Raw genomic sequence first — 60,948 nt, forward strand, 5'->3', positions numbered from 1 at the left:
TGGAATATCGTCTACAAAAAGGTATGTCTTTTGGAATTTTATTTTCTTTTCTATATTTGTAGGATTGAGTGTTGTTTTGCGTATATTTTGGTTGATGTCATGTTTAATTTTGTACTAGTTTGGCCTTGGTCATGTTCTCACTTATGCTAAATATGATTAATGTGTTAGGGTCATTAGAACCTATTTGCAATGGGATGTTGAAATCATTGGCTTGTTAAGGAATTTAGATTTCTTTTGGGAAAACAATTCATTAAAAATTTTGAACATTTACAAGAAAGAAAACTTGAATTTTACATGAATTATCAAAACCCATTTAATTTGGCTTACAAAACCTCCATCTTTCAATTGATAACAACAGCCCCCACTCCAATTTGATAACAACAGCCCCCACTCAATCTCAAGAACCCAATATCCATACCCCACCTTGCCAAGTAGATAAAAACAACCCCTTTTTCAAACATCCCATTTGAATCTAATCTCAGGCCCATTCAAGCCATTTTTCATATTCACCGTCTTTTAATCACTAAAAAAATAAGAACTATCAAAAGAAAACATGGGGGTGCCAATATCATTCCCGTCATAGTGCTAGCTGTTAGACTTTAAACAGATTTTTCGACCTCTAAACAACAGAATCGTGGGAAATGGTTAACTACAAAGTCGTAGATATTTTCGTGCCGTTTCCAACGAGTATTCGTGCTAGATCAGACAGCGAGCGGTTAAAAAGTTAAGTCCAAAATGGTTGCGGCACACCTTTAGGCATTTCCAGTTTAATGTTGCTGTCCTTTTGTTTGCAACACAAATTCGAACCTCTAAATCACAGATTTACAAACAATGGAGAACTACAAAGTTGTAGCCCTATAAAAGATCTTTCCAACGCATGTTTGTACGTTGAATTTGGCCAAGCGGTTAAAGAGTTACGACAGTTTTAGTGGGCTGCATTTGTCAGATCTTTTAATGGTCAATGGTTTGTCGAATTTGTGCAATTGTCAAAACTTGGTTGTGTTAACGTCATTTTCCAAACCAAAATCGAAAGACATTAATCTAAAGTACATCCAACCTAAAATTAACAAAACTAAAATTCACCCATTTAAAATCCACTGATAAAAATCCGTTAAAAGCCATTAACCAAAAGACCACTAAAAATTTCAAATGAAACTAAAACCTTCTAAATAAACAACTTTAAAAGCTACCAAACACACTAAATACCTTCAGATAATAAAAGCTTCAAGAAAACTCTAAAAGTTTCCACAAACCCAAAAGAATTCGAGATTCCCAAGAGCCGGTGGATTCAAAATTCCTTTAGGAACCCTTAGAGCCCAATTTAGGAACACTGGTGTCGTGTCGTGTCGTGTCCTAAGTTTTAGGGAGTCTTAGGTTTTAGGGAGTCCTAGAGTCAGGAGTCCAGCCTCATCACGGACGTTTGCTATGTATAGCAACCGTGCCATAGGTTTAGTTACACTAGTCACCCGATCTTTTCCATAGGACAAGCCTAGTAAACTAGGATGTAGGCTAACCTGCATTAGTCTAAGGGACAACTTGCATTTAGATAAGAATCATATAGCATCTTCGATGAAATCCTAAGATAATAAAATCCTCAACTTGAATTAAATAACTTCTCTTAAAACTGTTGAAACAGTCAATCCCGTCTAGGTCGGTGTCTTAGTTGAGTTAGGCATATGTAACTTAGCTTAGGTGTACCGAACTACGTCGACTCTGATCCCAGTGAGGCTTGGGTACGTAGGCAGCTTGGATGTCTGACGGCATACCACCCGCGAGTCGGCACCACAAACAAATTGTGGTGTTTTGTATATTAATTTTCTTGTAAATGCTTAATCAAATCACTTAGGACTTTCCATGAAATTAGAATTTTAGGAGAACTTTCACTTAGATTGAATCCAGACAAATTAATAAATCAAGATACACATTTAGGATTCACATTGAAATTAGATCATAGGATGCATGTCACTTAGTTCGCACATTAACATAGAGTTGAATGAGCCATTTAAAATAAATTTAAAAGAGTTAGCTTTTGGAATCGAAGACCGATTATCGGGCAAGAATGGTGCATGTGGTGGATAACTCCCCATACCTTCCATTCTCGTAACCAGGTAGCGAGTCTAGATTTCTGGTTAATTACGGGTCCTAGATCCCACATCTAGGTGGCGACTCTGTCAGTCTCTTTCGTGTGGAATTCGGATTGCCTTAGTGATCCCAAGTTCACAGGAAAGATTAATTCAAATCAATAATAAAATGCACACGCCAATCACGTGGATACGAGAGACTAAGAGAGAGAGAGCGGCGGCTCGCGCCCCACGCCCCTCTCGCGGGATCCGGGTACCACAGTCTGGCGACTCTGCTGGGGATCACCTAACTTCATCACAATTCCAAAGGATAACTTATTTGAATCTATTTTAACTGGCTCATGAAAACTCTATCTCTTGTATACTTGTCAGATTAGTTTGTCTTGTTTTATTTTCTCATCACATTTTACTTGAACTTAATCTAACAAAACCTGAAGGCATCATAGATTGCGCAAACATATTGCACACACTTACATCACTTGCATCTAAACCCTTGCATCTCACGTGCACACACGTCCTATTTTAGGAACCCGGAGTGTTATCTAGCATGGTTGACTGGGATTTCATCACCTGGTGCCTCTGTGCTAGAGAAACATTCCACCCTTAGCCTAGTACCTTTATGGTACGTAAACGGATCTCTTGTTCACGTACTGATACGCCGGACACTGGTACAGTATATCGAACAGGGATTCGCGCTAAGGGAACTCTTGGCCTTACCCCTAGATTAACCCACACATGCATGTAGTATACGAACACATGTGCATCACGTGTGTGAGCCTAGTTTAGGATATCCTACCTATTTGTGTCTAGATTAGGCCGTAGACCATCTTCCAATGGCTACGATCGGTCCTAGGTACACAAACAAAGTCATGAGTCGAGATCCTCTCTCCACTCCGATAGATTAGGATTAGGGTTGATGCCTTCAGGTAACACTGTTAAAATGTGTGAAGATTAAAAACTTTCCCTTTGGGGTTAGGATATAAATCCCATCATTTCCAAAGATCTCATAGGATTAGTCATTCATGATCTATCCGTTGAAAGCAATCTTATGCTATCTCATCTAATCTCTTGATCGTGCGTCTTTGATTCTTCTATCATACAATTCAATCGTATCTTCATGCCATCCCCTAACTGGCAGATGCAGAATCTCACAATCTTTCGATTATGCGTTCTCATGATCTGATCATGCCTGGTCCAGATAATCCAATCTTGCTTGTACCCCTGGTCTGTTCCTCCTCTAGGGGCTACCTTTTTCAAGATTATTTTGCTAAGTCCTTCAGAGTTCACTCTCAGAATCCTTGAGCTAGGGGCATTTCCCTATGCGAATCAGTCATCATTGTCCAAAATTGAAAGTATCAGCCATGATGATGTTCAGAACGAACCAGCCTTCGCCGAGCCTTCAACGCCAAACAGTTGCAGCAGTTAAAGTTTTAGTCACTTACTATTTTATGTTGAGTCAGTCATCATGGTCAGTATAATTGTTGAGTCCGGTCTTACAGTTAAAGGTCAATGCCTAGTCCAGGCAAGTTATCTTCTGTTTCCCTTTCTTATTTAGAGTTGTGAATCCTGAGAATGTTCAGGATAGGTCGTCTGATGTAATAGCTTTTCTTTAAATAAAATTTCGGTCAGTTCCAAAAAGTTCACTTGTGTCTGTTCTTAAGTGTGCTTCTGATCTTAAAATAAGACTCCCTCTTCAAATGAGGACAAAATTGACGAAACTCCACTTGAGTCACAGCAATTACTTGAACGAGAGGAGGAGCGCCAATCCCAACCTTTCAAAGATGAAATTGAAATGATAAACACTGGCACTGAAACTTTGATTCAGTGAATGCCGATTGAAAATACATTACCCTCTAAAGAGTGTGAAGAATTGATAAAATTATTTCAAGAATAAGAAGATTGTCTAGAAAAGCTACAACCGATACCAGGGGCAAGACATAGATAGAAGGTTCAAGAAAGAATGAAGTGAATATCATATGCTATGCAAGGGGCATAGAGTGGAAATAACTTTCATATTTCCAATCAATGACCTTGGTTCTCAAATTCATAACATGAAGCCAACAAATTCAAGATAAGAAGTTCAAGAACAAGTATTGAAAAGTGGTCATCAGATATCAAGAGTTACAAATCCATAGATGGAGGATGTCAAGGAACAAGTTTCGCTCTATGAAAGCCGAAAGCACGCATTAGAATCTTGAAAGAAGAAAATCCATTATCTTACCTGGAAATGCCGTCAAACTCCGTGAAAAAAAAAAAAGAGAAAAAAAAGAAATAAATAATCAGTACCAGACAGACTCTAGTAACCTAGATCGATTCCCAATCTGAACATCGAAAGGCCTCCTTTGGCCGATTAAATCCCAAAATCAAAACCCAATGTCAAAAGAATACCGATTTGCAAACCCTTCGAGCCTAAATCAAATTTTCTTGAAAACCCATCAAACTTGGGGCATTCCCCCGAACTACGCGAGACCTGATCCCTATACTGGGGTACGTAGGCAACTCGGTTGAACCGAGTTCGGTCGATTCAAAAAGGAAAAGAAATTCAATCCTTTCAAAAAAAAAACAGAGAGGGACAAGTTCCGAAAGAAGAGAAGTTAATTGTTCCAGAAAGAAAAGAAAAAAGGAAAAAAAAATCAAACAATTTATCTTCAAACTAGGGGCATTCGCCCTGAACTACACACGACCTGATTCCTACCTTGGGATATGTAGGCGACCTGTTCACAGGTTCGGTCGAAATCTTTGTTGAGCCTTAAGCCATTCTTTGAAAAGCCCTATCCTACCTATAAAAGTCCTTCTGGTGTTCAGAACTAATGAGCTAGGTCCTGAGATACAATAAAAAAATGAAATGATGATGAATAAGAAAAATAACGGAGTTTGAAGATCTGCTAGACTGAAAACCTGAAAGGGCGGTCTAGGCAAAATTTAAGATCATTCCCCTGCTAAGTTGAAAACCCGAAAGGGCGGCTTAGGCAAAAGCTAAGGGGATAGCCTGCTGGATCGAAAACCTAGAAAGGTGGTTCAGGCAAAAGTTAAGGCTAGCGCGGTCCGCCAAGTTAAAAACCCTGAAGAGGTGACTTGGTCACGGTAAGAGAATCAGTATAAGAAGGCAACAGCCGGTATCAAGACTGAAGATCAACTGAAGTTCAAGCAAATTCAAGTGATATCCTCAAAACTGGGGGCATTGAAGCTAAGCAATCTTAGGGGTCGTAATTAAATTCTTGAGGCATTACTGTTTCGAGGAAGAAGTCCGGTGTTTACCAATTGAAAAACTATTCCTTGAAAGGATAGACTTACCAAACAAAACATTAACTAAGTCAGAAGCATCACTATGTTTGTCAGTATAGTCAGTCAATCTTTATTATTCTAAGTTCACTCCTTCAGGGCTGCTCAATCCTTTGAGTAGTGCCTTTCATCTAAGTTTTCTCTTTAGAAAGAGTCAATTGTCGTTCCTATGTCCAAATGATGTAACTGTCTTGGTGAAGGAGGCCAGGCCTAGGCAGCTCCCTGCAATTATACCTGAAAGAGCTCGAGAATTTAGTCAAACAACTTCATTTCAAAGAAGATCAGCTCAGAAAAATTCAGAAGTAGAAACATCAGAAAGCCCAGCTTCCGTAAAAAGATCATACCCCAGGAAGGCACCTTAAGCTTGGAAGAACCTCAGATGCAATGGTGGTTGAGCCAATTTCTCAGAAAGATGAACCATTCAAATTCATAATTCCCTTCCGGTTAGTTATCCTGGTCAAGAAATGTTTATCTAAACACCTGTCAAGAAGCAGATCCCGCTTTTCCATGAGAGTCGTTGTTCTAAATTACCAATCTCAAATGTCTTGTTCAAGGTTTCAGTTATCAAAATCCCCAGAAGACAAGACCAGCAGTCTCTTTGAGAAAAATCTTGTTGAAGTTTCATAAAAATGTTCCTAATCCATTCTTGCTAGTAATGGTTCTTCGTTCCAAAGGTTTGCCGTTTCATCATTCGTCAAAGTCCTAGTTTCCAACATCTTTGTCGGGCACGATCCATAATATCCCCGATTTCATTGAGTTCAAAAAAATAAAAAATTCATCAAATCCAATCTTACGTCAAATTCAAGTTCATGGAAAATCTCTAAATTCTTCGAGCCCGTTTGTGAACGGTACCTCTTTTCTCGAGCCCATTTGCAAATGGCCTCGTCTTCTCCTTGAGCCCGTTTGTGAACGGTGCCTCATCTCTCGAGTCCATTTGTGAATGGTTTCGTCTTCTCCTTGAGCCCATTTGTGAACGGTGCCTCATTTTCTGAGTTCATTTATGAATGGTCTCATGTCCTCCTTGAGCCCGTTTGTGGACGGTGCCTCATTTCTCAAAAAATCAAAAATTCATCAAATCCAATCCCCAATTCAAAAAATCCAATCCTACGTCAAATTCAAATTCATAAAAATCTCTAAATTTTTCATTGTTGAATTCATCAATCAAAGCTATCTTGTGTCGTCGAGCCCGTTTGTGAACGGTGCCTCATTTCTCGAGCCCATTTGTGAATGGTCTCGTCTTCTCCTTGAGCCCGTTTGCGGACGGTACCTCATTTTCCAAAAATAAAAATTCATCAAATCCAATCCCCGATTCAAACAAATCCAATCTTACGTCAAATTCAAGTTCATGAAAAATCTCATGTCCTCTTTGAGCCCTTCTGTGAAAGGTGCCTCATTTCTCGAGGCCGTTTGTGAATGGTCTCGTCTTCTCCTTGAGCCCGTTTGCGGACGGTACCTCATTTCCCAAAAATAAAAAATTCATCAAAACCAATCCCCGATTCAAACAAATCCAATCTTACGTCAAATTCAAGTTCATGAAAAATCTCATGCCCTCTTTGAGCCCGTTTGTGAACGGTGCCTCTTTTCTCGAGGCCATTTGGGGATGGTCTCGTCTTCTCCTTGAACCCGTTTGTGAACATGTTTCTCATTCTCTGAGTCCATTTGTGAATGGTCTCATGTCCTCTTTGAGCCCGTTTGTGAACGGTGCCTCTTTTCTCGAGGCCATTTGTGAATGGTCTCATCTTCTCCTTGAGCCCGTTTGCGGACGGTACCTCATTTTCCAAAAATAAAAAAATTTATCAAATCCAAATCCTTAATTAAAAAATAAAAATAAAAATCCATTCCTACGTCAAATTCAAGTTCATAAAAAAATCCCTAAATTCTTCGAGCCCGTTTGTGAACGGTGCCTCATTTCTCGAGTCCATTTGTGAATGGTCTCGTCTTCTCTTCGAACCCGTTTGTGAACAGGTGTCTCATTCTCTGAGTCCATTTGTGAATGGTCTCATCTTCTCCTTGAGCCCGTTTGTGAACGGTGCCTCATTTTCTGAGTCCATTTGTGAATGGTCTCGTGTCCTCTTTGAGCCCGTTTGTGAACGGTGCCTCATTTCTCGAGTCCATTTGTGAATGGTCTTGTCTTCTCCTTGAGCCCGTTTGTGAACGGTGCCTCATTTCTCGAATCCATTTGTGAATGGTCTTGTCTTCTCCTTGAGCCCGTTTGTGAACGGTGCCTCATTTCTCGAATCCATTTGTGAATGGTCTCGTCTTCTCCTTGAGCCCGTTTGTGAACGGTGCCTCATTTCTCGAGTCCATTTGTGAATGGTCTCGTCTTCTCCTTGAGCCTGTTTGTGAATGGTGCCTCATTTCTCGAGTCCATTTGTGAATGGTCTTGTCTTATCCTTGAGCCCGTTTGTGAATGGTGCCTCTTTTCTCGAATCCATTTGTGAATGGTATCGTCCTCCTTGAGCCCGTTTGTGAACGGTGCCTCATTTCTCGAGTCCATTTGTGAATGGTCTTGTCTTCTCCTTGAGCCCGTTTGTGAACGGTGCCTCTTTTCTCGAATCCATTTGTGAATGGTATCGTCCTCCTTGAGCCCGTTTGTGAACGGTGCCTCATTTCTCGAGTCCATTTGTGAATGGTCTTGTCTTCTCCTTGAGCCCGTTTGTGAACGGTGCCTCTTTTCTCGAGTCCATTTGTGAATGGTTTTCTATCCTCCTTGAGGCCGTTTGTGAACGGTGCCTCATTATCCAAGTCCATTTGGGAATGCTTCTTATCCTCGTTGAACCCGCTTGTGAGCGGCGTCTCATCTCCTTCTAAAAACTGTTTGAGAGCGATCTTTGTCCTTTCCCTTCAGAATCCATTCGAAAATGATATCTCATTCTCTAATTGCCCGTTTGTGAACGGCGCCGCATCGAGTTTTTATTATTATTCAAGTTCTAGGGTTTCATCTAAGGTTTTGCATTATGTTAAGGTGCGTTGTGTCTAGAGAGTCCTTTGTCGATTAAAACTACGCAAAATGGTTCTGTCATTTTTAACTTTGGTATTCAATGACTACGTCATCTCTACCAAAGAGGGGCATCTGTAGACACCCCATTTTGTTTTGTTTTAATCAACAAATAAATTAGTGTGTTAAATCCATGTGAGAACCCCCTCTATCATTGATTTATATGTTTTAGGTCATTAATATCTTGATCTGACTTTACGGATCATCAATCGGGACAAAATAAGCTAGGGTCACTTCATAGCCCGGACCCTGATTCCATTCCGAGACCCGATTTCCGTAAATCGTTAGATCAATGGCAGATCATGACCTAGGTCTAACCATCCAAAACCACCTAACCTCTCCTCTCATCCTAACCATTCAAACCTCACCTAACCTCACCTAACCTCTCCTCCCATCATAACCATCCAAACCTCACCTAACCTCACCTAACCTCACCTAACATCACCTAACCTCACCTAACCTTACCTAACCTCACCTAACCTCACCTAACCTCCTATCCCATTCTCCTATAAATACCCTCTCATCTCACCAAAGAAAAGAAGGAAAAAAAAGAAAAGAGGAGAGAACCCCTCTCTTAGAAAATTCAAGCCCTCTCTCTAGACCAAATCCCTCTTCTCCATAAGTTTGCATGGAATATCGTCTACAAAAAGGTATGTCTTTTGGAATTTTATTTTCTTTTCTATATTTGTAGGATTGAGTGTTGTTTTGCGTATATTTTGGTTGATGTCATGTTTAATTTTGTACTAGTTTGGCCTTGGTCATGTTCTCACTTATGCTAAATATGATTAATGTGTTAGGGTCATTAGAACCTATTTGCAATGGGATGTTGAAATCATTGGCTTGTTAAGGAATTTAGATTTCTTTTGGGAAAACAATTCATTAAAAATTTTGAACATTTACAAGAAAGAAAACTTGAATTTTACATGAATTATCAAAACCCATTTAATTTGGCTTACAAAACCTCCATCTTTCAATTGATAACAACAGCCCCCACTCCAATTTGATAACAACAGCCCCCACTCAATCTCAAGAACCCAATATCCATACCCCACCTTGCCAAGTAGATAAAAACAACCCCTTTTTCAAACATCCCATTTGAATCTAATCTCAGGCCCATTCAAGCCATTTTTCATATTCACCGTCTTTTAATCACTAAAAAAATAAGAACTATCAAAAGAAAACATGGGGGTGCCAATATCATTCCCGTCATAGTGCTAGCTGTTAGACTTTAAACAGATTTTTCGACCTCTAAACAACAGAATCGTGGGAAATGGTTAACTACAAAGTCGTAGATATTTTCGTGCCGTTTCCAACGAGTATTCGTGCTAGATCAGACAGCGAGCGGTTAAAAAGTTAAGTCCAAAATGGTTGCGGCACACCTTTAGGCATTTCCAGTTTAATGTTGCTGTCCTTTTGTTTGCAACACAAATTCGAACCTCTAAATCACAGATTTACAAACAATGGAGAACTACAAAGTTGTAGCCCTATAAAAGATCTTTCCAACGCATGTTTGTACGTTGAATTTGGCCAAGCGGTTAAAGAGTTACGACAGTTTTAGTGGGCTGCATTTGTCAGATCTTTTAATGGTCAATGGTTTGTCGAATTTGTGCAATTGTCAAAACTTGGTTGTGTTAACGTCATTTTCCAAACCAAAATCGAAAGACATTAATCTAAAGTACATCCAACCTAAAATTAACAAAACTAAAATTCACCCATTTAAAATCCACTGATAAAAATCCGTTAAAAGCCATTAACCAAAAGACCACTAAAAATTTCAAATGAAACTAAAACCTTCTAAATAAACAACTTTAAAAGCTACCAAACACACTAAATACCTTCAGATAATAAAAGCTTCAAGAAAACTCTAAAAGTTTCCACAAACCCAAAAGAATTCGAGATTCCCAAGAGCCGGTGGATTCAAAATTCCTTTAGGAACCCTTAGAGCCCAATTTAGGAACACTGGTGTCGTGTCGTGTCGTGTCCTAAGTTTTAGGGAGTCTTAGGTTTTAGGGAGTCCTAGAGTCAGGAGTCCAGCCTCATCACGGACGTTTGCTATGTATAGCAACCGTGCCATAGGTTTAGTTACACTAGTCACCCAATCTTTTCCATAGGACAAGCCTAGTAAACTAGGATGTAGGCTAACCTGCATTAGTCTAAGGGACAACTTGCATTTAGATAAGAATCATATAGCATCTTCGATGAAATCCTAAGATAATAAAATCCTCAACTTGAATTAAATAACTTCTCTTAAAACTGTTGAAACAGTCAATCCCGTCTAGGTCGGTGTCTTAGTTGAGTTAGGCATATGTAACTTAGCTTAGGTGTACCGAACTACGTCGACTCTGATCCCAGTGAGGCTTGGGTACGTAGGCAGCTTGGATGTCTGACGGCATACCACCCGCGAGTCGGCACCACAAACAAATTGTGGTGTTTTGTATATTAATTTTCTTGTAAATGCTTAATCAAATCACTTAGGACTTTCCATGAAATTAGAATTTTAGGAGAACTTTCACTTAGATTGAATCCAGACAAATTAATAAATCAAGATACACATTTAGGATTCACATTGAAATTAGATCATAGGATGCATGTCACTTAGTTCGCACATTAACATAGAGTTGAATGAGCCATTTAAAATAAATTTAAAAGAGTTAGCTTTTGGAATCGAAGACCGATTATCGGGCAAGAATGGTGCATGTGGTGGATAACTCCCCATACCTTCCATTCTCGTAACCAGGTAGCGAGTCTAGATTTCTGGTTAATTACGGGTCCTAGATCCCACATCTAGGTGGCGACTCTGTCAGTCTCTTTCGTGTGGAATTCGGATTGCCTTAGTGATCCCAAGTTCACAGGAAAGATTAATTCAAATCAATAATAAAATGCACACGCCAATCACGTGGATACGAGAGACCAAGAGAGAGAGAGCGGCGGCTCGCGCCCCACGCCCCTCTCGCGGGATCCGGGTACCACACTCATGTTTTGATATGTTTTCTTACTTTCTTGTACTGATACTATACCTTTGGTTGTAGCTTGCATGTGCGTGTCCACCAGAAACTTAGACACCCATTAGGCATGTCACTCATAACCTAGCTTTGCTTAGGTGACACATTTTTCATTTCATTTTACGTGTTTATTTCTCCATTCTCAGGAAATGCATGCTTAGGTAGACGATTCCTGAGGATTGTTCCCATTTCACATGATTTTTACTCAAACTTCTTTGGAATTAATGAAAATGGCATAAGAGACCAAGTGCTTGCACTCGGGCGAATTGGGGGTGCTCTCAGACCTTCCCCATTCGTAACCAGGCACGAACCCATATATATTTCTGGTTATCCATTGCACAGAGGATTTGATTTTAGGGTTCCATGGCCTATCCATGGATGGCGACTCTGAGTTCTTTTTAGGTACATCTCGGTTTCGAGCCCTGGCTCCTGATCAGGATGTATCTCATTCGTTTTGTATCGCCACTCGTGCTATGCTGTGAGGGTGGCATCCGTTTCGAGAGTTCCTTGGCAGAGCTCTCCTTCACATTGTGGAGATCTTAGAGGATTGCTGTGGGGACCTCGCGTCCCTCGCCGCACTCGTCCTCTCAGGATCGGGGTCCACAGGCTGGCGACTCTGCTGGGGAGTTCTTGAAACATTGCCTAACTCTTTAAAAATGCCATTTTTATTAACTTTGGAGAAATTTGAGCTAAAATCATTTTAAATGGGAACTCTATCGTTAGAATCCAGGGGCACCAGGTAGGTGCGTAATTAAAACAAAGGATTCACACACTGCACATCATGCATTGTCATATTTTTTATTTTTTTTATTATTTTTCATTGTTTTTCATTATTGGCTCCATGGGATAGATTCAATGCGTGCCTGACTGGGATGTTATTACATCCTGATGGTACTGTTGAATCTATTTCCAAGCTATGCGCCAGCGCTGCAGCATATTAAGTATGTTTCATACGCATAGTACCCATTAGATTGAGTCCGGAGCCCTACTTTGTTTTATATATATTATATATATACTTACTGACCTAGTGAAGCCCAACTAGGGAGTACCCGTATGTATATTGCATTCATATAGGGTCGAACATCTGTTGCTTACACATGTGGAGCCTAGAGGAGCTTTGCCCCATTTGTAGACTAGGGTAGCTCATTTTTACATTGCTACAACACTGTCCTAGTACACTCACCAGTCTGTCTTGAGTCGAGACTTCCTTGACTCCGTTAGATTAGAATTAGGGCTGGTGCCCCTGGTTAGGATTTGTGTGTATGTGTATTTACTTATATATACTGATTATGTATATTATGGTTCTCCTCTTAGTCAGAGATTCCTTATTCCTTTCAGTCGGTTATATCCATTCCGAATTTAGATCTAGATCTAGTCAGTGGATTTTGACCGTCATTACCTTGGCCGAGTTTAGCCCTTGATCTGTTGATTATAGGGTTTGACCCATTGTTGTATATTCTCACCTTTGGTTAGTCCATCTGTTGATCACCCTTCTCTAGTAACCGTTATTCATACCTTTCGATTGAGCTAGGGTGATCCCTTGTATAGTCGTTATGCTGCCGGATTTTATCCAGAACATTTTGAGCATGACGGCTACTCTTTAGAGTCAGTTTACTTAGTCTGGACCTTGACCTCCTCGTATAGCCGTTATGCTGCTGGATTTTATCCAAAAGTATGTTAAGCATGATTGCTATCCTTTGGAGTCAGTCTGCCTTGTCTTGATTCTCATGTATACATCATTTAGTAGGATTAGATCCTTATTTGTCAACCTGTTTGTCTTGAGATCTGGCCGATAGCTCGTTTGCTGTCCTTATGACCATGGTCTATCATTTCATCTCATATTGATCGTACAGTTGTTGATATCCATCATTCAGATTTTAGATCTGGTCTTTGACCCTACTTTTGTCATTCTTATGGCCATGGTCTATTATCTGAGCCATTGATTTTTTGATCCATGTTTACCTATCATATATCTTTTACCCTTGGATCATATCGAAATCATTAATGGAAAAGTTTGATCTTACCTGTATTCTTTGAGTGCATGATCATTGCTGAGATCGAAATTTATTTTGATTATGGATGTTTATCGTTCCTGACTCTTTCATTCCCAAAAAGAAGAGCAGTTATACTCAAATGAGACTTCAAGGTGTGGATTGAGAATTCATTGAAACCCTGTTGATGTAGGTCATAATATCACTGTCTATTTCGCTTTGACCTTCATAGACAGTATTTCTTTGATTTTTAGAATAAAATACCCTTTGGTGTATTTCAAGATTACTCTTTTCTCTGTTTGTTCAGAATCTTTATCCCATGACTATTGATCTAGTGTGTGTGCTTCCAAGTCAAGAATCTATGTTTAGCGAAAGACCATTTTTTCTAAAGACTGACTATTTCTAATCATACTTGATCCAGGCAGTCTATTGTTTTACCCACATTGTCAACATAAGCCTTTTGTTGCCCCATTTAACCTAGACCTTGTGGAGTTGCCTTTTCTGTGATTTCTACTCCGGGATTGAACTTTATAGTTATCATTATCATGAGGAAAGGTGTATCACCTATAAGCTTTCAGTGTCAGTTCACTACCTTTGAAGAAGTGTCCTGTATCTTTAGATTTGTCTTTCATTGAGTGTACATCAACTTTCTTCTCTCTAAGTTGAAAAAGTTCAGTTACGTAGATGTTAAAAAAAAAAAAAAATGAAGTCATGTCTGTCAATCTTTCTTATACAGAGTCAGTATTCTGTTTTCTATCAGAACTGTTGAAGAGCCCATTGAGGTGTGTCAAAAATCATCAATGTACTTACAGTCTTCAATTCAATAAAATTGTTGATTTCGTATCTTTGATACTCTATGATTCACTCTTAGATCTAATGTTTAAACAACTAAAGACCCCCTTCTCGGATGAGAATGCAGACGAAATTCACCTCGAGATCTGAAAGATGGTCGAACGAGAGGAAGAGCGTCGAGCATAGCCACTTAAAGAAGAAATCAAAGCCATTGATAGTGGTATCGAAATCCGAAACTCGGGATGGATGGATTGGAAAAATTTTATCTCCTAAGGAGCGCAAAGAATTGATAAACCTGTTTAGAGGGGTTTGAGGTAGTTTTGCTTGATCCTATAAGGATAAACCAGGGGAATGCCCTATCGTTGATCAAAGCAAGACTTCATCTGCTTCAGACATCCAGTTGAGGAATAAAATTTTAAAGAGATAAGCGTCAGGCATCCTGTGGAGCTGATGAGATATTGAGAGAAGATTTTCAGACAGAGTTGTGGAATCTTGAGCATAAATTCAAGATCTTTGAGACGGGAGTGGAGCACAGTGGTTGAAGTTTTGCCAGAAAACCACCAGACTCCTCAAAAAAAAAAAAAAATTTCAAAGGCTTTGAACCTTAAACAAAAGGGCTTGTACATCAAATACATCAGGAGGCCATCCTTGATCGTTTGAGCTTTTATAGCCAAAATCCTAATGTTTTAAAATCCATTTGTAAACCCTTTGGGCCAAAAGCAAAATTAAAACAACTTCTTTTCAAACACATTATAAGCCCGGGGCATTTATGCACCCGAACTACGTCGGACCTGATCCCCATTTCTTCAGGGGTACGTAGGCAACTTGATTAATTCAAGTTCGGTCAAACCTTGGGATAAAATTCCTTTTCAAAATTTTGAAGCTAAATGCTAAACCATTCTTTGAAAAATCCCAAAGCGAACTACGCGGACCTGATCCTCCATTTTTGGGGTACGTAGGTAGTCTGGCTAGACCAGATTCGGTCCAAATCTTTAGAACCTTAGGTATTCAACCCTTTGGAACCCAAGCTCACCTAGAAAGTCCTTCTGGTGAAACAAGCAAAGGTTCGAGGCGAATGAAAAGAAAAACAGAAAGAAAAGAATGAGAGTCTGAAGACCCGCTAGGTTGAAAACCCGAAAGGGCGGCCTAGAGAAAGGTGAAAGTCATTTTTCTTGCTAAGTCAACAAGTAAAGGGATTGACTTACCAAAAAGTAAGGGTAGTGGTCTGCTGGATTGAAAACTTGAAAAGACAATCTAGTCAGAGGCAAATACTTCCCATGAAAAGTTGAGTTGAATAGAAGCAGAAGGAGTTCATCAGTTACGTAGAATTCCCAAGTTTGAGTACAAGCAAAAGTTGAGATAAGTAGTCTTTTAGACTGAAAGCTTGGAAAGCAAAAGTTGAGATAAGTGGTCTTTTAGACTGAAAACTTGGAAGACATTAATTTTGACTTCTTCCGAAAAGAGAAATCAAGGAGGCGGAGAAGCAACCTCTACATAGGGTAAGATCCTGGAATCCGAGTAGTGTCAACAAGACTTACTTTAATATCTTTTTAAACTAGGGGCATTGAAACCGAGCAATCCGAAGGTGGTAATAACCATGACGGAGATCCCGATGGAGGAAACTAGAGCCTCTTGGCATGGTTTTTGAGACTACTCTAAGAGTGGCTGACCTTACCATTTAAAAAAATAACACATTTTATCTAAGGATGAATCAGAATTTAGTCAAGTCCCTTTAATATTGTAAGTCTTCTTTGAAAGAGTCCTCAGGAGTCTGTTCCTTGTTTATCATTATTTTCTTTTAGAATCAAAAGTGTTTGGCACTGAAGAGAATGGGTGTACACCTTCCAAAATGTAAAGAAAAATCTAGAGTAGATCCTGGTTTAAGAATCAAAGAAGGGCAAGAGATTTTTTATTCTGACCTGCCTGAAACATCAAAGCCTCAAACACTGAGCAAAATGAAGAATTCTTACGTTCAGCCTTTGTAGAGTTGGTTTTACCACTATACCAAAGAAAGAACCCATGCAAACTCAAATTTTTTCTACTTACCTTGGTTCTGCCTTCTTAAGACTTTGTCATGGAAGCACATCATACTAGGGGCATCTTTTATGACTTGCGTCATAAAAGATATTACACAATGATAACTGGGATATCTATTCTTAGCAAATAGAAACCAGAGAAGCTTGAACATACTCTTTGAGTTGAATTCCTTGATCCAATTGTTTCTTTTGGAGTCAGTTTCAGAAACTTTAATTCCCAGCGGAGTATAAAATCTACTCCTGCATCCTTCAAACCTCATCAGAATGCTTCTCACCTGTTAAAGAGAGTCAGCACCTGAAAATCTCATCAATCTATTTGAGTTTTGCTTTCAGCAAAGATCATGCGCTCCTAGTTATTCTTGGTAAGAGATGACTGGCCCATTAGTGAAATTGATCAAATATGGTAAATTCTTCATTCCTTTGGAAAGATTTTAACAGAGTTTGAAATTACCGAACTTGCGTTACGCGGTTTGGTCTTTTTGAAAGATTTTAACAGAGTTTGAAATTACCGAACCTGTGTTACACAGTTTGGTCGTTTTGAAAGTTTTTAACAGAGATAGAAATTACCGAACCTGTGTTACACGGTTTGGTCTTTTTGAAAGATTTTAACAGAGATAAAAATTACCGAACCTGTGTTACACGGTTTGGTCTTTTTGAAAGATTTTAATAGAGATGGAAATTACCGAACCTGTGTTACACGGTTTGGTCTTTTTGAAATGTTTTAATAGGGAAAAAATTTTCGATCCTGTGTTACACGGATTGGTCTTTCTCCCGGGTATTTAGTACCCTGATGATTAGTAATGTAATGTCAAGTAGTGACTTACCTAATCATCGTTCCGCAATGTGCAGCTTCTTAACGAGTTAGGAGTCATGTGTATCTGCGAAGAGGTTTGTAGGGGACTGTTTAGCAGGACCTACGAATTTGGGTTTATGTGGAACTGTTTAGCAGAACCGCGTGACCTGGAGTGATTCGCTACCTTGAAAGAGAGGAGTCAGAGTTACTCGGATAGTTAAACAGATTTATTTTCAGTAATGATCTGTATAACTATCGCTAGGCTTGAGACTTAGTCTCGCCTCTGGTACTTAGTACCCAGATGATTAGTAGTGTAATGTCAAGTGGTGACTTACCTAATCATCGTCCCGCAATGTGCAGCTTCCTAACGTGTTAGGAGTCATGTGTATCTGCGAAGAGGTTTGTAAGGGACTGTTTAGCAGGACCTACGAATTTGGATTTACGTGGAACTGTTTAGCAGAACCGCATGATCCGGAGTGATTCGCTACCTTGAAAGAGAGGAGTCAGAGTTACTCGGATAGTTACACAGATTTATTTTCAGCAATGATCTGTATAACTATCGCTGGGCTTGAGACTTAGTCTCGCCTCGGGTATTAGAAGTTTGAGTTTAGCTTGAATATTCGATTACCCTAATAATTGGTCGAGTCTTTGACTGATCGGCATGATAAAAAAAAAAAAAAAAAAAAAAAAACTCTTTGAGTGTTTGGTTTTGAACTTGTTTTGGACGAGTTTCAATACATTGGTCTTTGGCCTATTTTTGCAGGTTTCTAAAAAGAAAAAAACTCTTTGAGTGTTTGGTTTTGAACTTGTTTTGGACGAGTTTCAATACATTGGTCTTTGGCCTATTTTTGCAGGTTTCTAAAAAGGAAAAACTCTTTGAGTGTTTGGTTTTGAACTTGTTTTGGACGAGTTTCAATACATTGGTCTTTGGCCTATTTTTGCAGGTTTCTAAAAAGAAAAACTCTTTGAGTGTTTGGTTTTGAACTTGTTTTGGACGAGTTTCAATACATTGGTCTTTGGCCTATTTTTGCAGGTTTCTAAAAAGGAAAAACTCTTTAAGTGTTTGAGTTTGTGCTTGTCTTAGACAAATTGCAACGTGGTTTCTGAGAAAAAAAAAATGAAAGCTCTTTGAGTAATTGAAGTGATTGGTTTGTTTGTTTGGTTTGTGCTCTTTGAGCAATTGTTATGTGTACTTTGACTTAGCCTGATAAAAAAAAAAAAAAAAACTCTTTGAGTGTTTGGTTTTGAACTTGTTTTGGACAAGTTTCAATACATTGGTCTTTGGCCTATTTTGCAGGTTTCTAAAAAATTTTTTAAAAAAAAAAAAAAATGATGAAAAATGAAAACTCTTTGAGCGACTGAAGTAATTGGTTTGTCTGTTTGGTTTCTGCTCTTTGAGCAGAGGTTATGTCTACTTTGGTTTAGCCTAATAAAAACAATGTATGTGTGTTTGTGTTTTTATAATTGTTCGTTCGTTTTTGTTATCTAGTTTAGATAGTTGAGTCATGAGTATTAGGGAGAGACTATCTCTTTGAGATGTCTTAGTTGCCGAGTTAAGAGTCGGTGAGAGGCTATCTCCCTATTGTTGGTAGAGTTTTATCTTTGTGAATATCGTTTTAAAACTGAAAACCCAAAAATTTGCTTTGCTTTCGGGTCAGTCAAAATGTGTCGTCTGTTCAGCTTTGCCATTCGCGTGTTACACACGCTCTGCCAAAGAGGGGCATCTGTAGACACCCCATTTTGACCGGACCCAAGTTCGCTATGCTTGGGAGAAACCCCATCCGATCATTTCCGCCATGTTTCGCATTTTTCCGTGAGAGGTTGAGAGAGATTATTCATAAGAATCCAAGCGAGGGAGAATTTGGACCCGTTTGGTGGGCCCGCATTGAACATTTGTTTAAAATTCGAATCAACCGAGGGCCCACATTGTGGGACCACGTTGTGGGGCCCACGTTGTGGGGCCCGCGTTGTGGGGCCCACATTGTGGGGCCCACATTGTGGGGCCTCAGTAGGGCCTCTTGTGAGGCCTCTTATGAAGAACAATAATGATGGATTCTCCACTAAAGAAACATGATGGGCCCTCCAATAAGAACAATAATGATGGATTCTCCACTAAGAAACATGATGGGCCCTCCACTAAGAAGAATGATGATGGATTCTCCACTAAGAAACATGATGGGCCCTCCACTAAGAAGAATGATGATGGATTCTCCACTAAGAAACATGATGGGCCCTCCACTAAGAAGAATGATGATGGATTCTCCACTAAGAAACATGATGGGCCCTCCACTAAGAAGAATGATGATGGATTCTCCACTAAGAGGGACAACATGATGAGCTCTCCACCAACACATCTCTCTCTCTCTTTCTCTCCCTATATATATCTTCCTTCCCATCCATAAAAAAAAGGAGAAAAAAAGGAGATTTACCTTCCATTATCTCTTTCTCTTCCATTATCTCTTCCAATCACTCCCTCAAATCCCTTTCCCTATATTCTTCTTCCATTATCTCTCCCAATCACCTCCCAATCCTTCCCTCTAAGAGAAAGCGAAAGACGGCGGATCGGATCGGCGGCGGCAAGATCTTCACCACAGGTAGGTGCATTTTTCTCAAAATATTTCTGTATTTTTCCGAATTTTTCTGATTTTTTCCGCAAATTGTGTTTTAAAAATAGAAAACTCTTCAAAAAAACATCTTTTGACGAAGAAAAATTAAATTATATACCAAACAGATTCCAAATTTAATGCAATTTCGTGGGAAATTAATATGGTACTGATTCATTTTACCATGAATTTTTAAGGATTTTTGGAGTTTATTTGGTATATTATTTAATGCTTTCTTTGAAAATTATCAGATTTTGTGAGACTTGTTACTGACATCAAATCACCCTTAAAATTCTTAAAATTTTTACAGTAGTCTTATCTTCCATATTTCTTGTTACTGTAAACTTTTCGAGTGATTTGGATCTGTTTTCATATGGGATGTAGTGTTAATTCTTAATCTGGTCTGAAAATTGTAAAATCCGAAATCGGTAGTAAATAGTCTTTATAATTTATGAAATTCTCACCGCATGCTCATTTTATTGATATCTTATTTCTGTAGAAATTTCATAGAATTTATATGTCTATTTCTTGTAGTTTCTGTGTTAATTTGGCAATCTGGTCATTTAATTGTTAAATCAAGATTAAATATGAATTTAATGTAAAAATCTGCAAAACTCATCTATTAAGCTACATACATTCCCATCTTTCTGCTGTAGAAATTTCAACTCATTTCGAATTCGTTTGCAATAATTTCACTTGTAAAATCATTCATATGCTTAAAATTGATACAATCCATTGAAAATTCAAAATTAATTACTACCAAGTGATTTTCAACATTCGAAATTCGAAATTAAAATTGATAAAATCCATTGATAAAATCACATTTACTCAAACTTAATCTAACAAAACCTGAAGGCATCATAGATTGCGCGAACTTATTGCACACACTTACATCACTTGCATCTAAACCCCTGCATCTCACATGCACACACGTCCTATTTTAGGAACCCGGAGTGTTATCTAGCATGGTTGACTGGGATTTCATCACCTGGTGCCTCTGTGCTAGAGAAGCATTCCACCCTTAGCCTAGTACCTTTATGGTACGTAAACGGATCTCTTGTTCACGTACTGATACGCCGGACACTGGTACAGTATATCGAACATGGATTCGCGCTAAGGGAACTCTTGGCCTTACCCCTAGATTAACCCACACATGCATGTAGTATACGAACACATGTGCATCACGTGTGTGAGCCTAGTTTAGGATATCCTACCCATTTGTGTCTAGATTAGGCCGTAGTCCATCTTCCAATGGCTACGATCGGTCCTAGGTACACAAACAAAGTCATGAGTCGAGATCCTTTCTCCACTCCGCTAGATTAGGGTTAGGGTTGATGCCTTCAGGTAACACTGATAAAATGTGCGAAGATTAAAAAACTTTTCCTTTGGGGTTAGGATGTAAATCCCATTCATTTCCAAAGATCTCATAGGATTAGTCATTCATGATCCATCCGTTGAAAGCAATCTTATGCTATCTCATTTCATCTTGATCACAGATTTTCAATCTTATATTATCTGATTTGACTCGTGTTTTCATTTCCTTTAGAGAGTCTTTGACTCATTTATCCTTTAGTTGGTGTTAGTGGAGTCTTTGACTCGTGTTTTCATCTCTTTTAGAGAGTCTTTGACTCATTTATCCTTTAGTTGGTGTTAGTAGAGTCTTTGACTCATGTTTCTTTTCCTTTAGAGAGTCTTTGACTCATTTAGCCTTTAGTTGGTGTTAGTAGAGTCTTTGACTCGTGTTTCTTTTCCTTTAGAGAGTCTTTGACTCATATATCCTTTAGTTGGTGTTAGTGGAGTCTTTGACTCGTATTTTCATCTCTTTTAGAGAGTCTTTGACTCATTTAGCCTTTAGTTGGTGTTAGTAGAGTCTTTGACTCGTGTTTCTTTTCCTTTAGAGAGTCTTTGACTCATATATCCTTTAGTTGGTGTTAGTGGAGTCTTTGACTCGTATTTTCATCTCTTTTAGAGAGTCTTTGACTCATTTATCCTTTAGTTGGTGTTAGTGGAGTCTTTGACTCGTATTTCTTTTCCTTTAGAGAGTCTTTGACTCATATATCCTTTAGTTAGTGTTAGTGGAGTCTTTGACTCGTGTTTTCATCTCTTTTAGAGAGTCTTTGACTCATTTATCCTTTAGTTGGTGTTAGTAGAGTCTTTGACTCATGTTTCTTTTCCTTTAGAGAGTCTTTGACTCATTTAGCCTTTAGTTGGTGTTAGTGGAGTCTTTGACTCGTATTTCTTTTCCTTTAGAGAGTCTTTGACTCATATATCCTTTAGTTGGTGTTAGTGGAGTCTTTGACTCGTATTTTCATCTCTTTTAGAGAGTCTTTGACTCATTTATCCTTTAGTTGGTGTTAGTGGAGTCTTTGACTCGTATTTCTTTTCCTTTAGAGAGTCTTTGACTCATATATCCTTTAGTTGGTGTTAGTGGAGTCTTTGACTCGTGTTTTTCATCTCTTTTAGAGAGTCTTTACTCATTAATCCTTTAGTTAATGTTAGTGGAGTCTTTGACTCGTGTTTCTTTTCCTTTAGAGAGTCTTTGACTCATTTATCTTTTAGTTGGTGTCATTGGAGTCTTTGACTCGTGTTTCCGTTTTTAGAGAGTCTTTGACTCATCTGTTTCATTTGCAGTATTATTAGAGAGTCTTTGACTTCGTTATCTCATTTCAGTGTTATCAGTTGCTCTTATTAGAGAGTCTTTGACTCGTTTATCCTTTAGTCGCTTTTATTAGAGAGTCTTTGACTCATTTATTCTCCAGTTACTGTCATTAGAGAGTCTTTGACTCATTTGCTCTTATAATAGTATTATTAGAGCATAGTTGATTCGCCGTAAGTGTTTGATAGGTAGAGAGTTCGTTTCGAACTACGTTGGCTTGATCCTCTTCCACGAGGTACGTAGTGCAGCTTGGGATCCACATCCCAAGTCCAGCCAAACCTTTAAAAATAAAAATTTTAAATCTTTCAAAGTTACAAAAATATTCAAACCATTTTCAAAAAGATCTTCCTCTAGAGTTAGGAGTATGTCCTAGCTGTTTAGGTTGTGTTCTAGAGTTAGGAGTTTGTCTTGATTTGTATTGATATGGTATGTCCTGTCGTGTGAGTGTCCCTAGAGTTAGGAGGCCTCGAGTCGATCGGTTAGACATTTAGTCGAACCGATGGCTAGACTAGGCATATAGTCAGCCCGTGGTTTTCATTAGGTTGCACAGCCTAGTTACACATAGGATTGTAGGAACCACCTGCATTAGCCTAAGGCTAATCAACTTGCATTAGTTAGGGCATATAGGGTGTCCTAAAATCCACAATTCACTGGAATTTTAATAATCATACAAGAAGCTTTAATAACTGGTTCGGTCTTTTAGATCGAGTCTAGGATAGAGGGCTAGATGTCTTAGGCATCATAATTTAGAATAGGGCATCGAACTACGTGGGCTCCGATTCTTCCCGAGGCCGGGATACGTAGCGCAGCTAGGATGGATGGCCATTCTGGTCCGAGTCCAGTCCTGCATTAGAGTTAGGACTTGTCTTGTCCCGTCATACATAGCATAGATTTGTGTCTCATGTTTTGATATGTTTTCTTACTTTCTTGTACTGATACTATACCTTTGGTTGTAGCTTGCATGTGCGTGTCCACCAGAAACTTAGACACCCATTAGGCATGTCACTCATAACCTAGCTTTGCTTAGGTGACACATTTTTCATTTCATTTTACGTGTTTATTTCTCCATTCTCAGGAAATGCATGCTTAGGTAGACGATTCCTGAGGATTGTTCCCATTTCACATGATTTTTACTCAAACTTCTTTGGAATTAATGAAAATGGCATAAGAGACCAAGTGCTTGCACTCGGGCGAATTGGGGGTGCTCTCAGACCTTCCCCATTCGTAACCAGGCACGAACCCATATATATTTCTGGTTATCCATTGCACAGAGGATTTGATTTTAGGGTTCCATGGCCTATCCATGGATGGCGACTCTGAGTTCTTTTTAGGTACATCTCGGTTTCGAGCCCTGGCTCCTGATCAGGATGTATCTCATTCGTTTTGTATCGCCACTCGTGCTATGCTGTGAGGGTGGCATCCGTTTCGAGAGTTCCTTGGCAGAGCTCTCCTTCACATTGTGGAGATCTTAGAGGATTGCTGTGGGGACCTCGCGTCCCTCGCCGCACTCGTCCTCTCAGGATCGGGGTCCACAAATTGCGCAAGGAAAGAGTGCACGATTCCCTTCCTTGGATGCTATCCTGGGCCGAAATTGGTGAACCCTAGAACCATTGGTAATCCTTAAATGTCCAAAAACTGAAAAACCCTGAAATCTTAAATTTGCTAACTTCAAGAACTGAAATCGATTCATCTTGTGTCTCTTGGAACCATTGGATTATGGTTTCCGTCGTAAGAACCATTTGAGACCAATTTGGTCAGTTTAGTTGTCTTAGCCTTGCTTACCTCTTGCAAGGGCAATGATATGGATACTTTGAGCCCTCCTTTGTATATAGAAGACTTGCCCAATCTCATTCTCTTACTAAACCTCCTCTTTGTGTGTCGTTTGGTTTTGGGGAGAACACCCTACTCGGCTTGGCAGCATACCCCTACCCTTATGGGTATTGGGTTGCACATTTGTTGCACCCTTCGGCTAGGTAGCTGTCCGGCCCGGCTGGGTGTTTCACCTTTGCCAAATATGCACAAGGTCTCTTATTCCTTTTAGACCCGCCCAGTCTCATTCTCTTGCTAAACCTCCTCTTTGTGCGCCGTTTGGTTTTGGGAGAACATCCTACTCGGCTTGGCTTCATACCCCTACCCTTATGGGTATTGGGTCGCACATTTGTTGCACCCTAGGGCTAGGTAGCTGTCCGGCCCGGTTGGGTGTTTTACCTTTGCCAAATATGCACAGGGTCTCTTATTCCTTTTTTTACGTCATTTGTGTCTCGGAGACAAGCCTTGTCTCGTGTAGAGAGTTTCCCCTTTAGGAGGCTTACCTAGCCTCATGTTAGAGTGGCCTCCTCTTTTAGAGTGAGTCTTTGACTCGGTAGTGTTATTAGAGAGTCTCTGACTCATTTGTTCCCCTCTTTAGTGTTGTTAGTTCGGAGTTTCTCCTTTAGAGTTGTTGATTACTTCGCTTTGATTAGAGGCTAACTCGGTCTTATTAGAGCTTTGCTTGCTTGGGATCTTGGATCGTTTTCTCTCTTCTTGGGTCACTTCTTTACGTGTTGTGGTTTGTCTCTTTGAGACGCTAGTTGCTTATCCGGGGTTTCCCCTTTTGCTTTAGGGCTTTGCCCTAGTTTGTGGTATTACTTGCGTGTTCCCTTTAAGATTGAAAACATTTAAAGGTCCTGAGCATTGGAAAAGCTTTAAAATCCAAAAACATTAGAAATTTAAAACTCAAAAACATTTGAAAACTTTAAAAATATCAAAAACATTTAAAAATATAAAAAACCTTAAAAAAAATAGATAAAGTGTTGAGTGTTTCTTTTAGAAGCGTAGTTTGAGAGTTCGTTTCGAACTACGTTGGCTTGATCCTCTTTCACGAGGTACGTAGTGCAGCTTGGGATTTATATCCCAAGTCCAGCCAAACTTTGTAAATAAAAAATGCTTTAACCCTTCAACTTTAAAACCTTGTTTTAACAAAAATCTTCCTCTAGAGTTAGGAGTTTGTCCTAGATAAAGAGTTTTAGAGTTAGGATTTCGTCTTTGATCTGTTGTGTGCTTGTTTGTGTTTTAGAGTTAGGGGTTTGTCCTAGCTAGGAGTGCCTCCGTCCGGTTAGTTGGCGATTCACATCGCCGACTGATGACTAGGTCTTGGATACGTTAGCAATCCTATTGTTTTCCTTAGGGCACACAGCCTAGTTACACATAGGTTATAGGAACCACCTGCATTAGCCTAGGGCTAGTCTGCATTTAGCTAGGACATATAGGGTGTCCTAAAATTCACAATTCACTGGAATTTAAATAATCGTACAATAAACTTTAATAACTAGTCCGGTCTTTTAGATCGAGTCTAGGATAGAGGTCTAGGTGTCTTAGGCATCCTAGCTTAGAATAGGTGCGAAGAACTACGTTGCCTTGATTCTCGTGGAGGCGGGGATACGTAGGCTTCTTTGGATGAATACCAGACCATCCGAGGACTCGGGCTAATAATTTAGAGTCTTAGGATTTGTTGGGTAGTTATTGTATTTCTTTTGATGTGTTTTCTTACTTTCTTGTACTGATCTTATACATTTAGCTATAGCTTGCATGTGTTTGCACATCAGAATTTAGACACCCATTAGGTATGTCACTCATAACCTAGCTATGCTTAGGTGACACCTCTTTCATTTATTTTTTGTGTGCTTATTATTTCTATTCTCAGGAAATGCATGCTTAGATAGACGATTCCTGAGGATCGTTCCCATTTCACATGATTTTTGCCCAAAACTCTTCGAGGTTAATAATAAATGGCATAAGAGACCAAGTGTTCGCACTCGGGCGAATTGGGGGCGCTCTTCGGACCTTCTCCATTCGTCATCAGGCACGGACCTTTTGTATCTCTGGTTATCCATTGCAAACAGAGCATTTGTTTTGGTTCCATGGCTTGTCCATGGATGGCGACTCTGAGTTATTTTCGGATATATCTTGGTTTCGAGCCCTGGCTCCGGATCAGGATGTATCTCTTTCTTTTTATATCGCCACTCATGCTATGCTGTGAGGGTGGCATCCGTTTCGAGAGTTCCTTGGCAGAGCTCTCCTTCACGTTGTGGAGATCTTAGAGGATTGCAGGAGGGATCTCACGTCCCTCGGCACCGTCCTCAGGATCGGGGTCCACAATACCGAACCCGGCAGCTATGGGCTAGTGGAGATGACACATTTGGTCGTTTATTTTGGTCATTCGGCCCCAGCATCCGTGCGTTCAGTCGAACAGTTAGACCCCTGATACTAATTGATGGGACACATTTGCGGGGGAAATATAAAGGAATCTTATTAGCTGCGACAACTCTAGATGGTGATGGTGGATTATTTCCGTTAGCTTTTGCTGTGGTTGAGAACGAGAACTTTGACAGTTGGCTATGGTTTCTTCTTTTACTCCGCCAGAGAGTGATGCCAGTAGAAAAAAACAACAATGAATTTACGATTTCCTCCGATCGGATGAAGGGTCTGGTTAGAGCTGTTGCTGAAGCATTACCGGGATCATACCATAGCTACTGTATTCGTCACCTCAATGCCAATCTGTTGAAGACCTTTAAGAGTCAAAAACTTTGTAAACTATTTTCGAGAGCGGCATATGCCTTAAGGGAGAGTGACCATAAGGAGGCGATGGAACTCATAAAAGCAAAGAATGAAAAAGCAGAGAAATGGATATCTGAGATTCCTAAAGAAAATTGGGCTAATGTACATTTTAAAGGGGCCAGGTGGAATGTGCTCACCACTAATGCAGCAGAGTGCTTCAACAACGTATTGAAGGGCGCAAGGGAGTTGCCGATTGCTGCTCTAGTCGATCACACTAGATGGAAAGTACAAGACTTCTTCCAGTTTCGCCGGAAAGCTGCGGCTACATGGAAAACGCATTTAACTCATAGAGCAGAAAAGTGGTTGGACATATCATGTTCGTTTGGCAGTAAGTTTCTACCCCGCACGTGTAGTTGGAATGAATATGAAGTGCTCTCATCCATTCATACGGATAGTGTGGATTTAGAGAAGAAAACATGTACGTGTGGTCTTTTCCAAACGATGGGATTGCCGTGTGGGCATGCCATAGCAGCTATGGGATTAAATAAGCTTGACCGATATAAATACTGCCAGGATTGGTTTTTGGCTTCAACATATCGGAGTACGTATGAGGAGGTGATTCATCCAACTTTAGATCGAACACAATGGCCCGAGCCATCCAATGATTTAGTAGTACTATTGCCACCGCGAGTAAGACGACAGCCCGGACGACCCAAAAAAGTACGAATAGAGAGAGGGCTGCAATTTGGAAAACATCACAACTGCAAATCATGTGAGAAGCCTGGACATAACAAAAGAATGTGTAAAAATCCTCCCATCGTAAATCGTCAGTTAAATATGACTCCCATCGGTCCATCCGCACCTACACAGAACAGGTATGTTTCATTATTACGCACTCGATATGATTTTCATATTAAACCGATAATTGTTATTGATTGTACCAACTTTCTCTTGTAGGTCCGGAGTGTCCTTCGCACCTCCTTTCTTTACTTAGGGATGGAGTTGTTCGTTTTTCTGTACAAAGTGGCAATGATTTTGGGAACCTTGTTACTACACATGATACTTACTCACACGAAAATTGTTCAATTTATACGTTGTTGTATCTACTAGTTGCCCGGAACACCTGGTTGAATAATTTTATTTGGAACCACAATTTTAATTGCTATTGGATACACCCTGTTCATATTCGAACAACTGCTTCAACACTTTTGTTTCGTTATTGCCATGTTTATGTTGACCTCTCTCTATGTCTCTATCTCTCTATCCTCTCTCTCTTTCTCACTATGTGTATAGAGTTGGTCTCCAATCTGGGTTTATTTGGGAGTCCGAAACAACCTTCGGAAGTCTTATCCGGAAGTCCGACGATTAATTCGGACTCCCGAATTCATGCAAGTAGAATTGCCATCCAATCTGGGCATCATCGGGGATGTCCAATATTTTTTTGTTCCAACTGGGCATCATTCGGGAGTCCGAATACATCGTCGGACTCCCGATTCGGAATTCCGAATGTCCAATCGGACTCTCGAAGGATGTCCAGTCCTTTTTTGGTTTCACTGGACATCCTTCGGGAGTCCGAATGCATCGTCGGACTTCCGCTTCGGAATTCCGAAGGTCCAATCGGACTCCCGAAGGATGTCCAGTACTTTTTGGGTATCACTGTCCATCATTCGGGAGTCCGAATGCATCGTCGGACATCCGATTCGGAATTCCGACGGTCCAATCGGACTCCCGAATGATGTCCAGTACTTTTTGGGTTTCACTGGCCATCATTCGGGAGTCCGATTGCATCGTTGGACTTTCGATTCGGAATTCCGACAGTCCAACCGGACTCCCGAATCAGAATTCCGACGGTCCAATCGGACTCCCGAAGGATGTCCAGTACTTTTTGGGTTCACTGGGCATCACTCGGGAGTCCGAAAGCATCGTCGGACGTCCGACGCGGAATTCCGACGGTACAATCGGACTCCCGAATGATCTCATGTTGCTTTTAATTGTCAGTGGAGTTATAAATGTTAGTTGATCCTATCTTTAGAACAGTTATAAGATTAGGTCCCTTAGCTCTTAAGTGGTTTTATTTGATATAAATACCTTGTAATCTTCCATTTTTCAAATCGATGATGAAATTTACCCAAAAATTGTGTATTTCAGTAGAAAGGAGGGCTGACTCATCCCTCGACATGGGAGAAGAGGTTGATCTTCGCTCTAAGAAAACCAATCACATTAGGAATGGATTTGGGTTCGTAACAACCAAGTAGCTTATCACATCCCACACGTAACAGAATGGAGTGCAATAAAAAAAAATTTAACAAATTTCCACAACTGTTTTAAACGGATGAATCAGATGAATTAGTTTCGTACCCACAATGAGATTTCAAAATTACAAAAGAGTCAAAAATTGGTTTCCAGAGGCAATCCATACCTCACTGTCCCAAAATTACTTACACCTGAGTGCCTGCTACAAAGTTACAACATCACTTCCTCCCAAAAGTTAAATGGATACTTTCTCATACACCCCATTTAACATTTCAGAAAATAGAGAAGTTTGCATAGCTGTAATATCTTTCTGCATGAAATCCAAACTAGCGTCACGGCTGAGGTATTCCATCTCTTTCAAAACGAACAGCCCACAATCGTACCTGCAAAACATGAGGAATATGCAACAATAAGAATTAGAATTAATCATTTACGTAGGTTTCCCTAACTCAAGTAATTGGAAGTTACATCACCCGTTATTTTGTATGGGCCGAACAACGACTTCATCAATGAGGAATGCACTGATATCAATGTCTTTCACCCTTTTGAACCATTCAACAAGGTAATCAACCTACAAATCAATAATTCAGTACGTTATGCCAGTAGTCAGCAGAAAGTAATATTTGGCTCACGAAATTGGACTTAGGGTAGTACTCACAAGGGGTTGCACCCTTGTAGGATCCGTGCGAGCGACTAGCGAGTCGTAAAGAGCGAAGGTACACTGACCCATATCCAAGAGTAGAAGAACACAATGAACCAAATCTATGTTGACTGGAATGAGTACTTTTCTTAGCTCTTTAACTGAGATATGCTCTAGACGCTGTACGAATCGGGAACATACTTCGGGATTTTCACATCTATCGGTTATTATAAGTTGCTACAACCACGAAAAGAAATGTTATAATTGCCGGCAGCTTCAAATATAGAAATCATTACTTGTAATGTAAGTCACTTGAATCTCACAGCTAGATGGGTAGTCAGGGAAATGCATGCTCCCTTTTGTTCTTTTCGCAAACATTCGTCCCGCGAGTTCAAGTAGTCTGTATATACATTAACGATCTACTAAACAGACCATTGGTCAACGAGAAGGAACTTAATAAGAAATGTGCGCTCACTCTTTACGTTACTCAATGAACCATATCTAAGAAATAACATAAAATCTTACCGGAGATGATAACCACCCTCTACGATCGCTTAGTAGAAGCAAGTCTTCTTTACACATGTAGTTCCCATCACTTTGAATGACTTTGTCACTGCAAATCCAGTAAAAAGTCATCTCCCTCTATGGACCTTAGCTCAGATCATTCTACTAAGGTAACCTATCTATGAATTTGATCGGAGAAGATAGAGTTCCAAAAAGTGGAAAACGGGCTTTCCAACAGAATCTAACTTATAAGGAATTTACCAAGGTTGTAGCGCTGCCAATGCATCCACCTTGGTCGCTGCAGGCCCGGTGACTTTGGCAAGAGCATCCTTGAATTTCCGTTGGCCTATGTAATATGGTGATCTCATTGCTCTACTAGGTTTTGTTCGCCTTCGACGTTGCTTTACATTTTTTTCAATGCTCCATTGTTTACTCTTCATTTCGGGAGTGTCAAGCAAGATAGCAACTATATTAGCTGCAGCCTCTCGGTCATCCTCTGTAATTTGACTATTAATATAGATCTCGTCTATTCGATCAACAACCACATCTTTCCCAACATCATACCCAAACTCTACAATATCCATCGTCTTCGGATCTTCTACTAATCCACCCTCCGAACGTCCCTTATCACTTCCTATCCCAACATCCCCATCTTTCTTTTCAATATGTCCTGTTTTATCCATTTCTTCATCATCATTTGTTTGCTTCTTCTTTCTTCGACTATATTTCTTTTTATCCTTTACTACCTTCTCCTCCTCACCCGATAACTGTACATCTTTCTTCTTCAATGAATCTATCCCTTTCAACTGACTGAACTCACTTTTTAGCTCCCCCACTTCACTTTTTAGCTCCCTCACTTCACTTTTTAGCTCCCTCACTTCACGTTCAAGTTTCTCTATCCTCTCCAACGAAGAACTATGAGATGCAGATTCCTCTACTTCTTTCATAAGTCCCTCTCTTACTTTCATCCCTCTCCTTCTTCGTTATCTCCCCTTACATGCCACAATTGGCCCGATCGCATTCAGAAGTCCCTCTCTTACTCTCATCCCTCTCCTTCTTCGTTCTCTCCCCTTACATGCCACAATTGGCCCGATCGCATCCCCCACTGTAGGCGCAATTGCCCCAATCGAATCCCCCACTGAAGCCTCTACAGCACTAACAACGTCGTCCTCAACCTGGCCGAGCAGTAGGGCTTCCTCTCTCGCCATAGTTTTAACCATCAGAACCACCTGAAATAAATGTCATATTTTTTTTATTACAAATACGAATGTAAGAAAACAACACGCAAGACATACATACAACGACCAATTAACATTAATCTCTCACCTCTGTTGGTTTTACCATCCCATCACGAACACGGTCAATCACCTTTCTATGCTCCGTCTTCTTCGTATCCTCACCGATCCACTTAAATAGACGTGGATAAGCATCAGGGTAATCAGGTACCCAGAACGTGGTATGCTCAAATACCCATACCTGAAATGCGGCTACATTATTTACGCACTCCTAATAATTTAGAAACAAGTAACTATAAGGCATGAATGGAAAATTACCTGTAAAATGATAGAGCAACCCAATATATGCCCCTTCCCACCAAGTGCAGCATGTGAATTTAAGGACAGGACCAAGAATTCATGAACGAGATAAGCCCACGCAACATCTCCTATAGTCCCCATATCAATATAAGGGAACAGGCAAGAACATGCCTTGTGATCCCTCTGTGCGAACAAGACAGTACTGCAAAATAACAACAACAAATGTTTCACTGTGGACTTTATCGACTCTTCTTCATTTGAATCCATTTCCGCATGAATAACATTTACGACCTCTTCGAAGGTGGCTGTTGGAAGCCCAAACCTCCAACCATCCACCGTTGTGATGCTATCCCAATCTAGTTGCACCCTCTCCCCTCTCATAGTTAAGCCTAATATTTTGGCTACATCACTAACTAGAAAAGGAACTACAATGCTCCCCAATCTAAATGCTTTCCGCTTCGGATCCCACTTTCTCACAAATGTCGACAAAATCCTCTTGCGCAACTCCACATCCTCGAGGTTCTTGTGTAGTACCAAATCTCTGAATGGGGTATGAATCGCAATGTACTCCGAGAAAATTGACCCATCCAAAGGCCACAAAAAGGGATCGAACATCATATGCGGCAAGATCTTCAAAGACGATTTTCCTACCTCGCAATATGCCCTTCCTTTCTATACGACGGACGGAGGATGCCGCCTTTACGGAGCCGACCTCGACATCCTCCTCTCCTTCGCCCATATATTCGGCTTCCTCAGAGGAAGGTGAGGGAGGGGAGGGCTCACGGACAGCCTTCCCTTTCCGTTTGCGGCTGGAAGAGCCTTGGGGCACAGTGGCAGTCTTTGTGCGCGGCATGATCTCTATATTGGGGTTTTGGCTTACGCTTTTAGGGGGTTGCAAATACGAAAAAGGGAACCACTTCCACTTCTTCTCTGCAGAAACCAGGACAAGATACTTGAACGAAAACAAACTTCAAACACACTATTATTCCATTCACCAAAGTACGATGCAGTATAACACACTTCAAACCACATTTAATTACTATTACACACATGGAACACTATATAGATACTTGAATTTAAAAACATTTACAAACTTCAAACAAAACCACTCTTTACCGCAGAGAAGATCCATGCATACCATTGAACCCACTCAAAACCATTGAAACCCCAAGTGAATGAAACGCATTGAATGAAACCCTTTCACACTGAAAATCAAAAATGCTGAAATACCAAGTCAAATGAAACCCTTTCGAACAACAATTTCGACAGTTGGAACCACATATTAGACTGTTGAAACAGATTACTGATTAGCGCATCCAGGGAACCTTAAATTACACAGTTGGAACCAATATTACTAGATAGAGGATCCATCGAATACTGCTTCAAACTTTCTAATATTTGGTTCCTTCCATGGAATACTGGTTCCAATTTCATAAGCCCTAAATAAAACCCTTTCAAACCCCAATGCAACCATTGAAACCCTAATGCTCTGTTTGGTTGCCGGGTTTTTTTTGTTCGTGGGAGTTATGTGGGAGAGTTAGTTAAATTTTGGTCCCATCCCATGTTTGGTTGCCTTTTAGCACTAGGTTTATTTTAATCCCACTCTTGTAATGATTACTTGTGGGGTGAATTTTTTAATCCCACTTTTGTAATGATTGCCTTTTCATCCCATCCCAACATAACCCCAGGAACTAAAATAAACTCAGGAACCAATAATAAGCTTCAGAAGAATTTTTTCTACCCAACAGTTCAACCAACCAAACAAAGGTTATTTTTTTCCCACCATATCTCCCAGGCTATTTTTTTCTCCCACATAACCAAACATGGGATTTTTATTTTACCAGGATACTTCTACGACTTTTTTTTTCCCACCTCTCTCCCAGGGTATTTATTTCTCCCACATAACTCCCAGGAACAAAAAAAAACCTGCCAACCATACACAGCATAAATGAATCCTTCAAACCATTAAATCCATTAAAACCCTATATGAAACACTAATGCTCTGTTTGGTTGCCGGGTTTTTTTTGTTCCTGGGAGTTATGTGGGAGAGTTAGTTAAATTTTGGTCCCATCCCATGTTTGGTTGCCTTTTAGCACTAGCTTTATTTTAATCCCACTCTTGTAATGATTACTTGTGGGGTGAATTTTTTAATCCCACTTTTGTAATGATTGCCTTTTCATCCCATCCCAAGATGACCCCACGAACATAAATAAACTCAGGAACCAAAAATAAGCTTCAGAAGATTTTTTTTCTACCCAACATTTCAACCAACCAAACAAAGGTTTTTTTTTCCCACCATAATCCGGTCAACCAAACATGGGATTTTTATTTTACCAGGATACTTCTACGACTTTTTTTTCCGACCTATCTCCCAGGGTATTTTTTTCTCCCACATAACTCCCAGGAACAAAAAAAACCCGGCAACCATACAGAGCATAAATGAAACCATAAATGCAACCATAAACCATTGAAACCTTTTCAAACCTTAAATGAAACCCTATGAACTAGAGTGAAATCCAACATGAAATATGCCGAAACCATTGAAAACCTAAATGAAACCTTTTGAAACCATTGAAACCCATTGAAATCCTAACTGAAACCCCTTAAACCATTGCAAGCATTGAAACCCTAAATGAAAGAATTGAAACCCCAACTAAAACCCTAACTCAAACCATTGATACCTATTGAAATCCTAAATCAACCCTAAATTTTACCCTAAACCATTGAAATACTTTGAAACCCAAAATGAAAATAATGAAACCCTACATGAAACCCTTTCAATCCCAAAATGCTGTTTCAAACCCTAAATGAAACCCTTTCAAACCATTGAAACCAAACCCTAAATTAACCCATTCAAACCACTGAAACCATTGAAACCCTAAATTAAAGCATTGAAAAACCCTACAACAAACCCTAAACCGTTCAAACCCATTGAAACCCTAAATAAGATCATTGAAACCATTTAAAGCCCTAAATCAAACCCTTTCAAACCAAAAATCAATGCCCAACCATTGAAAACCTACAAACCCTATATCAAAATATTTTCTTCCTAACAATTAATAGTTCCAGCCCATTGAAACCCTCAAAATTCCAAAACCCTCCAAATGAAACCCCTTCGAAACCATTTCAAAGCCTTAAAAATTACATACTAATGCATATCCGTTTCACACACTTGTCAAGAGGCACTTAAAAGAGCTTCAGAGAGCAATGTAGAGCAACATACATTGTTGAAAGTGTGTGAGATCCAACCCCTAAAAAAAAACCCAAAATAAACTAAACCCTAGAAGAAATATTTGAAAATTACCTTCGTGTAGGGGAGGAAACTGAATTCCGGCGAGAGGGGGTGGTTTCCGCCGACTATGTTGTGCTTCCGGCGAGTAGAACGGGCTTCGGGAGAGACGTACGAGGTCGACGGCGAGTTTCTCCGGCGAGATAAACCGTCGTTTCGGAAGAGAGAATGGGGAAAGTGACAAACGGTGAAAGTTTATGGGTCTCCTGCTTCCGGCGAGTACAACGGCCGTCGGGAGCGACATCGGAGACGAGGTCAACGGCGAGTTTCTCCGGCGAGTCGTTTGGGAAGAGAGAAACAGAGAGAAGGTTAAAACGTAAAAATAAGGGTTAAAAGTAAAAACTCATGGGTTAAAAGTAAAACTAAAGAGGGGTATTTTCGTCTTTTAAAAACCTGACAACCCCTCTTTTACAAATTCTGCAACTCTACCCTTACTTCACAATATCATGAAATCTTTGCATTTTCCTAACAAATTTCCCTAATACTTAATTAGGCACTGTTTGTTTAGGTTTATGACAACCGTCTGTGAGTCCAAAACCAATTATTGGACTCAAAATCCAATGAAAAAGCCGATCTTTTTGGCAGCCAAGTATAGCCTTAGGATTGTTTGGTTGGATCGATTTAGAGACTACGGAAAATCCATGACAGACCCATTGAATATAAGATTTAATAAATTTATACCATTGCCATGTTGTGGTCCATGGCCACGAGACTTTTCATGTGCAACTACCACGCCATAGGGCTCTGTTCACTTGACTTCTTGAGAAAGGAAAGAAGAAGAAAGTAAGCCAAATTTTCCCGTGATTGGACATGATTTGACATTTTCCGCGGTTCACTTGTTTTCTCGGGAAAGCATAATTACACAGGTGGAAAATATAAATAATGACGTGGAAAACCAACTTTCTTGCACTTTCCCTCTAAATTTTCTCACCAAAAGGGTGAGAAAATCACTTTCCTGAGAAAACCACTTTGCCTGCATACTTTCTTTTCCTTTCTCGGCCCGTGCTTTCTCTCTATACTAAAGTAGAATGGTTCGAAAATGCGAACCGTTCATTGTTGAAGGGGCCTAGGCATTTATGGGCCCCACCTATACTTAGTCTCACAACCATTCATTGTTGGCCTCACCTCAACTCTCTCTTCTTCTTTCTTTGATAGCAAGATACTCAAATTTTTTGATTTAGTCATTGTCGGGCTCAAATAAAGACCATCTAAACCGTTGATTGATAGCAAGATAGTCATTGTTTGAGCCCACCTGTACCTTCTCTCTCTACTAAAGTCTTTGATAGGAAGTAGGATGGTAGTAAAATTTTATCCTTATCAATATGTTTCTATAAGATGCGCCAAAGCATCTTGTCCTTTAGGCTCTATTCACTTGACTTCTTGAGAAAGGAAAGGAGAAGAAAGTAAGCCAAATTTTCCCGTGATTGGATATGATTTGACATTTTCCGCGGTTCACTTGTTTTCTCGGGAAAGCATAATTACACAGGTGAAAATATAAATAATGACATGGAAAACCAACTTTCTTGCACTTTCCCTCTAAATTTTCTCACCAAAAGGGTGAGAAAATCACTTTCCTAAGAAAACCACTTTGCCTGCATACTTTCTTTTCCTTTCTCGGCCTGTGCTTTTTCTCTATACTAAAGTAGAATGGTTCGAAGATGCGAACTGTTCATTGTTGAAGGGGCCTAGGCATTTGTGGGCCCCACCTATACTTAGTCTCACAACCATTCATTGTTGGCCTCACCTCAACTCTCTCTTCTTCTTTCTTTGATAGCAAGATACTCAAATTTTTTGATTTAGTCATTGTCGGGCTCAAATAAAGACCATCTAAACCGTTGATTGATAGCAAGATAGTCATTGTTTGAGCCCAAGGACAAGATGCTTTGGCGCATCTTATAGAAACATATTGATAAGGATAAAATTTTACTACCATCCTACTTCCTATCGACTTTAGTAGAGAGAGAAGGTACAGGTGGGCTCAAACAATGACTATCTTGCTATCAATCAACGGTTTAGATGGTGTTTATTTGAGCCTGACAATGACTAAATCAAAAAAATTTGAGTATCTTGCTATCAAAGAAAGAAGAAGAGAGAGTTGAGGTGAGGCCAACAATGAATGGTTGTGAGACTAAGTATAGGTGGGGCCCATAAATGCCTAGGCCCCTTCAACAATGAACGGTTCGCATCTTCGAACCATTCTACTTTAGTATAGAGAGAAAGCACAGGCCAAGAAAGGAAAAGAAAGTATGCAGGCAAAGTGATTTTCTCACCCTTTTGGTGAGAAAATTTAGAAGGAAAGTGCAAGAAAGTTGGTTTTCCACGTCATTATTTATATTTTCCACCCGTGTAATTATGCTTGCCCGAGAAAACAAGTGAACCGCGGAAAATGTCAAATCATGTCCAATCACGGGAAAATTTGGCTTACTTTCTTCTCCTTTCCTTCCTCAAGAAGTCAAGTGAACAGAGCCTAGTGGATTCAACTTTATAGATTGGAACAATATTTTTCAATGAGTACAGTATGGTCCACTCCATAGGATGATCCAAACCATCCATTTGTCGGGTCACAGATTAAACGGGTTGTTCTGTGAAAATCATTTCCATCGGACAATCATAATCCTCTGATCTATAGAGGGACTCAGCATTATAGAAACCTCTACAGATTGGAGGGTTTGGATCATCCTATAGAAATGATTTTTGGCCCTCAAGCAAAGCAAGCTTACAAATCGAATAGAATCCGACGGATCTAATACAAAATGTAATCAAAATTTGGGCTTGTCGAGTCCTCTGACGGGCCTATTCAAGCCACTCTGAAGGAGGGGTATTTTCGAAATTATGCTAGGGTCCATCGCAAAAGGCATTTCTCATAATGTATGATGCATGAGAGAGCAACCACGTAGGCTCACTTTCCAACAGATTTTGTCATTATTCATGAGGGGTGGCTGCTCTCCCATGGAACAATGTTCGGCGAAATGCCTTATGCGATGGACCCTAGCAAATCCCTGTAAAATATTTGAAGTACTCGTGATTGGTAATATGAATGTCAAAAACACGGGTCCTTTGTTTCTCATCTCGACATTTCTAAGTTTGAAAGATTCAAGAAGAGCGATTCTATCCCATTGAGCCGCCCAAGCTGAAAAGTCAAAAGGCTATTTGTCTTTTCATCTCCTCTATTTGATGTCCAGTGTTATGCACAAAACTTAGTTGAAGGAAAGATCTTTGTTCATAGACAGAGATGAAGCTCTTGTCAAAATCTCCATCTTATTCCATACTTGTCCTTGGTTTTTGCTGTATTTACCTTTTGTGCCAGGTGGAAAGATCCCAAGCTCAAAACACAACAACTACAACAGATCCAACTGAAGGTTTGTCTCAGAAAGCTCTGATTTTCGGAAATTTACAGTTTCATGGAAAGGAAAACGAGCTTTCACTGTAAAAAAATTTTTTCCCCCTAATTTAATTGGAAATTTTCATGATTTTCTGCCAAATACCCAAAACCCAGTTAAAGCTTCAATGTGCTTGTGCTTTTCTTCAAAGAAAATGAACTTCATTTCTTTCTGTTTCTGAGTCTCCTCTTCTAGTTTATTATTACATTAGTTTTTCTCCAAACAAATGTCTGAAACCCGCATCGAATTCAATTTAAAATTTCACTAAGGAGAACACCGAGGTGGGATGGTTTCAGATTATTATTTTTTTCATTTACCTGTTCGTTTAAGATTACGACAACCTATTGTGAGTGCTGAACCGATTATTAGACTCAAATTTAAACGTAATTTTGAGTCCAATAATCAGTTTGACACTCACAATCGGTTTTCGTAATCTTAAACAATCAGGTTATATTTTTGTTGGAGGAAGAGAATTTAGAAAACTGGCAAACTAGCATAGACGGCAATCTTTCTGTGTATATGCTATTTGCACCCACCAACAGATGATTCAGAGGCGTCGGCCTTTCCTTTGTAGATGTGTGTTGCATAGCATTTACACCAAGTGTTTGGTGCGTTAGAATTAGATTATTCTGACCTGTTTTCTCTTGTCAACTATCTATAAGGTATTTAATAACCAAAGAGAGATTTTACATGTATAAAATATTTAGGGGGTGAGGTTTCTCAGCTATAGCTGAGGCTGAGCAACCCACTATAAATACACCATCTCCATGTTGTTTGACTCATCCTACTCATTCACTCTATATAGCACATCACATAGATATGTTGTTCCTAACAAACTATCTCCATATTATAATCCTAACCATTCGATCTATAGGAGCCTAATTTCTAGCCATCCATTTTAAACCTCCACAAATCATAACCATAACCTATAACCGTAACTATAATCCTAACCTATAACCTATACAATGAATGGGCTGGATGAGTCAAACAACTATGGGAGATGGTGTATTTAGAGGGCTGCTCAGGCTGCACCATACCTCAGAAACCTTTCCCTGAAATATTTAATAGCTAAAGGGAGTTTCACATTGATAATGTTTCAAATGACTTTGAGAGCCACCCAAGTTTTCCAATGCAATATAAAATAGAATTTGCTGGGCAATTCGGCCGAATGCCATGACGCCGCTCACTTTTGCAGAAGAGTACTGGCGTACGAGCTTACTTTTTAGTAAATTTTGTCTTATTCGTTTAATTCACATGAGGTGGCTGTTCTATCTTGCAAAATTGACCCGCTAAATGGCTTTCAGTGAAATTGCCTATCAAGTCCTTCTATGTATATATTAATTGTAATATATATGTAATTGGAGGTTTAGTCTATTAATTAGAAAGTGGCAAGCTGCTCAACCATGAGGCGGTGTTCCATAATTTTAATTTCCATTCCAACTTGGACATTGAAAGCCAAACAAAGAAATGTCGACACCGTTTTTTATTTGTTGAAACGTTGAAAAATGTAACACTTTAATTACGATGAAAGATAAGTGGGATGTGACCTGATTCTTATATACTGGAGCGCACTTACTTCTGGCATAATGGGTAGTTTGGGTACCTTCTTCTATTCATCCGAACTGTCCATTTATAGGGCTCAATGGCCCAAAAATCCCGCCACCCATCCAATAATGAGTACTTTTTGTGGTTATAACATTAGACCTGGCAAAAGCCCGTGCCCGCGGGTCGAACCAACCCACCCCTCGAATTTGCGGTCATGGTTCGGAGTTTTAGTGACCCGTCAAAATTGAACTGCGGGTCATCCAACCCGCAAAAACATGGGTCGGGTCGGGTCAACCCGCAGGCACCCACGGGTTTTTTGGATTTTTTTAATATTTTTATTTTAAAAGAGGGCATTACTAAGCATGAATACATCCACATTTTTTCAAAATGGACAGTACAGCCCACACCATAGGATGATCCAAACTGTGCATTTGATGGGCCATGATGTAAATACGTTATGCGTAAAAAATCATTACCATAGGATGATTCTAACCCTCTGATCTAAAGAGGGACTCACAATATGGAAACTTCTATAGATCAGACGGTTGGGATCATCCTATGGCAATAATTTTTGGGGCACAATCTATTTACGTCATGGCCCATCAAATGGACTGTTTGGATCGTCCTATGTCGTATAGGCTGTACCGTCCATTTTGAAAATTAGGAGGTGAATTCATACATATAAGGGGGTGAATTTATCACCGCCCAAAAAAAAACATTGTTTTGGTAAAAAAATGTGGGTAGCCTGCTGGTCGACCTGACCCACCCGCACTAGGTGGGTCAAATGACCCGTAGGAATGCGGGTCATTTTGACCCACATGACCCGCATGTAACCCGACCCGACCCACCCGTTTGCCAGGTCTATATGACATTAACCCTTTCCCCAAGCGGGGCCAATAGGCAACCCACAAAACACGCACACTGCTGGATGAAAGGAGCAGATGATTTGCGTGATTTTTGGGTCGATGTGAGATCCAAAGCAAGACTTATAAAGTGAAAGGTTCAGATCTAAGTGATCTGGTTGGGATGGGCCCATCAATCCCCTCGCTCAAACAGTTCAAATCTAGGCCCTGTTCGTTTAAGATTATGACAACCAATTGTGAGTTTAAACCTAATTTTGAGCCCAAATCGGTTGTCATAATCTTAAACAAACAGGTTATAAGTGATCTGGTGGAGATGGGGCCCACCAATCGATGGCTGTAAGAAGTGATACTATCCTTTTCCACTAGAGTAGGGGTGTCCCAAGTAAAAAAGAGGGCCAGATATATCAGTTTACTATGACCTCTTTGACAGAGTTTATTATAACATGGTGTGTTTGATGCAGCCTCGGCTCTAAACTCCATTTTTGGACGATGGGAAATTACTGCTACCAGTACCTGGAATACTAGCGGTGATATATGCAGTGGAAGTGCCGTGGATACCACCAGAATTGACGACACCAACCCTGCTATTAAATGTGACTGCAGTTTTGTTGACGGCACCCTCTGCCGTATAACCCAACTGTACGTTTAATATATCCTCTAACCCACGCCCCACCCATTCATTTTCTTACTTATTCTCCCCCATGATTCAGATATATGTATTTTATTTTGATTTTGTCACCTTTTTTCAGGAGAGTATATTCAATGAGTGTAGTAGGGCGATTTCCACCAGAGCTCGCCAATTTAACTCGACTCACCAATCTGTATCAATATATTCCTTCCTCTTTATTCCATTTTTTTATTGATTCCATTTTTTTTATTTTATTGAGTTATGCTTCCTTTTTCTTTTCTTTTTTCCCTTGCAGGGATTTGCGTCAAAATTACATAACAGGTCCCTTGCCTCCATTTATCGGCAATTTAACTGGCATGCAATACATGTGTGTAGCACTTCCTCCTCCTCGTTGTTCTTCATATTACTAGGCTACTGATATTAGCACTACATTGTTTTGATAGTTTCACTAACTCAACTTGTCTGTTCTTTCTTCATTTGCTTCTAAAGTTCTAAGAGTTTTTTAGTTTTTTTTTTTTTTTTTTTGGAAACTGTGATAACCTTTGCCAGCTGGTTAGATAGAAAAAGACAGGGTGAGTTAGTGCAAATATCAAAACATGGTAGTGCTTATTATTACATGATGATGATGATGATGATGATGCTAGGGAAATGGTATTGTCACAAGCCGGTTTGTTCTTCCTTTATATGAATTCTTTCACTGTGTCGTGCCACTATTTAAAAACTCACGGAGTGAATCATTGGGTCACATTGCCCGAGTTCACTTATGCTTAGCTATACGGACTCAATTGAGGACTCCCTTGACTACTTGGGCCAATGAAAACTAGTCGTGCCAATCATTCATTACTCACCAGAGTGAACTTGGATTTACCTTGCGTGAGTTTTCATTCGAGTTCAAGCTTTTATACATAGATCATACGTCTAAGTCATTGTGAGATGTAAGGATCCATGCATAAAGGGCAATAATATCTGCACTCTGACTTCCACATCACTTTTCTATTTATTTTCTACAATTTCTTAAGATGGGAAAATGTTTACCATATTCTATTTCACATTTCCTTGTCAATCCATCCGTCCTCCATAATTTCCACACCAACATCCAAATTCACAAATGCTCAATTTTTCCGGCTTCCAAACATCTCAATACATGTAGATCCATTAGGGGCAAATAAGCACAAAGTGAAAAAGGATAAGCATGAATCAAATTCCATGACGAAAATGTTTATGCAAAAAATGAGAGAGAGATGAGTTCGGATTTGGATGTCAAGACCTGTTGAATTTGTTGGGGGGGGGAGGGGGAGGAGACGGAGAAGTGTGAAGAAAGAATAAGGAAGAGCCAACCACACTAACTATTTTGGAAGGAAGAGTTCAAGTTAGGGCTCACAACTTTGTCCTTTATATAACTAAAATAAGACGAAACTACGTAAGTTGCTCGTGGGTTCTAGACAAAACTATCGAGCATAATGGTAATCTGACCCAAGTGATCTATATACCCTATGCACACATGTATATAAGTCATGTGCATTGTAATCCAACCCCACAACTTATATACACCATTATGTTGTGTATGTAAGTCATACGCGAGCTATCTCCCCCCGCGGCCCACACCACACCACACCACCACGACCACCACACACACACGCGCACACACACACACACACACACACACACACACACACAAAAAGATTGATTCACTAGGTCCATAAAAGCATCTGTTTTCAAAATCTAAAGTCATGCCGAGTTAGAATCATGGCCTTGGTGAAGATATCCACTAATTAATGCATGCACTAGATGTATGGAGGTGTAACCAATCATTTGGAGTAAAATTGACGAACAAAGTGGCAATCGACCTCAATACTCTTGGTGTTGTCATAAAATTGGATTGGTAAAAATATGAATGGCATTTTTTATTTTTTTTGAAGAGGTATTTTAGAAGAAGAGATACAAAAAAAACATAGAGAATCCAACACAAGCACACAATTTCTCTTGAAGTGGCAGGCATAGATTGATACTTTGCTTCCGCACAGGGCATGACACGCCAATTGATACTTTGCTTCTGTAGAGGGCATGGCACGCCAACCTGGGGAGGCACAACAGAAGACAAGTAGAGAGATAGGTTTGATAGGAAGGAGAAATACGATCATAGGAAACAGAGTGAGAAAGAGGATGTGCGACAGTATGTGAACGAGTCCGAGAAGCAATTAGAGAATTGGCAATGACAAAATCAAGAGGAACAACAACCTTTCAAACCGTGAAGACAATTGCGTGAGTGGAAGTGAATTGGAGTCAGGTGCATCTTGATGAGTTTGCCAAATCCTGCGAGGTCCATGAGTATAAACCTGCAGTTGAGAAGGTGAGACATCCAAAGAGGAGGAATGAATGGGAAGAGGTAGACCATTGTCACAAACAAAATCAATCTCATATTCAGAAAAGTAAGAGGCAATCTCAAAGAATGTACTATCAGTAGAAACAAAGACCTTGCGTAAGGTGGGACAGTAGCACTCATACCCCTTTTCAGTACGCGAGCACCCAAGGAAAACAAATTTTTCTGCACAAGGATCTAACTTGTTAAACCATTCAAAAAAGAAAAAGAAAAAGGATCTAACTTGTCTAGACCATGGGATAATTTATGAACAAAACACACACAACCAAGTACTTGTGGGATCAAAGGAAAAGGGTTACCACAAGGATGAAGCACTGAGAATGGAGTTTGACTATCCAACACAGAATAAGGTAGGCAATTACTAAGGAAGCAAGCAGTGAGCACAACATCACTCAATGGGTTTTAGGGACCTTCATATGAAACATGAGAGAACGATCCATATCAAGAAGGTATCAAAGTTTTCTCTTCACCACTCCATTTTTTTGGGATGCATAAGCATAGGAGGACTGGTGAAGGATACCATGTGACTCCACGAAGGATTCCATGCGACTCCAAGAAGGATTGAACCCATTACAAGTAGAAAAGTATTCCCCGGCATTATCAGTACTTAAACATCTAATTAAACACTAATATTGATTGCAAAAACAAACAAAGATGGAGTTTGACAAGGACCCCATACATTAGAATGGAATAGCTGAAAATGATGAGAGAGTCGACTATCTACCCTGGAGGGAAAGGACACCCTATGGTATTTTCTTGGTTCACAGGACTCACATTGAAACGAACTAACTGGACTTGACACTTAGATCGACTTCCAAAGCTTCTTAACTGAAGGGAAGCCCAAACGGTAATGCCACTAAAAAGAATTAACAGAGCTTCGTAGGGCTGCACTTTCCCTTGTTTGATCGAGCTAGTAAACACCATCCACCTCACGACCCGAACTAATCTTCGTCCTAGTCTTCACATCCTGAAAAACAAATAAGAAGGAAAGAAAGAAACAAAACAATTCAGATGTTAAATTAACTGAATAATATAAATTAAATTAAAAGAAAATTTGGGTACACAATGGACAGATGATAATGAAAGACCTGAATGGGGGGAAGCTACACCTACTCCTAAGATAGGAGATGTAGTCCCAGTAGCCAAAGATAACACTATGACTCGATGAAGACTATAATTGAAAGGAAGAAAGTATGTTGGCTTTACTGATCATATGATTGGATGCTCCTGAATCAATAAGCCATGACCCAGAAGCAATTAGGAAACAAGAGAAAGTGCTAGTGCTACCTTGTTGTGTTGAAGTGGCAGTTGACTGCTTGTCTTTGTCCTTAGACCTAAAAAACTCATCATACTCGGCACGAGAGATCACTAGAGAATCGCCTGGCTCAGCCTGTCCAGATGACGGTGGTACTGAGCAATCAGAGGCAGCAACTGAAGCATGATTGGCATACCGAGAAGGCCGTAACTTCGGATGCAGATCATATCAATAGTCGACAGAGTGATGATCCATACAACAACGAGTGCAAAAGCGGGTTCCACCACCACCAGTACCACGGCCTCCCCTTGAATCACAGTCATCTCCACGACCACGACAACCTCTACTACGGGCAGATCGACCACTACGTTCACAACCCAACTGAAGGCTCAACATAAGGCTCACTTGAACCCTCAACTCTCATAGACTTTCTACTCGAGAAAACACCTCATTTAGGGAAGGAAGAGACCCTAAAATTTAAAAAAAAAGAGGAGGGAAGAGATCCTAAACCAATCTGCTCATGTATAGGAACTTTGGCCCCAAAGCATCTAGAAACTGAATAACAATCAAATCATGCTGATGCTTGGCCAAGACAGTGACATCAGTAGTGAATGTCAAGTACATATCAAGCTGCTCGCATAAAGTCACATCCTGTGAGTAGAATTCAGAAACTGACTTGTCTACACGCTTCAAATTCAGGAATTCAGAGTACATATCACGCATCCCAGTCAAGTTATTTACTCCTGAATATAAGGTTTCAGCTCGCTTCCAAATGTCTTTGGACTTTTCGTTTCCATCTCCACTGAGACGATCCCGAAACTGAAACACATACTGAAACCAAAATCGTAATTGCATTAGTGGTATATTATATCGGTATGTATTACATAATTGTTTTCTTATGATTTGCATGTGAGATGTGGTATGCACTAAATTATCAATGATTTTACATATGAATTGTGATTGCATGTGAAATGTCGTGCATTAGTGGATCTCATTTTGTCATTATGTGTTCGATATTATTAAGCCATTATGGACAGATATCTTGCTTATTGGATGGTTTCTAAGTATGTATTTGTGCCTTTTCTAGTATTTCCCAAAGTTTCATCTTAAAATTCTATCATTTCTATATATTTTTTTACGTTTCTGTGATTTTACAGGATTTACACTGAAATTTCCAAATGAAACTGAAACGTTTCCGTTCCCATGGCGACCGAAACTGAAACTGAAATTTAAAACCTTGGTACCATCTTGAGGCTATCTACTATTTATTTCCATGATGATTGAGTATGCACCTAATAGTGGTGTACAGTTTATACACATAATAGTTCTTCTATTGTTGCTGTTTTCTGTATCGACTGCACAAAATATCAATGCATATTGTATCCATCTGATCCCTCTCCTATTATTCCCTTTTTTGTCGTTATACTTTATTATGTTTTCGCCCTTACAATTATTTGTATCTTATTAGGAGCCTTGGTATCAATGCGTTGACAGGAGCCATCCCAATGGAGCTCGGAAACCTTCGAAATCTAATTAGTTTGTAAGTTATCCTTACTAATTTGTTTCACTTTTTTAAGTATGCTAAGATCAAGAATGCACCGAACATACATGTTTTAGTGTAATCAATTATAAAAATCATCCAATCTCTGATACACTTGTCAAATGTGGGGACCACTACTTGTAAACTGTCAAGTGCATGTGCCAACCAAACCAATCATAATAATTATAAAATTGTCATGTATGTTTACATTAAAATTTAATGACCACTACTTGTAAACTGTCAAGTGCAGGGGATTGGGCTCAAATAACTTCTCTGGTCCTTTCCCTCATCAGCTTGGGAATTTGACCAATCTAGAACAATTGTAAGTTCAGTTTTTTTTCTTTCTGCTACTGCCTTCTTGAGTAAATGCTATGAAATTTGTTAGAAAATTCACTCGATTTTTTTATGGGTAGACCATAAATTCCGAATTAAATACATTTGAAGGGAAATGAAATAAAAGGCTATCTACTTTGACGTAATGTCATAAAGGTTATGCACTTTTGCATGTTGGCTCAATTTGGAACAATTAAAAAGTTGGTGTGAATAAAGGATACGAAAAAAGTTCTATAGTGACAAAAAAGGATATCTCATTATTTTTTCTAAAGAGTAAATGTGTCGATTCCAGCCAACATATATCCACTTCTGTGGCTGTCGACGTCTGATGTAAGTTCGGACCAGAGTTTGAAGTTTGATTCATTGCATGAACCCACATAAACAAAAAACCCATGTATTTAGGAAATATTAAATGGTCATTCCATTAATAAGTGTGTAACATGAAAAGAAAATGAAATGGTATTATCATCAGCTTTCAAAACATGTGAAGTATCTATGTTTGGAATGAACCTTATGCGTGCATGTTACTAAGTGTTTGATCTTGTATGTGACTACGTGTTTGATCTTGTTAAACCATTATGAATGATTGTCTTACTTATGTGATAGTTTCTAAGTGTGTATTTGTGCTTATACTAGCATTTCCTGAAGTTCCATCGTAAATTTTCATTGTTTCTACGGATTTGCCATAAAACTTATATGTTTTTTATAATATTTCAATGGACCTTGATACACATACACGAAGTACTATCACCTTAGCGAGGACTGAAGCACAGACCCAAACCGATGTTCGGATCCTTTCTTGAGGCCATGTGTTCGACCAAAATAAAGACCGACTTTACATCACATACATTATATTGGACAACAATTCCTTTATGTGATACAGCATAGTGTAGAAAACATATAAACAGCTTTAAAATGCGTCCCATCTGTTTCACAAGAATTTTCTCAAGTAGTGGGTGATGCATAATGTATATGTGAAGGAGTTTGTACAACAGCTGCCCACACAAATGTATCTGAGAATCTATTATTAAGTATTTAAATACATGTTTCTTGAAATGATTGTATGCATCTTTTTTTTTTTTTGAATGATAGCTTGACTGCATCTGTCTGTTTCTATATATCTGTGATCATTAGTATATAAAATATCATGATGGAACAAGAATAGTTAATGACATGATAGTTCTAGTTTTCTATATGTGAAAAATCTTTGTTATATCTCCGGTTATTTTTTGTCTTTTTGAGTGTCACCAACTACCACTACCTACATTGGTGGTGACTCTACGTTATCTTTCTAAATCTTTAAAGTTCAGAAGAACATGAAAAATTCATGAGGATAGAAATGGGAGGAAATCATATACTTGGATTCATGAGCTATGTTCACATTGACAGATACATTGACAGTTCTGGAGTGAGTGGTGAGATTCCTTCAACATTTGCTGCCCTACAGAAGTTGCAAACTGTGTAAAAGCTCATAACTCGTCTCAATAAGATTAAATTTTCATGTTGGTTCTTTATACGTATGAAGAAAAATCATGCTTGTTTACCATGAATAATCTCATTCGGTTTCAGGTGGGCATCAGACAATCAGTTCACAGGCAATATACCTGATTTTATTGGGAATTGGAGTGTGATTTCTTTGTAAGTCAGTTATGAGAGTTTTCCACTCATCCCACGGAGTTTTTATCTTCTTTCTTGCTCTAGATGTTAAAACTCAGTATCCAGTTATGTCCTTCATATAGAGATCTGTGTATATGATTTCAGTTATAGATGCTTCTTTTTGTCTAGTTAAAGTCGGTTTCTTACCGTTGCATACGGCCAGGACTATGAAAATACTTGATATAGCATCAAAGAATCTTTTAAAGGCTTCTAATTATGCAAAATTATGCAAACGCTCATGTAGGAGGCTTCAAGGAAATTCTTTTGAGGGCTCGATACCTTCGAGTTTTTCTAATTTGACCTCAATGACTGATTTGTAAGTGTTTATGTTCGCTAAATATATCTTCACTTATTCTTCTGTGTTTTCACTTTTCACTATACATTTCTTTGACTATACTGTATAATATATAGGCGAATAAGTGACATAGCCAATGGGAGCTCATCATTGGAATTTATTCGGGAAATGAAGTCTTTGAGTACCTTGTAAGATCACATGATCCGGATCTGTGTTCTGATACTGATTTGAAAATTCCTTCTGTTTGTCTTCATGCGTCTGAAAATCACAATAACATGCACAAAGTGCTCTCTTGTTTTCTTCAGAATCTTGAGAAACAACATGATTTCCGGTACCATTCCTTCCAGCATTGGAGAATACCAATCTTTGCGGCAGCTGTAAGTTTATTTCTTATATGTGATCATGGATTTAAATTTCGACCGAAATCCGAAACTACCTTCGGCAATTTTGGTAATTTTGGTTGAAATTTACTTTTTTCCAAAATTTCGGCATAAGTTTGAAATTTGTTTTTTTAACTGATTTTCGGCCGAAATTTTGGTTCGGCTTTGTTCGACACCGAAATTTTAGACCTTGTATGTGATTCGTGCATGGTATTTATGTTTGAATAAGAACTTCTTATGTATTCTCAGTCCATATAATCTGCCTTGGTGGTATCTGGATTCTACTGATCTTCACTGAAGAAAGGCATTGTCTAACATTAGAATGTCTTACTTCAACTTTTTCTTTTTCTGTCGCCATAAGTTGTTTAGTTTTGTAGGGATCTGAGCTTCAACAATTTAACTGGACAAATTCCTAGCTCTCTCTTCAATTTAAGTTCGCTTGTTTACCTGTAAGAATCTATAACTGGCCTTGGTCATTTGTTTAGTGAAGCTTCTAACATGCTCTACTAAATATTATTTGATCTATGTGTTTCTTTTGCCTTTGATCATGTCAATGAGCAGGTTTCTTGGAAATAATAATTTAAATGGTTCCCTGCCTTCGGAAAAACATGCAACACTTCTCAATATGTATGTTCATCTAATTTGATGTATTAAGTCGATAATCCCAATTATATTTTCTCTCTTTTCCTTAACTGGGCTCCCCTCCATTGTTTCATTTGTGATATGTCATTAATTTTATGGAGTAAATCAATGTATCCATCCATCCATCCATTCTTTTTCATGAAAGTTAATAATATAATCTGTTGTCCTCTATCTATAAATGTACCATATATTATCTGTTAACTGACTGCATCCATACCTCCTACCTCGCACAGGCTACCTAGAATCATTTTTTTAAGATTCAGTATGACCATTGATCATATTTTCATGCAATGTATATTGACTTTCTGTTATATGTTGTGTGCACAGAGATTTGTCATACAATCAATTATCAGGAAGCTTTCCCTCTTGGGTTACCCAAGGTTTTCAACTGTAGGTGGAACACGCAGAGAGCTCATTTCCTTAACCTTTTCTTTTTTCTTTTTCTAGTTTCAATGTAACACTGGATAGCATTATATGTTTCCGATATAACTTCTCCATCGGTTTGAATAGCACCCCGCTTTGTCTCTTCTTCTGTTATGTTGACATGGTTTGAATCAGATTCAAGCAGTTATAATCATGACGTGGCCACCACGCTTTAGTATTTCTATCCATTGGCTCTGGAATCTGGGTGTTTCTCGCAAGGTTTTAAATTTCGGTTTCGGCCTTGGCCGAAATTCGGGAAAAAAAGAAATTACATTAATATGCCGAAATTTCGGAAAAATAGTAAATTTCTGGAAAAAAATTCATTTTTTCCAAGATTATGGCCAAAAATTAGGTTTCAAGGGATTTTGGTTTCGGTCCCAACTGGAATCCGAAATCTCGGTGTTTTGGCCGAAATTTAAAATCTTGGTTTATCGTAATAATCACACTGAAGCTGCTTTGTTCTATTAGGCACCTATATTCCACACTTCTTCAAAAATATCCACGAAATTGATTATGAGCTCCCTGCGTTGTGTTCTGTGCAGGAACTTGGTAGTCAACAACTTCATAATTGATAGTTCCAACAGCAGGTGATTATTAATGCCATGAATTACTTTATCTTCGCCTATCAAAAATGAAAGCATGCCTAAGAAATAGTAATTGGGCGAGAAGGATACCACCTTTCTCCGACTTGGTGATATCCATGTTGTATTGAATCTTTGATTAGTAGCTTTTATTAAAGTTGGTTCTCAAGACATTATTTTTGTTTATTCAGTATTCTTCAAGGATTGAATTGTCTTCAGAGGGACTTCCCTTGCAGTCGTGGTTCTCCACGTTGTAAGTCATCCTCTTCCCTCATCATTTTTTTTCTTTCTAGTTATAGTTATTATTTTCTGTACATAATGTGAGAGCTTATTTTTGCTCTATCTATAGAGGTATGTAATTGGCTTCTATACACATTTAACTAACTTAAGCCTGTTCATCAACAGAACAGAAACATTTCAAGTATGAGTTAGGGAGCCTATTATCATTTTATAAAAACACCACCATAATGTGAGAGCTTATTATTTTCTGTACTTAAAGTTATGGGAAGTGCTGTACACATGAATTTATTTGTATACTACATACATTCACAAGGCAAGAAAGGATATAAATTGAATTTTTTTTTTTATTATTATTATTATATATATGAGGAAATGGTTTGTTTGCAGCTGCACATATCTGTGCATGGCTCATAAACCATTGGGGGGGGGGGGGGGGGGGGGTGGGGGGGGGCGCACATTTTTTGGGGGATCCAAAGCATTCATTTGGAAGGCCCTTCCATGGATAGGGTGTGTACCAAAAATCAGCTCTATAGGATCATCCTAACCCTGCCATTTGTGGAGGGAAAAAATGGGCAGAAACAGTGTCTGCCCATTTTCCCCTCCACCTTTGATTGGGTTAGGATGATCCTATAGGGCTGATTTTTGGTACACACCCTATCCATGGAAGGACCTTCCAAATGAATGCTTTGGGTCCCCCCAAAAATGTGGCCCCCCCATGGGTTGTGAGCCATGCACAGATAACTCATCTGTGCAGCTGCACACAAACCATTTCCTGTGTGTGTGTGTGTGTGTGTGTTATAAAAATTTGGGGTTGGGCCTATAGCTCAATGGTTGAGGCTTTGTTTCTAAACCTTGAGGTCGCAAGGTCGATCCCAGCTTACCTCAATTCAACTCAACTCAACTAAGCCTATGTCCCAAACCAGTTGGGGTTGGCTAATTAATCCTTTAGAAAATTTTCATGATGAACATGAAAGAATCTACCCGTCTCAAATTGACTAAGTCTAATCCTGACACTAGTTGGGTTCATGTACATGGATCATTTTCTTCCACTCTCTCCTATCCAAGGTCATATACTCGATCCCAGCTTACCTAACAAAAAAAAAATTAAAATTCCCCTTGAAAGGGATTATTTTATGAAATTGAACAGCCACTTTGATTACATAAGGTACAATAAATTAAATCCCTTGAAAATTAAAAAATCAAAAGAATCCACCTTATTCTATTCCCTTGATGTCCCCGTTTTGCTCCTATTTAAAGGCAACCCATGATGGCCTAAGTCTTCCCAACATAGACAGCTAGTCCGACCCTCGAGGCTCTCTCAACAAAAGGGAAAAGCACACAAGCAAACACAAGCAATACAAGGCAACAAGGGACACAAGCATTTTAACGTGGTTCGGCCTAACAATGATTTGGTTGATGCCATGAGAGAAGTTGAGGGAAAGAAAGATTATCAATGATGAGCCCAGAAACAGATTTGGTTGATCGAATGGGAGTGGGAAGGAATTACATTGTTCGAGGGGGTGAAGAAGGTTGGAAGGGTTGGAATGTTGGAGATGATCGAGAGGTAGGGATTGGGTATTTAGGTGATCACAAGGATTTTGGTTTTAGTGTTTCGAAGGGTTGAGGTTGGGTTTTGGGTTGATCGAAGGGTTGGTAATGAGTTTTGCATATATTAAAAAATAAGAGATGGGTTTTGAGATGTTCGAAGGTTTTTTGGGTGTTCAAAGATTGCTGTTCATATTAATTTAAGTGGGATTTGGGAGTTAGGCTCTCTAAACTCTCTCTTTTTTCCACGCATTCTCTCTTCTGCACCTTCGTTCTCTTCTCCATTTGCTTGCATCAAATCTTTCTCTCACAAATCAGCTGGGTTTTGGATTTGGAGTGTTTGAAAGTTTGGGTTTAGGGCTTGGGGTGTGCAAAGGTTGATTTTCTTGATTTGGGATATGCGAAGGATTGAATTAGGGTTTTGAGATGATCAAACATTGATATGGTAAAGAAAATATGATCAAGATGAGGGATACTAGGGAAACTTGGGTTGATAAGGAAGGAAGAGGATTGGAAACATAGATAGAACTGTAAGGAATTAAGAAAGGAAACATAGATAGAATTGTAAGGAAGTGGAAGTACCTCTGTTGGACCAACATTGTCCATAGACCTTGATCAAGCCTGCTTTGATACCATGTAAAATCTGGTTTTAAATATATATTATTAAGGAGACAAAGATAGACTTGGAAGGAAATGGAAGATTGGTGTTTATTATTTTTAAATTGTAGGCGCCTGTTAGTACTTCTGCAGTTACGTTTGCGCGTCCTTAATTTATTTTTATTAGATCATTTCTTTAGTTAATTAATTGTTCAGAATAATGGTTTCTACAGTTTTAGTTCTTGTAGTAACTGAAAAAAACCTTGACAAACAAGTAGATAGACATCCAACCGATACACTCGCCAACAAGTACAAACCTACTAAATACCATTAACATTATCAAATCATAATTTTTAGTTGAAGTAAATTCGCCAAAAGCAATTAAAAATAAGTAAGCATAGAAGTGTGGTTGAGATTGTGTATCACTCAATTTTTGTGATCATGAGAATCCATATCACCTTATATGCATGGTTTTAAATTTAGACCGAAATCAGAAATTTCCCGAAATTCCATTTTTCGCCATTTACCGAAATTTTGGTAATTTCAGTCCGAAATTTTGATTAAATGCCATTATTTATTAAAAAAAAAGTGTAACAAAAAATCGGCTGAAATTTCAAAAATTCGGTCTGGAATTTCAAACCAAATTACAAAATTTCGGATTTCGCTGGAATTTCGGTTTTCGATGGGGTCCGAAACAGTTACCGAAACCGAAATTTTAAACCATGCTTATATGTATCATCAACATTTTGAAGCTCGCGTTGAATAAACACCTGAAATACTTTTATTCTGCACATTGAACCCTAACTAAGGCATATTATGGCTTAAAGGGCTTAAAGATATGAACAATACTAGTAGTTTATATGTGGACTTATATCGACATTTTGAGCCTTGGGCCAATTAAACACCTCAAAAAAATTTATTCTACACATTTAACCCTAACTAAGGCATATTAGGGCTTCAAGTGGTAAAGTATAATAATAATTGTTTTAAGTTACGGAATTTATCATCTAGATTGAGAAGCTTATGTCTCACATGCACCTCATAGTTGAGGAATATTCCTCGTAAGCATTATGCTTCAGACATGCATGTCAGAAGAGCTTTTACCATGCCTCGCATAAAGGCATACACAGCTCACATCACACCTTTCTCGACAGTAGGTGCAAGGAATGGGACCCTAACAAATTCATGGTGTCCTGCTACTTTTTATTGGGGACCCATTGCTCCTGTCAATGTGAGATGACATACAACTGACCTTTTCCTGTTCTTTCATTATCTAAAGACAAGTGTTTGACATAGGAAAAATGTGATATTTCACCAATAAACATCATATCGTTTTTTGATAGATCATTTTTTATTGGTTTGCAGATTCTTCATTTGCAATCAAATGTGGTGGCCCAGAGAAGACATCTTCTAGTGGCACAGTATTTGAGAGTGATAGTGAAACTCTTGGTGCCGCATCAGATTATGTTACTGACGCAAACAATTGGGCAGTTAGCAATGTTGGACGGTTTGGTGAAAACTCTAATGTTTCATATACAAGCTCCACTTCATCACAATTTACAAATACTTTGGACTCAGAGCTGTTCCAGACAGCACGGATATCGCCAGGGTCATTAAGATACTATGGTCTAGGGCTTGAGAATGGAAACTACACTGTAAACCTACAATTTGCTGAGACAGCTTTCCAAAATTCACAAACTTGGCAGAGTGTCGGAAGGCGACTTTTTGATATTTATATCCAGGTATGTGCTCTGAAATAGGTTATATTTCCCAAGATTGTTAGATTTTATTGTTTTTTGAATCGCTATTCTCTGTCATTTTTTCGCCAACTGTTATAAAGTGGTGCCTCTTGAAAGTTTTTGAGAACACAAATGTTGTTTGGTCATGTGCTCAAGGGTTGGTTTGCATGTTTAACCTGTGCTATCTTGGACCATATTTATTGCTTTTAATAGTGCAATAAAATTTTGAACCGGAAAATTCGATCGATCATTGCTATCTACCTGGGATGAGTTATGATTAATGGAAATTCTTCACTGCTAATCTATATATTAAGCTTTTATTCTGAAAGAGATGGTCAATGAAACCAGAAATGAGGTCGTTTTTATTTTACCACCATGGCTCTTTATTGAACTTGTTGGTTTTTATTTCCTTTTGTGGATTACCTGTTTCTCGCATGTACTGGATATTGAAAGTGAATAAGGAAAAACAACAGATCTTGTGTCCATGAAAGTGAATAATTCGAACCATGGTTTATTGCAAAATATGTAACCAATTGCACTTTATTAATTCATTCTCAAAATGTTTTCATTTTAAAGATCTGCTAATTAATGCTTCAGGGAAGTCTTGCCCATAAAGATTTTGATATAAGAGACGAGGCAGGTGGGATTCGTATTGCTGTTCCAAAGGTTTTCACAGCTCAGGTAACTGAAAATTTCCTTGAAATCCATCTATTTTGGGCTGGAAAGGGGACTTGCTGCATACCAGATCAAGGTACTTATGGGCCATCCATTTCCGCCATCAGCGTCACTCCAGGTAACATATAAAAAATAGTGACTGATTTTACTAGGGCTACTTGGATGGAGGGAAAAACCTTTCAATGGAAAATGAGTTTTCCAGCACATTTTCCAGCATTTGGTTGGTTGACTCATTTCCATGGAATATTTTTTCCAAAATGATAAAACTCCCTGTTTTCTAATAAAATTTAAACTCTACTAGACAATGGAAAAATTTTCAATGGAAAAAAGTTTCCATAAAATTCTTTTTCCTGCACCCAGACAGCCCCACGTTTTTTCAATAGTTCAATGCTGATTACTAATTATTGAGTCCTTATTCAGATTTCATTCCAACTGTTAGTAACTCTCCACCAACCACCTCGTCAACCAAAAACAGAACCGGTTTGGTTGTCGGAATTTCTGTTGCTGTTGGAGTTGTGAGCTTTATATCTGTTTTTGCATTTTTCATTTTGAGACGGAGAAGGAAAAGCAAGGAAATCAATGAAGACGAAGGTAATATTGACATTGCTAAATAAGAAATAAATCCAACATCTAAACTTCTGTGTGTTGCAGAATTGTAACCGGACCATGGTAGCACGTTACTAATAATTATATTTAATTTTAAAACAAAATTTAAAATAAAATAAAAAGATCTATATATATTACTAATGTATTTTTCCTTCATATAAACCCAAAATATTAAAACAAAAATAAATTACAAACCAAAAGAGGCAGATTAGCTATCAGAAAACAAACTGACTAAGCCTATACTGATCTACCACGTAAATTAACTATTAGGAAACTGTGAACCATGAACCCATACATATACCAAGCATATTAGAAATGAGGTAACTATTATCTTGGTTCCGTCTTGAGTTTGGGTCCTCTATACAAGTAGCTTTTATATTTTTGATTTTTTCACCCTTTGCTTGCCATTACAAAAAAAAGTGTTAATGCCTAATAATAATTAAATAAAAAATGAGATTGCTACCAGCATGTTTTGGTAGTTTCCTCCATAACTTCTATCAAGAATATTTATTCATTGGCTTGTACAATGGAGTTTTTGTTTAGAATGAGTAGAAGAAGCGAATGAAAAAATTCTAAATAAAAGTGATGGGTGAAAAGCATTTAAACAAGTGGTCAATATGGGTTCCTTATTTAAATATACTAGAATGGATATTCTATTGTTGTTTTCAAAGAAACCAATGCCCGAATAATAGACATATTCGTGCAATGGGGTATTTTTTGAATTGATTGGATCTCATTATAACTGTACTTAATTTAATTTACAGAGATTCTGAGAATGGGTGCGACACAAAAAACTTTCAGTTATTCCGAACTTCGGACTGCTACCGAAGATTTCAATCCTGCAAATAAGCTGGGGGAGGGAGGATTTGGACCAGTTTATAAGGTATTTTTAGCATCTTTCTAGTAGTTAGCCTGAAAAACAGCGAACTCTTTCAACATCATTATGAGAGGATTGTATGTAAATGACTACCTGAGTGACATATTAATTAAGAATCAGCTAATGTGCACACATACGGACTTGTTTATAGAAGGGTATATATGTACATAGATGCCTCTTTGCATAAATACATACATCTCTATATGAAAATAGGATCATTACAATTATATTGGATAATTGTGTTATTTGACAGGGTACCCTTCCAGATGGGAGGATAGTGGCTGTGAAGCAACTCTCAGTGACATCTCACCAAGGAAAGAGTCAGTTTGTAACGGAAATTGCTACCATATCTGCCGTGCAACACAAGAACCTTGTGAAGCTGTTTGGGTGCTGCATCGAAGGAGATAAACGGCTCCTTGTTTATGAGTACCTTGAGAACAAGAGCCTTGACCAGGCAGTATTTGGTATGATGGCAGTCCTATTTTCTTATGTAGTTTTTTTTTTCCCTTTCTTGATTAGCTATTTTCTTATGTAGTGTTATGATGTCCTATTTTCTTTTGTTGAAATTACCTCTCCACAGCTCTGGAATTTTTTTAATGAAGAGTCATCTTCTGGGTGCATGAGTTTCAACAAAAAGAAACATAATAACTAGAGGACTTAAAAAAGGCATATAAATCAGCAAAAGTTAAGCTTTCATCATACATAAGTGGACCCCACCTTCTTCCCATTGAAGTTGGCCCCACCTGCATCAGATTTTGGATCACAAACAGTAGAATTCACTCTCTTCCTTAGTTCATATGTCTGGTCTTGGGTCACGAACAGTCCCTGTTTTCCCTCTCCTTGGATATGTTTAAGTTTTAACAACTTTTGCATATTCCATCTTCGCCTATGTTGATCCACCTCATCTACAACCTCCATATGAGATTGTACTACATCGGTCACTGGCTCTTGAAAAGAACTTGCCCTTGAGTTCTCACATTCATATGAGATTCCCTCTCTTTCTTGTGATAGGATTGATATACCTGTATCCTTTTGGGAATGAGAGTATCCTACAATGACACACTTAATGGACCTATTGCGCAATTTATCTCTAAAATGTTCTAGTTTTTTAACAAAACAGACACACCCAAACACATGAAGAGCAATGACAAGGGGAAGAGCGGCCAAAATCCAAACATGCAATCGGAGACTTAGAATTCAAACCAGATGAATGTAAATGATTTATCAAATAATATGCAGTAAGAACAACAACACACGTAGGTATCTACATCTCAATCAGGAGTGTACGAATAACTTCAACTAAGCAGCGATGCTTCCTCTTTGCAACATTATGTTTTTTCCCCTGACCTGACAAACACAACTGAACAGAGCCTTAAGTGACTTCCATCGGAAGTTACAATAATACCCTTAACGAAGGGAAATACAAGATATGAAGGAAATATATGCTATCTCTAACATAGTCAATTTTGACTCAGACAGTAATCCCGCTTTAAACCTTTATCGTCGCATCTATAGATTGCATTATTTAGAATCTTTATGCAGATGCTGTCGTCGTATTTCAGGGGAGAAAAATCTGCATCTAAATTGGTCAACTCGATATGAGATATGTTTGGGAACAGCAAGAGGCCTTGCTTATCTTCATGAAGAGTCAACACTCCGAATAGTGCACAGGGATGTGAAGGCCAGCAATATTCTTCTTGATTCCGATCTAAACCCTAAAATTTCAGATTTTGGGCTAGCCAAGCTCTACGATGATAAGAAGACACACATCAGCACTAGAGTAGCAGGAACAATGTAAGCACCGCCAACTGTCCCCATTCATTTGTGGTTTCGTAAGTTGTTTATTAGAAGATTTTTATATCAATACAACTCAAACTGGTCTTTGGAACTATTGAAGCGGGTATCTTGCACCGGAATATGCCATGCGTGGGCATCTAACAGAAAAGGCTGATGTGTTTGCATTTGGGGTCGTTGCCCTTGAAATGCTTAGTGGAAGGCCGAATTCAGACTCAAGTTTGGATGAAGAGAAGATATATCTCCTTGAATGGGTGAGTAATTTTACTTACCATCCATTAATCAGAATCAAAAGGCTAGCAACTCAAATTCTTTTTTTATAACAAACAATGATGAACCCATGCATGGTTGTGAAATATAGACCCCCTCCCCCCTTTCTTGCACTTATATATAGGTGAAAATGGTGTATTATAACTGATCATGAGCTGTTTTTATCATCATTCTTTCTAATAAACATAGTGAATTACCATTATTGACTAACATTCCATGATAGATTGTCCCATGGAAGACTGATCTGCTTATGATTTATCAAAACTATTGTGTAACTAATCCCTTGTTCATTCTATTATCTACCAGGCATGGTATCTACATGAAAACAACCGTGAATTGGAACTAGTCGACCCAATGTTAACTGAATTCAACGAAGGAGAAGCTATTCGAGTGATAGGGGTAGCTCTTCTGTGCACTCAGGCATCACCGGCATTGCGCCCACGCATGTCACGTGTTGTGGGCATGCTGTCAGGAGACATTGAAGTGAGTAATGTTACGTCGAGGCCTGGCTACTTAACAGATTTGCAACTCAATGATATACAAAACTTCATGACTGATACTTCTAGAGATTCAACTGGGATAAGTTCTAGCAGCCAAGGTAACACTTCATTAAATACAAGCTCGGTAGCTCAAATAGACGCCTCACCTATTATCACTCGACCTATGTTGCACGATACCATCGGAGAAGGACGATGAGGATTACCATTCAAACTGTCTTTACAGGTATACATATATGATATGTGTGCATTTATACATTCGTCGGTGAGTACATGTGTTGTGATGGTAATTTATATGGAGATTAACAGGAATTGTGGTTGTAATTTGGGATTATTATATTTTTCATTTCTTTAGGCTCTGTTTCTTTCATACACTGTGATGGTAATGTATCTAGAGATGAACATGAATATTGGTTGTTATTTGGGATTAATATATTTTGGATATTGATATTGGCACTACCATGTTTTGATAATTGCACAAACTCATATCGTCTTTTCTTCATTATTAGGCTTTGAGAGCTTTTTGGGAAATGGAATAACTTTTGACAGCTATTTAAATGATAAAAGACAAGATGAGCTGGTGCAATTATCAAAACAAGGTAGTGCCAATTTCATTTGATTAGGCTTTGTTTCTTGTGAAAACTACAAAAAAACCCTAGATCAAAAGTGATCTACTGTAATCCCCATAAAACTTTCTTTATTCCTAATACTACCGTTCACTGCCTTAAACGACTTAATTTTTTTTTCTTTACCAATTTTACCCTTTTGGTTAAAAGATTAAACAAAACAATAGACAAATTAACCCCTTCAAGGACCTTGGTAGAAACTGAGTAATCCTCTGAGATTAGGATAATTGGAGGTCAAACCAGCTCTTAAACATGCTTTACATTTGGTTCCATTTTGCATATAATCTAAACTAGTGGGGCTCACTCACTATAAGTTTTTTTTGGGAAGTGATATATTTGCCCCTTTTCCTTCCTCAAGCCCCCCCCCCAGTGCATTAATGACTACTCTTTCTACAATCAACACGACAAGAGGGTGGCCGGGAGAAGAAAAGGGAGCGAATATATTCATTTTGTTTTAGGGAAAATGACCAAATAGAAGGGGTTTCTACTGACTATGACATTTCAAGAGGGGTGTTTTCTAAATCACCAATCAAGAGTGCATATGACTAAAATGCCCTTGACTCTCTCTCTCTCTCTCTCTCTCTCTCTCT

The 60,948-nt window shown here is 38.9% G+C and overlaps 1 protein-coding gene across 1 annotated transcript; it reads left to right on the forward strand.

The window, feature by feature from the left end:
* The first annotated feature begins 38,066 nt into the window (after positions 1 to 38,066).
* LOC143884670 (putative LRR receptor-like serine/threonine-protein kinase At1g56140) lies at positions 38,067 to 60,163 on the forward strand. Its single transcript, XM_077388352.1, has 23 exons — positions 38,067 to 38,350; positions 41,241 to 41,418; positions 41,529 to 41,774; positions 46,511 to 46,582; positions 46,833 to 46,904; positions 48,305 to 48,376; positions 48,485 to 48,553; positions 48,816 to 48,887; positions 48,983 to 49,054; positions 49,172 to 49,243; positions 49,624 to 49,695; positions 49,808 to 49,873; positions 50,216 to 50,278; positions 50,854 to 50,898; positions 51,084 to 51,145; positions 54,640 to 55,016; positions 55,611 to 55,806; positions 56,109 to 56,279; positions 57,059 to 57,177; positions 57,425 to 57,635; positions 58,734 to 58,965; positions 59,069 to 59,219; positions 59,542 to 60,163. The coding sequence occupies exons 1-23, from the start codon at positions 38,224 to 38,226 to the stop codon at positions 59,929 to 59,931; spliced, it is 3,207 nt and encodes a 1,068-aa protein (XP_077244467.1). The 5' UTR covers positions 38,067 to 38,223; the 3' UTR covers positions 59,932 to 60,163.
* Positions 60,164 to 60,948: the final 785 nt, after the last annotated feature.

The sequence above is a fragment of the Tasmannia lanceolata genome, unplaced genomic scaffold (assembly GCF_043159265.1).
Source record: "Tasmannia lanceolata isolate RefF3 unplaced genomic scaffold, GAP_Taslan_0.1 ptg000008l, whole genome shotgun sequence".
In the NCBI taxonomy this organism is placed as follows: domain Eukaryota; kingdom Viridiplantae; phylum Streptophyta; class Magnoliopsida; order Canellales; family Winteraceae; genus Tasmannia; species Tasmannia lanceolata.

Coding starts and splice junctions, on each gene's coding strand:
- LOC143884670 (XM_077388352.1), top strand. CDS start 38,224: ATGAAGCTCTTGTCAAAATCTCCATCTTATTCCATACTTGTCCTTGGT. Junction 48,554..48,815: donor AATTGGAGTGTGATTTCTTT/GTAAGTCAGTTA, acceptor ACGCTCATGTAG/GAGGCTTCAAGGAAATTCTT. Junction 56,280..57,058: donor GGAAATCAATGAAGACGAAG/GTAATATTGACA, acceptor TTTAATTTACAG/AGATTCTGAGAATGGGTGCG.